We start from the raw sequence: 70,702 nt of genomic DNA on the forward strand, positions 1-70,702 counted from the left end.
CTGTTTTTAGTAGACCGGTCTTTTTGTGAGAAAACACCGTCCGATGACAGCAATGGCCAATTGGCTGGCGCGTCAATGTCCAGCGAAGTCCCTCTTGTCAGATCACGTCGGGGTCACCAATTGTTAGGGTTGCGTCAATTCAATCTGGTATAAGGACAAGTATGACAATGAGTCACTAATTGTATGCTATGTACTTTTTATTAACTAAGTAATAAATGGCAAATGCAATTTTCGTATATACGGGTTCACTGCACCACCCCGCAGGGTAGAACAGAGAACTGACTTGTTCCTGACAAAGATATTATAATATACTCATGACAGAGATAGTTCCCGCTTCCGAGCCGGCCTGTCAGAGTAGAGACTGGGCGTGGTTTAGACTCACCCAGCCTATCGCCGGCGCTCAGGCTAGTCCTAGCCTCTTTGCGCTCTTTGGTGTCCCGGCGCTGTTGCTGTGTAGATTACGCTCCCTCACCCCAGAGACTGAGGTCAGACAGCTCTGCAACATTGTCTGAGCTATTTTCACCTGTATACAAAAACACACTGTTCTCGCTCAAGGCTAACCACAGCTTCTCGGCACACTTATCTGGGGCTAACTGTTACTTCCAGCACACACACACACAGACACCCAGGCGCCCAGGCCAACAGTTGCTAATATTCAATCACATTGAGTATTCAATCACAATCACATATAGTATTGGGTTGTAGTGCATAATTCAGAACCTCACATTGTACAGGAGAAACACCTCAGCTCACACCTGGGTGATGCTACGGCAGCCATTTTGCACCACACATGCGCTAGCCAAACCCTAACAATCACCTAACTGGCCCCATGCTTTAACACCCAAAGTATAAGGAAATAAAGAGAAAGAGACAGCGAAGGGAGGTTGAAAAGAAGACGTGCAAGTTCGCAGTACCTGCAGTAGACACGTGGGGACGATATCTATGGACATCCCAGACCCGGAAAGAGACTGGGGTGGGGGGGGGGACAAAAATATAAAAGGAGAGAGACAAGAGAGTAAAGCCAAAAGGTGGATTGAAGGATTTTTAAAAATAAAAATGTAACTCAAGAAAAATAAGATAAAAAGAGACTATTAAATGCTGAGAAAGATAAAGAGAACATTGAGTACTATTCTGCTAATTGAGTAAGCACAGTGGAAACAGCATGCTGCACAGATAAGGGCAACAAAACAACAACTGTGTTTGCGTCTGTGTGATGGTACACTACATGACAAAATGATGTGGACACCTGATACAACAGCCTCCACTCTTCTGGTTAGGCTTTCCACTAGATGTTGGAACATTGCTACGGGGACTTCAGCCACAAGAGCATTAGTGAGGTCGGGCACTGACGTTAGGTGATTAGGCCTGGCTCGCAGTCGGCGTTCCACTTCATCCCAAAGGTGTTCGATGGTGTTGAGGTCAGGGCTCTATGCAGGCCAGTCAAGTTCTTCCACACCGATCGACAAACCATTTCAGTATGGACCTCACTTTGTGCATAGGGGCACTGTCATGCTAAAAAAGGAAAGGTCCTTCCCAAACTGTTGCCACAAAGTTGGAAGCACAGAATCTTCTGGAATGTCATTGTATGCTGTAGCGTTAAGATTTCCCTTCACTGGAACTAAAGGGCCTAGTCCGAACCATGAAAAACAGCCCCAGACCATTATTCCTCCTCCACCAAACTTTACAGTTGGCACTATGCATTGGGGCAGTCCTCCTGACATCCACCAAATCCAGATACGTCACTCCAGAGAACGCGTTTCCACTGCTCCAGAGTCCAATGGCAGCGAGCTATACACCACTCCAGCCGACGCTTGGCATTGCGCATGATGATTTTAGGCTTGTTTGCGGCTGCTCGGACATGGAAACCCATTTCATGAAGATCCCAACTGAGAGTTATTGTGCTGACATTGCCTCCAGAGGCAATTTAGAACTTGGTAGTGAATGTTGCAACTGACAACAGATGATTTTCACACGCTATGCGCTTCAGCACTCAGCGGTCCCGTTCTGTGAGCTTGTGTGGCCTAACACTTCGCGGCTGAGCCATTGATGCTCCTAGACGTTTCCACTTCACAATAACAGCATTTACAGTTGACCGGGGCAGCTCTAGCAGGGCAGAAATTTGTCAAATGGACTTATTGGAAAGGTGGCATCCTATGACGGTGCCATGTTGAAAGTCACTGAGCTCTTCAGTGAGCTATTCTACTGCCAACGTTTGTCTATGGAGATTGCATGGCTGTTTGCTCAGTTGTATTCACCTGTCAGCAGCAGGTGTGGCTGAAATAGCCAGATCCACTCATTTGAAGGGGTGTACACATTCTTTTATATACACTGCTCAAAAAAATAGAGGGAACACTTAAACAACACAATGTAACTCCAAGTCAATCACACTTCTGTGAAATCAAACTGTCCACTTAGGAAGCAACACTGATTGACAATAAATTTCACATGCTGTTGTGCAAATGGAATAGACAACAGGTGGAAATTATAGGCAATTAGCAAGACACCCCCAATAAAGGAGTGGTTCTGCAGGTGGTGACCACAGACCACTTCTCAGTTCCTATGCTTCCTGGCTGATGTTTTGGTCACTTTTGAATACTGGCGGTGCTTTCACTCTAGTGGTAGCATGAGACGGGAGTCTACAACCCACACAAGTGGCTCAGGTAGTGCAGCTCATCCAGGATGGCACATCAATGCGAGCTGTGGCAAGAAGGTTTGCTGTGTCTGTCAGCGTAGTGTCCAGAGCATGGAGGCGCTACCAGGAGACAGGCCAGTACATCAGGAGACGTGGAGGAGGCCAAAAAACATTTGTGAAAAACTGAACAGAGACACGACAACACAGACTGAAAATCTGCCAAAGAGCTGGACTCGTGCTTGTGTGAGTGAGTTATACTACATTATTCCAAATGTAGACTTAATAACATAGAAATTTCGATTTTATAAAAGTGGCCTTTTGTAATTCTCACCTTCACTGTAAGAAAAATGGCGGAAAAGGAAGTTGGAATGGAATGCTGGGAAATTCACGTAGTCGGTTATGACAGAAACGCATAATCAAAACATGTATTTATTTGTATCTAACTATTCAGCTGTCACTTTATTGCATTCTCGTACGTTTCACACAACATTATAATCAAAGTAGATAAGAATTTGTCATTTTTTGAAAACAATAATCAAATGTTGTGCGTTACCGGGGTAACCGGGGTAAACTACCAAGTGTGCTGCTAGACTAGCTAAACTATGCTCTAGTTAAACTACTGGCCTTTTATTGTCCATAAATATAGCGAGTAAACTTCAACACGTTCCGTGAAGACACGTAAGAAATATACCTAGCTACGAATCTGTTGATTGTGTTATTGAGCATTTTGCCCAGGATATTTTCTAACACAAAAATGTCACAGTTAGAAAACGGTATCGTTAGTAGCTAGCTAGATAAGTGATGTTGTAAATTGCTTGGCTAATTTCGCTCGAATTCAGTGTTCACAGACCATCAGGATGCCGGTTCCTTTGTCTGGGGTAGAGCTGCTCAGAGTGTGTACAGTGCTCCAGGACTGTGCTGCAGAGCTGTCAGTGCTGGGTCACATCATGCCCGACACCTACAGGGGTCGTCCAGAAGCTGATAAAGTATTATCTGATTATCCTCAGCTAACATTATACGCGGAGCTAATGTCAGTTGGCTTTTTCAAGCGATGATGCGTCTTTAGCAAATTAATGGTATGCTTGCTATCTAAGCTGTAATTTTCTCCTATTCAGCCCGTATTCATATGTTTTTGTGGAAGTTTGTGTCAGCCGACATTGGACAGGTCCTTGAACAGCAGAAAGGGGCAGAGCAGAACCTGAAAGCAGCCCGACAGTTTGAGAGAGAGTCTGGGAGACTGTCAGATGCCACCCGTGAGCTGCACAGATCCCAGAAGGAACTGAACCGCACACTAGAGGAGAACCCACTGTCCCCTGACAACCTGGCCAAGGTGCAGAGAGACAGGTGGGTTCCAGATAGCTCTTGTTCGGGGCTTTAGTGCACGTTCCGACTTGGACCAGAGCTAGGTTCCAGACAATTTAATAAAATAGAAGCCCACAACTCTGTGCTTCAAACAGAGATGTATTATGATTTATTATGCACACGAGACAACTTTTCAACTACTTAGCCAAGTTCGCACCCAGCCTCTCCAATGCTAATGCACCCCTGCATCAACTGCTAAAGCAGTCCAGTGAGTTTCTCTGGGACAAGCAACACGACATTGCTTTCCAAATGTGAAAGACTTGATCACGAGAGAACCAGGACCAATCCTTGCCTACTACGACCCCGACAAAGAGCTCAGACTCCAAGTAGACGCGTCGAAGTATGGACTAGGTGCAGTGCTACTGCAAGAAGGAAAGCCCATCGGCTACGCTTCCAAATCTCTCACAGACTGTGAAATCAAATTGAAAAGGAGCTCTATGCCATTCTGTTCGGATGTAAACGTTTCCATCAGTACGTATATGGACGACAAGTAATTGTGGAATCCGACCACAAGCCCCTTGAGTCAATCATGAGGAAACCACTAGCCGCAGCCCCGCCAAGGCTACAGAGAATGATTCTTCAACTACAAAAATACGACTTCACAATCACTCACCGTCCAGGCAAAGGCATCCCTGTCGCAGACACGCTCTCCAAGAAGTTTCTTACCTATAAGGACAGCAGCCTCAGTGAAGGCATGGACATGCAAGTGCACACTGTGTACAGCAACTTACCAGTTAGTGACACAAAACTGAAGGAGATCCAAGCAGAAACAGAAAAGGACTCACAACTCGCACAGGGACGATTCTAACTGAAACATCCTCCCTCGTAAGCAAGCTACGCAAACCAGCCAATAAGATGCCATGTTGAGTAGGTGACGGCAAGACAAAACTAAAACCAAAAACCCATTGGCTTAACAATAAAGTGGCAAGGGGAATCACCAATAAAACCCTGTTACAAAGGCATGGACATGCAAGTGCACACTGTGTACAGCAACTTACCAGTTAGTGACACAAAACTGAAGGAGATCCAAGCAGAAACAGAAAAGGACTCACAACTCGCACAGCTGAGGAAAGTCATACAGGATGGACGGCCTGAGGAGAGGAGAAAATGCCCTCAGAGCGTCTCAGAATTCTGGAACCATTCTGATGAACTATCACAGATCAACGGAATAGTTTTCAAAGGAGAGAAAATCATCATTCCTACCAGTCTCAGGAAGAGATTTTGACAAAGATCCATGCTGGACACACACATGGGCATGGAAAAGTGCAAACAGAGAGCACGGGACATTTTGTTTTGGCCCGGAATGTGCAAACAAATAGAGGACATTGTTGGTAAATGCGCCATATGTCTTGAACGACGCCCCTCAAACACCAAAGAGCCAATGTTACCTCACTGTATCCCAGACCGACCCTGGCAGGTCGTGGCAACCGATCTGTTCACCTGGAACAACGAGAACTACATCGTAACAGTTGACTACTACAGCAGATACTTCGAACTCGACAAGCTTCACAGCACCACATCTGCAGCTGTGATATACAAGCTGAAAGCAGCCTTTGCCAGGCATGGCATTGTAGAGACTTTAATATCTGACAATGGGCCCTGTTACAAATCAAATGAGTTTGAATCCTTCACAAAAGCATGGGAGTTTACACGTCACCACAAGCCCACATTACCCTCAAAGTAATGGCCTTGCTGAAAAATCAGTGCAGATTGCTAAATCACTCATGGATAAAGCAAAAGCAGACAAGAGAGACCCCTACCTCAGTCTCCTTGAATACCGCAACACTCCAGTTGACAACTTCAAATCACCAGCTCAGCTGTTGATGAGCCGCAGACTTCGCTCAATCCTTCCCAGCACCAACCAGCAGCTACAACCTGAGGTCGTCAGCTACAAGGAAATGCATTAAAAACGTGCACAGAGACAACAACAACAAAAGCGATACTACGACAGGTCAGCTAGACCACTGCCACCACTGATCGACGGAGAGTCAGTTTGAATCCAGGAGCATGGCCTCTGGAAGCCAGCAGTCGTCATCCAGCCAGCTAACACTGAACGTTCATATCACGTCCTCACCGCAGAAGGAGCGGTGTACCGCCGCAATCGTCGTCACCTACTGAACACAAAAGAACAACACACTGATGAGATGAACTGTTCCCCTGAAAGAGAACGTGATGGACTAAACACACACACACACACATCACAACATACACCATACTTACCTGCAACACCACAAGAGCTGTTGACTGACACAGAAGCATGCTCAGCATCATATCGCACAAGGTCAGGAAGAGAGGTCAAGCCCAGAGCTGTCCTAGAACTGTGAAATGTCAAAGGGTGTAGGCGGATCGCTGCCCTAAAAGAGTTCCAGACTGTAAACTTGTTATTGAAAGTTCACTTGAAATGCTTTGGTATTGTATTTGTTTGAAATGTTAAGATGTATTTCTACTGTGAAAGCTGAGTTGCTGAGAATCCCTTGTTCGAAAAGTAACAGTATGTTGGATCATTGTTTCAGAGTCTATGTTGATTCAGTTGGTGTAGTATGCAATATAAATGGTTACTTACCTTAAGTTCAAACTGCAGAGCATGTTTTCAAAAGAAACGCTTAGAATATGTAAACATTTTTCTTTTGTTTTAAAAGAAGGGGGATGTAATATTCATATGTGTAAACATACTGAGTTATAATTGGATGCATTTTACCGCCATATCATACTGTGCTATGATTGGTTAAGACCACCCAAATGGTTAGGTCATGGTCAGTTTGATCCTGGTTGGCGATACGTGAACATGCCAGTTATAGCTAGCTAATAAAGAGCTACGTTAAGAAATATCCTGTAGTACTGCATTTTATTATTTTGTACAAAGTGTGCAAAACAAGACAGTGCAGACGAGGAATGCATTAGTAAGTACTTGGCGCTAAACTCAAGCGAACTTTCAGGATACTTCCATCTTTCCATAGCTAGCTAGCTTGACCGGCGTTGTCATTTCAAGGGGATGAACTCGGCTAACCTAGAGCAACTATCGTTAACGTTAGTTGTAAATACTGTAATGAAACAGTTAGGGAGCAGGTCTCGAACCCTCGACCTTCTAGCCCGAAGTCCAGCACGCTATCGACTGTGCCGCAAAAGCATGCTCGTTTGGCAGAGTCGATTTCCACGCTTATAAACCCAGGGTCGTTACACTGCCATTGCATAATAACCTAAGCTTGCTTAGTTGTAGCCGCAGCGAAGTCTCAGCCTGTGTTGGCTACTGCCTGACTAGTTGCCAAATTCTGGAACTATAATAACTGTGTTTCTGTAGTAACTACATTAGTAGCTTGCACCATGTAAACAAGCTTTTGGCCTATATATTTTCTTGAACCCAAAGGCAAAGCCACACAAGGGCCCATAGCTAATCCAAACTTGTGAACATTGACTAACTAACTACATGACAACTTGCTAATTGATCTGGCAGTCTTCTTAGTTAACTAACTCGCTAGCTACACACAATAATATAGATGTGAGCTTAATTGTAATCAACTACTAGAGTTACTTACTAAACTGACCATTAATATATCACACTTCTGTGTTGGTTTAGGATAACTTAGCTATAAAGCTAGCTATTGTTGACATAAAATACTGGCATGTCATTAACCCCTCTGCTTGCAAGTTCTTCTCTTTTTACATCTACCTTATCAAGACAAAAACAATATTATATTTACCCTTAATGCTTGGCTTTCCTTTTGGATACTCTGGCTCTGTAAAAAGAGAAGCAGATAAAACAAGGCTTACTTTAGTGATGTGTATTCTATTCACGCCCTGATTGTGCATGGGGCACATAGGGTGGACGCTGAGGTAATGGGCTGGAATCTTTGGTAGGCGTGAAACAACTGATCTTTGAATCATTCCTCTCCACAGTGCTCCTGTGCCGGGGCAAAGCTTTCAGCGATTTCACCGGACCAGACTGTCGGTTTCTGTCATTTAAAAAAGGAGAGACTATATATGTCTACTATAAACTCTCAGGCCAAAGGACAAATATGTGCAGGGAGTGTAAGTATGAGTTAATATTAAATTACAGTACCTGTCAAAAGTTTGGACACACCTACTTATTCAAGGGTTTTACTTCACTATTATTCTACAATGTAGAAAATAGTAAAGACATCAAAACTTTGGAAAACACATGGAATCATGTAGCAACCAAAAAAGTGTTAAACAAATCAAATATATTTTAGATTCTTTAAAGTAGCCACCCATTGTCTTGATGACTGCTTTGCACAGACTTGGCATTCTGTCAACCAGCTTCATGAGGTAGTCACCTGGAATGCATTTCAATTAACAGGTGTGCCTTATTAAAATGTTATTTGTGGAATTTATTTCCTTCTTAATGCGTTTGAGCCAGTTGTGTTGTGACAAGGTTGGGGTGGTACACAGAAGATTTGGTAAAAGACCAAGTCCATATTATGGCAAGAACAGTGCAGTCGCAAAAACCATCAAGCGCTATGATGAAACTGGCTCTTATGAGGACTGCCACACGAAAGGAAGACTCTGCTGCGAGTTAACTGCACCTCATATTGAAGCCCAAGTAAATGCTTCACAGAGTTCAAGTAACAGACATAGCCCAACATCAACTGATCAGAGGAGACTGCGTGAATCAGGCCTTCATTGTTGAATTGCTGCAAAGAAACCACTACTGAAGGACCCTAATAATAAGAAGAGACTTGCTTGGGCCTAGACACACGAGCAATGGACATTAGACTGGTGGAAATCTGTCCTTTGGTCTGATGAGTACAAATTTGAGAGTTTTGGTTCCAACCTTCGTGTCTTTCTGAGATGCAGAGCAGGTGAACGAATTATCTCCGCATGGGTGGTTCCCACCGTGAAGCATGGAAGAGGTGTGGGGGTGCTTTGCTGGTGACACTGTCTGTGATTTATTTAGAATTCAAGGCTCACTTAACCGGCATGGCTACCACAGCATTCTGCAGTGATATGCCATCCCATGTGGTTTGTGCTTAGTGGGACAATTATTTGTTTTTCAGCAGGACAATGACCCAACACACCTCCAGGCTGTGTAAGGGCTTTTTGACCACATTCACCCGACCTCAACCCAATTGAGATGGTTTGGGATGAATTGGACCACAGAGTGAAGGAAAAGCAGCCAACAAGAGCTCAACATACTGTATGTGGGAACTCCTTCAAGACTGTTGTAAAAGCATTCCTGTTTCAACAACACAACATGCATTTTGCTACACCCGCAATTACATCTGCTAAATACGTGTATGTGACCAATAAAATTTGATTTGGGCTTCTTTGAAGAATATAAAATATATTTAGATATTTTTTTTGTACACTTTTTTGGGGTTACTACATGATTCCATATGTGTTATTTCATAGTTTTGATGTCTTCACTATTATTCTACAATGTAGAAAATAAAGAAAAACCCTTGAATGAGTCGGTGTGTCCATACTTTTTACTGGTACTGTATGTGATAACATTGCAGTCTAGAAGTGTCACGATCGTCAAAGGGACTGAGAGAGGACCAAGGCGCAGCGCGTGGAAAGTACATCTTCTTTTATTTTAGAAGAGCAACGAACAAAACAACAAACTGACGACCGTGAAGCTATACAAACATAAGTGCTGACACAAAACACTTCGACATAGACAATTCCCCACAAACAGCTAAAGCCTATGGTTGCCTTAAATATGGCTCCCAATCAGAGACAACAATAACCAGCTGTCTCTAATTGAGACCCAATTCAGGCAACCATAGACTTTCCTAGATACCTACACTCAACCATAGACACAGCTAGACTTCTATACTAAACATAAACCCAACTACTCTAATAAACCCCCTAAACCTTACAACCACCCTAGACACTACAAAAAACACATACATTCCCCATGTCACACCCTGACCTAACTAAAATAATTAAGAAAACAAAGAATACTAAGGCCAGGGCGTGACAAGAAGGAATGTTGAAGCTTTTTCTGTTTTGTTAACATGTTTCATTCTCTGTTTTGTTTCCATTTCTTACAATGGGTTGGTAACCGCTTTGGTTACTTCAATAAGGACCAACTCGTAATCAATCACATATACACTGAAAAAGAATTGGAGATTCCTGCTGAGGTAAGTCAATAAATAGATGTAGGCCTAGTTCACTACTGCCAATGCATCATCGCTTAAAACATTGTCTGGAATGACTGAACTTCTTTCTGAAATAGGTAGTGTAACGTTCGTTCTCCTCCTCTTCTGAGGAGGAGCAAGGATCGGACCAATATGCAGCGAGGTATGAAGACATAATGATTTATTTAAAGAAAGACGAACACGAAAAAACTCTTAACAAACTACAAAACAATAAACGACGTAAACAGACCTGAACATGAGAACTTACAGACAACGAAGAACGCACGAACAGGAACAAACTCACAAACGAAACAGTCCTGTGTGGCATAAACACTAACACAGGAACCACAAACAAACAGTGTGAATAGCCTACCTAAATATGGTTCTCAATCAGAGGAAACGTAAAACACCTGCCTCTGATTGAGAACCATATCAGGCTAGTTAACCAACCTAAACATAGAAACAAATAACATAGAATGCCCACCCAGCTCACGTCCTGACCATACTAAACAAAGACAAAATAAAGGAAATAAGGTCAGGAACATGACAGGTAGTATGACTCAAACAATGTTTTCTTTTTCTTTTCAGGAAACCGACATTGTTTGCTTTGACACTGGACACGATAAGTTTGACAGTTATGCCATTGATTCACTGTTAGGTTCCTCTTTGTTGTTAACAGACAAGGAGGAATCTGTGCAAGTAACCACAGAGACTTTGTACCTAAACAAAAGTGCTGAGAGCACCACGGTGGAAGTGGATGAGCCTCCACCTGAAGTGACACTGTTAGAAAATGATGAGATTGATAGGGATGTACCTGAGGACATTGATAAGGTTGTAGAGGTTCCAGATAATGATGATCTGAGACATTTTGAGGCTTTAGAGTCCTCTCTGCCTCAGCCTGAAACTCTTGACACAAAGGGAGTGGAATCTAACACTGTACTTGAGACCACAGCTGAGAGGATCAAAGATTACCTTCAGAAAGATCAGCAGAGGACAGAGGACTCTGTGCCGTACAGTGTTGTTGAACCAGAGGAAGGTGAGATCAAAGAAACCCCCTCAGAACCTGAATCCAAAGATGATCCTGAGTTAGAAAATGCACCTGATGGTTTTTCAGAAGGCAGACCTATTCCTGAGTTAAAAATCACACTTGGAATAACTTTTGATGCTGTCACTTCCAATGATGAGGACACTTTGAAGGTGACTCCATATGACAAGGAAAGTGACAAGACTGAATATCAGCAGGATGAGGAAAGTGAACATCATCTCAGGGAAACTCCATTGCTGGCTTTTTCTGAAGAAAGTTCTAATTTGGAACACGAGAACATTCCGGAATCTGATCAGACAGATGAGGAAGACAGTCTATCAGAGGTACCTCATACACAGAAACAGGACTCCAAGGACAATAACCTGTGGTCTGCATTTGGTGATACCGTTTTTAACATTGTCAGTGGTGGGGAAAGAATAGCTTATGTTGCCGGTTCAGAGGAAGATGACGAGGAGGATGATGACGAAGGTGAGATTACACCAGAGGAGCCTCCCAAAATTGAAGAACCCAAGGAGTCATTTGGCTGTTCTACTTCCTCTGAGCTAATCTTTGAGGAACCTGCGGACTCTAATTTCAGTGAGGATGCTGTCAAAGTACCTGATGAGGATTCTCAGACGTTGCAGTTTGAGGATGAATCTGAAGAAGGTGTCATCGAACCTTCAACACCTCCTGCTGATGAGGCGAGTGAACACACTGAGGCTTTAGCAGAGAATCTTACAGAAGATGACAGCCCAGTCCCTAAACAGCTCTCACAGACAGACATGCTCTCAGACTTTGATAGTAAAATTAACGAATCAGAGCAGAAACAAGCTGTTGAAGAACTCCCCATACAAAAAGAGGAGTCAATAGATTTCTCACAAGTAGAGAATACTTTTAAACAGGGTGGTACAGAGCTTTTCAGACTATTTCGAGAACCATACCAGAAGGTCCCAGATCCAAGTAAAAACACAATGGTGAAAGAGAGCCATCAAGAACTCCCCATAGAGGAGGAGGATTCAATACACCTAGAGGGGGAAGAGATTGAGGAAGAGTTGCTAGAGGATGAAAATGCAGTATTGTCTTCATCCAAAACTGAGCACACTGATGAAAATGACACAGAAAGTCTATCTGAATTTGGGTCAGAGCAACCCAATAATTATACACAAACCGATGTTGTATCCAGTGATGTGTTGGATGTGGTCCAACACGATGAGGCTATTGACATAGAACCTGAGGTGCATGAGACTGAAAATGATGCTGAAAGCCACATGCCCTCACTTAAAGATAAAGTTTTGGATCCCCTTCCAAACAAAGAGGCGGAATACAGTGACAATGTGTTGAGGCTGAGACTATTGCGAGACCGCTGCAAGGAGGAGGATATGGAGCGCCTCCAAAAGATTCTAGGTCCTCAGAACCTCTTTAGGTTGGAGTTCATGTTTTTTGACCTGGAGCTGAAGGCTGCCCGGCGGTCCCAGACAAACGTCAGTGAGGACATTGAAACGGTGCTGGATGAGATTGAGAGGATGCTGGATGCCCATGAGAACGCTGACCAGCAGCAGGAGGCTGGTGAGTTTCTTGAGGAAGCTTCCATCTTGGACGACTTCCAGAAATTGGTGTTCACCCTGCGTCAGAAGTACTCAACGGCCAGAAACAGTGCTCCCATGGCAGTGGGCAGTCAACTACACCCTGACACAGGTAATAATGCTTTTTTTCAGTTTATGTTCATGTCAGAGTATAGGAGGATTAAAACCTTTTGTTAAATAAATATTTGGAAAGTCTCATACATTGCTAATGACATGATAATAATGCCTGGAGATTTGGTTTGCAGAATAAGCTTTAAGAAATGCCCAAGAAGTACAACAAAGTAAATAGTAATCTGTTGACAGAACAAATACACTTCCTGACAATGCCAGTTAGATTGCAATGCATGAACATTTACTCACTGTTTGAACCTCTCTGAATGTTTCAAAAGATGGGGATATGTCTGAAAATACCATGAACATGGGACTTAGCGTAGACATGGATCACCCTCCCTCAGGTAGGTGTTCATTATACTTCCCTACTTTTGAAATTGTGGTGAGATGTAAACTGTATGCATTAACCTAATTTGCTTGTGCTGTATTTCCAGGATCTCTGGAGTCACCTCCTGTCACTGATTTCCATGAAGATGAGCAGAGTGGTTCATCATTCGTATCAGTGCTAATTTTATCTGGTCGTCTCGTCACCCTGTTTTATGAGTATCTTGGAATATATGGTGTTATGGTAAGTTACTTCATGTATTTCTCTCTTGTGAATGGGCTTTCCTTCCTATTGTAATTGACTAATTGCCTGCATGTGGTGCTTAGGACTCAAGTATTCATACTTATTATATTATTGCTGGGACAATGCATGTATTATTTTTATTTGGGGGGCGGCATTTGCCATGCTGACAGCGTTACCCAACCCTTCCCCTTTTTTCAACTGGTAGTTGAGTACAGCACCGTTTCCGTTAAATTAAACGTTCCAGAACGTAAAAACGTACTAAATGCAGCCCAGGTTCAGTGATCCTTTCCCATTTTTTTGTTGACTTGTTCTAGTGAAGTGTAGACTGAAGTTAAGTGTCCACAGCCAGTGTTTTGCTTATTGAGTGGGATATAAATGATACCCCGCTCGTTTTAGCAGGCTTTGTGCGTTTTGCTTAGAAAGTAATCACGTTCAGAACTCTAAAAGGAGGCTAGTAGACATGTTGTTGGCGAAGCAGAGCCAGCATTGGCAAGCTAACCTTCAAGCTTAGGTTATAGTAGCTAGAAAGATAGGTACATATTGTCCTCTCCTGGGTAAAGAGAACCACGATGAAGGATCCTCTCCAGTAGTCGACTACGTTGATCAGTTGGTGAAATGAGGATTTTCGGGTTTACGCAAACGAGTTGCATTGCAAGTCACAAGCCAAACTAACTAGATAGCCAGCTCAACTGTCAAAGTAACGTACAGTAGCGATGGATTCGGAAGAAACAACCCCTTTACCCACTTTGCCCCTGATGACAGAATCTGATCAACTGCCTGTCTTATACTTCGATATGTAAGTAGTTGGCTACAATATAGCTAGCTGGCTAGTCAAGTCTTAGGCCGCCATATGGCTGGCTGGCTAGCTACATTGAAACTGAATCTTGTTGGCAACGTCATTGTCTTGGGGAATGATTTTGTCCAACAATACCTAATGCATTTCCCAAACAGCTGCAGCCTAGAATGGATCACTTAATTGCTCTTTTAGTTGATTTTTTTCAAAGTGGAAGTTGACTGTCCTCTTCCTCATTTAAAAAATGGCTCACTTTCCAGACTAGCAGTATCCGTTCTTCCTATATCTGGGTCTCAGATCGAGAGGTGCCTTCAAGTTGTTGAATTTTGCTTTGACAGCTTCCCCTTACATAACTATCACTTGAGGTTACATGCCATTAAAATCTACATGTGGATCATGTCTAGTGATATGTCATGTAATCATCTATTTTGTTTATTGGCCATTTTACAGGGTGAAAGGCTACATGATGCAATCTTTTGCACTCTAAATCCACATAGGCCTAAGGCTTGTTAGTTAGATCCACTCTGTGGTGATTCATTTAGCCAATCCCTGAATTTCACTGAGCGACTGCGATGGAAGTTCTGTATTGTGCAAAGGTCACCATGGTTGGACAGTGGTAGGGCCCCAGTCCAATCCAATCCCCATTAATTGCATAAGGTCAAGGCAAATCTTCTCTCTATTGATTTTGATCAACAACTAGGTTATAGGCTACATCTATTTCTAAACCCACCTTGATTTGATCTGAAGATATGCCTCTGCATTGACTGAGAGGGTGCTCAGTGGGATAACCATTAGCCATGCTTGTAAACAGAACACTGGAATGCCTGATGGTTTAGTTCAATGTTTTTAACATCACTTATTTTCTTCTGTCATCTCAGCCCAGCTATTACCCAACTTATTTGCTAAGCCTGACATGTGCTGTAGTAACACTGATTGGACCTGTCTCTCCCCAGATGGTCACCAGCCTGCCAGAGCACTGGAAGCCAGGTCCAGACTTCTACGGCGTGTCCTGTGAACCCGTGCTGGTCACTGCAGGTGCCGGGGTCATCGGCTTCCTCTTCTGGAGGAGCATTCTATCTGTAAGTCATTGTTGCACAGTTACTGCTTTCATAATTTCATAATCTGATTGCTTTATGTTATTCTATGATGTATTGTATGCTACCGTTGAGGAGGCTGTTTGCTGCCACTTTCTTTTCCTTCTCACAGGTCAAAAGCAAGTCATATCTAAGTAAGTTCTTCTCTCTGGCTATTTAGGGTGCATAGTGAATCCTCATTCATATTGCTTACAGGCTGGTGTTCTTGTCATGTGTAAACCATGTCTGATTTCATACTCTTGTCATGGTTTTTATTCGCTACTGAAAAAGAGATGGTGGACAGGATGAAAAAGCTTGAACAAGAGAAGAAGGAGATACTCCAAAAGGTCGCTGAACTGCAGCAACAGGTAAGTTGCAGAGACTTTTCACTGACTAAGATCCAGACTTTTGAGTTCAATGTGAATTAAGGTACATAATGTTTTGACAGTATATTTCTACTGGGTTCCCCTCAGGGCGAAGAACTTAAAGAAAAGCAAAAGCTGTCTGAAAAATCTGCCACTTTATCTCTGGAGAAGATCCAGGAATTGGAGGTGAGTCTCTAAGAAATATTATCTTGATCACATGTCATTGTCATGCTGACAATTATTAGATTTCTTATTATTTTTTTCTTCTCCATAGTGTTTAAATTGACTACGCATTTTCTTTTTCTATCCAATAGAATATTGTGCAAGAGATGGAGAGACAAAATGAGCGCCTCGACGAGGAAAATAACTTACACGCCATATCCTTTGACAAAGAGCGGGCCAATACTGCGAAACATGAAGATATGGTGAGTAGTATTGAGCGATTTAGCTGTAATTAAAATGTTTCAGAACAACCAATTCTCTGACGTCGGTTCAATTATTTGAATTCCATTAAGTTAGTTTATTATGTGAGCTCAATGTGCCGTTTCTCTAGAGAGAAATCAAATCAAGCACATATTTCGGGACGTTGTAGTTTTCAACAGGAGAATAAATATTCCACATAGTTTAGTGCAGAAAATGTGGTAATTGACTAAAATGACCACAATCCATTGCACCTACAGCTGCATGGACTTGTGCGGGCAGTCAGAGAGAAAGGGACAGCCTGCAAATGAGAGAGAGACACCCTAGAGAGCAGTTGCTTTCGTGATGTAGACAGCATAGGCAGCTACTATTAGCCAGCTACTATCCTAAATAGGATGGCTCGTTGATGAGGACAGAGAAAGATGGTTGTCATTATGCTTATCATTATCTTTGCCCATAGATGTCCGAAATGGACAAAACCATTGAGAAGTTGAAGCGCAGCAAGAAGAAGACCCAGGATGCACTTCACATTTTGTTAAGATACAGCCTTATTCTAAAATGGATAAAATAGTTTCCCCCCCTCATCAATCTACACACAATACCCCATAATGACAAAGCAAAAACAGGTATCGCAAATAAAAAAATTAAAAAATTCTAATATAACATTTCCATAAGTATTCAGACCCTTTACTCAGTACTTTGTTGAAGCACCATTGGCAGCGATTACAGCCTTGAGTCTTCTTGGGTATGATGCTACAAGCTTGGCACACCTGTATTTGGGGAGTTTCTCCCATTCGTCTCTGCAGAGCCTCTCAAGCTCTGTCAGGCTGAATACTTATGTAACTGATACTTGAGTTTTTTTATATGCGATACCTGTTTTTGCTTTGTCATTATGGGGTATTGTGTGTAGATTAACGAGGGGGAAAAAACATTTAATCAATTTTAGAACAAGGCTGTAACGTAACAAAATGTTGAAAAAGTCAAGGGTTCTGAATACTTTCCGAATGCACTGTACGTACATTGTACATACTGTACATTTTAAGAAGGACTACCACATAAGTACTGTGGTTGGTTTGTATTACCTTACAAGGTAAATGTAAGTATATTGGCAGGTGAGGGTCTACTTGGGGTGAGTGGGTCCTCCAAGAGACTGAAATGGGATGAGTGGAAGACCCAAGCACACCTCAGAGAAGTGTCTGATGCCCTCCCAATCACCCCATCCCAATCCCCTGGATATAGTCCCTCTCCATTATCACCAATATCCACCATTAAATTGCAGTTAAAATGACAAACGAGGAATAATACAACTTTGACTTCCTTTCCTATCTGTCCAGATCTCTTATTAATTTTACAATGGATTTACAAGTCATAATAAAATGAAGAAAAAACCCCATCCCAAACCAAATCCATCTCTCTGCACCACCCCCTCCCTGCTCTCCCCCATTTAACCCTACCCAAGAAGTCAAGCTTATCCCCACCTCCCAACCTTACCCCCCCAAGCCAAGCTTGTTCCCCCTCCCATCCTTAACCCCCCAAGCCAAGCTTATCACCACCTACCCTCCTTCCCTTACCCAGCCAGGCCAAATTTATCCCAACCTCCACCTCCCCTGTCCCCTTTTCTCAAACACACCCACACCCCTCTACACATCCATTCTCTTTCATTCACACACAACATATACTCCATGCCCCCGCACACCCATTCTCTCCTGCCCTCCTACACATATTCATCCTCCCTCCCTCTCCCCTTCATATGCACAGACACATACCCACCCATACACTCTCTCACACACACACACACACACACACACACACGTTTGACAGTTATTGACTTACACTACCGGTCAAAAGTTTTAGAACACCTACTCATTTTTTACATTGTACAATAATAGTGAAGACATCAAAACTATGAAATAACACATATGGAATCATGTAGTAACCAAAAGAGTGTTAAACAAATCAATATATATTATATATTTGAGATTCTTCAAATAGCCACACTTTGACTTGATTACAGCTTTGCACACTCTTGGCATTCTCTCAACCAGCTTCACCTGGAATGCTTTTCCAACAGCCTTGAAGGAGTTCCCACATATGCTGAGCACTTGTTGGCTGCTTTTCCTTCACACTAATGTGTGAAGACATTTCACTGGAGCTAATGTAGAAGGAAAAGCTGTGTACATTTGCAAATACTGTGCCAAATCATATGTGAAGAACTTACAGCCAGAAGTTCGAAAGGACTGCCTGCTTGATTTGAATGTAACAAAGAATGTAACAAAGATGCAGAATCATCTGGCCAAGTGCATAAAGTTACCCCAGCGCTCAAAACAAGCAACCTCTGACAAAAGTCCCTCTACTTCGATTCGCCATTTAAATGATGTATCAGACAGACACCTTATCAATAGTAACAGCTCATGGTCCTCCTGGAAGCAGAAGTTTGTTTGACTCAATGGAGGAACGTAGCTGAGCTGTGTATGCAACTGGTTCACCTCTGATGCTCACTGGCAATGTGTATTGAAAGAGATTTCTGAATGTTCTTTGCCCAGCATACACCCCTCCAGCCAGACATGCTTTACTCATTTGCTGGATACAGAGTTCAACAGAGTTCAAGTGAAGGTCAAGCAAATCATAGAGAAAGCAGACTGTATTGCAATCATCTCTGATGGGTGGTTGAATGTTCGTGGGCAAGGAATAATTAATGACATAATCTCCACCTCTCAACCAGTTTTCTACAAGAACAGACACAAGGGACAACAGACATTGCAGATGAGCTGAAGGCAGTCATCAATGACCTTGGACCACAGAAGGTATTTGCACTGCTGACAGACAATGCTGCGAACATGAAGGCTGCTTGGTCTAAAATGGAGAAGTCCTACCCTCACATCACACCCATTGGCTGTGCTGCTCATGCATTGAATCTGCTCCTCAAGGACATCATGGCACTGAAAACAATGGATACACTCTACAAGAGAGCCAAGGAAATGGTTAGGTATGTGAAGGGTCATCAAGTTATAGCAGCAATCTACCTCGCCAAGCAAAGTGAGAAGAATAAGAGCACCACATTGAAGCTGCCCAGCAACACCCGTTGGGGTGGTGTTGTCATCATGTTTGCCAGTCTCCTGGAGGGGAAGGAGTCTATCCAAGAAATGGCCATATCAGTCTGCCGAGATGGACAGCCCCATCAAGAGGATCCTCCTGGATGATGTATTTTGGGAGAGAGTGGTAAGCAGCCTGAAACTCCTGAAACCTATTGCAGTAGCCATTGCACGTATTGGGGGAGACAGTGCCATCCTGTCTGATGTTCAGACTCTGCTTGCAGATGTAAGATAATAAATCCATACTGCCCTGCCCACTTCACTGTTGCTCCAAGCAGAGGAAACTGCAGTTCTGAAATACATTAAAAAGCGTGAAGACTTCTGCCTGAATCCCATACATGCCGCAGTGTACATGTTGAACCCCAAGTATGCTGGCAAGAGTATCCTGTCTGGTGCAGAGATCAACAAGGCCTATGGTGTCATCACTGCCGTGTCTCGCCACCTTGGCCTGGATGAGGGCAAGGTTCTAGGCAGTCTGGCGAAGTACACTTCCAAGCAGGGGCTTTGGGATGGAGATGCAATATGGCAGTCGTGCCAACATATCTCATCAGCCACCTGGTGGAAGGGACTTTGTGGATCTGAGGTTCTTTCCCCTGTTGCCTCCATCATCCTCCAAATCCCACCAACATCAGCCACCTCAGAGCACAACTGGTCCTTGTTTGGGAACACACACACCAAAGCACGCAACAGGCTGGCCAATACAAGGGTTGAAAAATTGGTGGCCATCCGGGCAAATTTGCAGCTTTTTGAGCCTGACAACGAGCCATCCTCAACAAGGTTGGAAAGTGACAGTGAAGATGAGGCCTCAGAGTCTGATGTTCAAGAGGTGGACATTAAGGAGGTCCAGGGAGAAGACATGGACAGCTGAGAGGAAGACAATCAAAGATTTAGTTTCTAGACTATCCTTTTACGTATGTTGAAAACGTTTTTGGGAGATGCGATGGATCATTGGGATTATTCAATATTCCCTTTATTTTGTTGTTCAGTGAAATCATCCCATGCGAAGAGTCAACTCATTTAATTAAAGTTCAACTAACTATTGATTTAATAATTTGCAATTATGTCTACTTATGATAAGGTAAAAGATTAATGTTTGTCTTCATATGATTTGGTAAATATATCCAATGCAAAAAACATTAAATAGTAGTAATATTAATTTGCATTAATTCCCATATATTCCCACAGAAAGTTTTCACCTCTGAATATTCCCCAAAATGTGAAACCCTAATCCCCATAGCAGGATGATGCCACCACTATGCTTCACGGTAGGGATGATGTTAGACAGGTGATGAGCTGTGTCTCGTTTTCTCCAGACGTAGCGATTTGCATTCAAGTCAAAGAGTTCAGGAACCGGGATTCGTCAAACCAGTCAATGTTTTTCCACTCCTCAATTGTCCAGTGTTGGTGATTGTGTGCCCACTGGAGCAGCTTCTTCTGGTTTTTAGTAGATAGGAGTAGAACACGGTGTAGTCTGCTACAATACCCCATCCGTGACAAGGACAGACGAATTGTGTGTTCCGGGATGTTGTCTGCACACCACTGTTATACTTTGCCATTATTTGCCGGTTTGTGGCCCGCCTGTTAGCTTGCACGATTCTTGCCATTCTCCTTTGACCTCTTCAACGAGCTGTTTTTGCCCACAGAACGGCCCAGCTCATGGAAAATGTATGTGTTTATGCAACAAATGTTGTGCAACGTATCGCATCAATTCGTTCTCTAATCAAACCAAAGTGTTTCAAATAAACCTTTCATTGCTGTATTGTATCGGAGCACATCCCTAGGGGACCAAATACATAAAGTGCTTTCATTTCTAAAGGGTAAACATATGTATGACATTTTTTTTTTTTTTTTAAAGGTGACATTATTTACTGTCTCTTCATATGATCCCGAATCCAAAATGCCGGAGTATACTATAGAGCAAAATTAAACATTTTGGCCTCACTGTCCAAATAAATACTAAGCACACACCATGCCTGGTAAAACATGGACTTATCCCCTCCCCTTATTTTGAGGGCTGAGGACATCTGACAAACTTTTATTTTGGAGTGTCCATTTAAAACTAGCTACTTTCTTTGACACAATTTGATCAGCTTACCTGATATGGTGGTTCCAAACTGGACCCTGACTAACAAAATGATGACAATAATCTGGGTCACCTACACAAAAGATTAGGAAATGTCATTTGTGTCATTCATTATTAGTTAGCTACAGAACTAAATGTGTTTTCACATGCCAAAATCTAGGTTTAGGACACATTGGGAGTCTGTACCTACACAGAGGGCTTCCTTTAGCCAGTAATAACAGGCGTTCGTCCGATAATAAAAAATAAAAAAAAGCCAATAAATAAAAGTGGCACCGTACAATTGTCCAGGAGAAGAAAAAATCTAATTTCTAAATTTGCCTATTAGCTTTTTAGCCGATTCATTGATGGATTCACCAGTCTACGTACATACATTTGACTGATCATGCTTAATTTGCATAATTTTGTGGAATTAAATTGGTGCATGTGTACACTATATTCCTTATGTATCTTTTTTTTTATCACACACATACAGAGCCATTGAGTGGAAAATATGTCAGACTCTGCAAGAGCTACTGCTGCAGCATCTTGCTGTGCTTTCAAGACAACTGGGAACTCAGAAAAATATGAGGTCATTTCATGACGTCAGTGATCTTCAGGTCGTAAAGTCAGTGCTCTACAGGCCCCAGTTAGATGACGTTCAATTTTTTTTTCCCCAGGCAGGCTTCATCAACGTGTCAAACATCACTTTGCAACGAGCTGGAGGCTCATTTTTAAAAACATTTATTTTGAACATGTATCATGTATTTTGAAAACATACTTAACTGTTTAAAACCAGAACGTTTTAATACATTTTAGGAGGCATGTTTTACCTTGCTTCAGATTAGCCTATTAGATCTCCTCTTTCTACATTTCTAACGGATATTTTCATCTGTCACGTGAAACCGCTTGACTGTGCAGTGCCCTCTCAACAATGGTGTTTTCCCGCCAATTGCATTATGGAACGAACATTCCTGCGTAGCCTACTTACTGCCCTGTGTGCATTACTGCGCTTATAATCTTAAGAAATAATAGTTTATCAAAGCTAAGCTAAATGTTCTGATCTGTTGCATCAGACTCATTGCTTTTTAACGTCTTTGTTTTATGTAGCCTAGGCCTTCTGGTTGAACTTGGGATCTATCTTCCCACAAATGTCCAGACTCTGGAATAGACGATCTTTCTCGACAAGCTGACCAATATAATAGGTAGCCTAAACTTTTCTACTATAGTAGATTCACATAGGATAGTGATTTTGCTGTTCATTAACTTACTCATTTTGTTGGCTGAGGAAAAGTAAATGTCGACAGTTATTCTAACATGTTCAAAGTGCACATCAGAATTTGGTAAGATTTGGCCGCATTTTCCTAACATAAACCCTGCTACACAGACTCGCGATGTTGTGTCCCAAACTAACGTTAAGCAAGCAAAAATCAAACCGCTATGCAAGCTAACTACGTAGCTAGCACGATATTTACCTTGATTGAAGGTCGATTCATCTTCATAGTGTAGTATACTATGCTGTTACTAAGCAGTTATGTAGTACGACAGTGTTACGTTACTACACTTAATAGGAAATGCACATGCGCACTAGTGTGCCCGGGAACTGTAGAGCACGAGAGGTTTTGACTAAACGAAAACTAACTGTACTCCCGTCTCCTGCCTGGTCATTTCTCCACAACACAAATATTACACATAGTTTGTCGCCCTACAGAGCTAGCAATTTTGCAGAGTCGTATATATATTTTGCGACACTAGATGATTGACTAGTAAGCCTTCAGGGTTGTTACTAGCTACCGACTGCTAACACGGAATTCTGGGATTTGTAGTGCAGACAAACTACAACCAGAGATAATAGCAAAAATAGAATAATGAGCCAGATTCAGTTTCTACAGGAAGCTCAGGGACCGGCAGTGGTAATTTACTCATCGATTAAAAATGTAATCTCAATACAGTTTTCTGTTCCCAAAAATAGAATATGTTACGAACAGAGTAGATTAAGTTATGTAGACTTTACCTTTTTAGAAACGTTGGTAAAAGTGCGTTGTTTAGATGCGCATTTCAGAGTAAGTGTTCCATAACGGAAAAACGCAAATGTATTCAAAAACGCCCCAATAGGATCTCACTATCTCGTGCTTGCCCTGCCGAATATGGTTAATTTGCTTATTTTGTGAATGGGTGGAAGAAGGTCACCTAGCTGTTAGTGTTGGACTAGTAACCCAGCCGACAAGGTTGATTTGCCCTTGAGCAAGGCACTTAACCTTAATTTGCTCCAGGTGTGCTGTACTGCCATGGCAGACCCTATAAAGCACCACATTTCACTGTACATATCCTGTGCACGTGACAACAATTAAACATCTTATTTAAAATCTTTGATAAAGGCTAGAGTACCCACATGGACCTTTCTCCAACAGCTTCTGCTATAACTGCATCCCACATTTAATTTAAGTGCATGTTTCACTTTCAATCACTTCTAACCTGATAACACATATTTACTTTTCTATTTGTTTAATGTAATATTAAGAATGTAGTCCTGACAAAATAGAAATATATCCAGAATGCACCCTAAGTTATAAAGATCTGTGTGAGTTGGTTAGGTGAGCATTATTCTCTTCCGCCCGACATTTCACTTGAACTATATTGAGCAGGAAAACAACAAGAACGCTATTGTCCTTTCATGGAGTTGGGGAGATAGTCAAAACCACTTTCAAAAGTACTCATTCCTAAAATATGTCCTTGCTATATATAAAACACTTGTCTTATTATATTCTCAGAATCTATCTAAACCCCTACTCACTCTAGCCTGGTCCTATACGGCATGTGTCACAAAGAGTTGGTTAAAGAACATTCAGCACGGGACCAGGCTACCACCCCACCAACCCAAGCCTTGTCCCATTTTGTATTATATGTGCTGTAGCCAACTCTTCCACACAGAGAGGAGTTGGCTACAGCACAAAAAGGCTAATCCTACCCCAACCCACCCGTTCTTATGCAATTCAAACAGCTAGGGTTCAGTGATCATATTCAGTTGTTATTGTGTCCATTGGTATAATCACAGAGGCCTTTCCCAGCCCTGTTTGGCAGTATGACAGTCAGTGCCTGTAGCCATCTCTCTATCAGTCTCCCTGAGAGGGTCCCTGCTACTGATCCAAAGGGTTCAGTTGGAGAGACGTTCTAGAATGCTTGATTTGATATGAAGTTCGTCATCTCATCAGACAAGGCCTGTATTCATGAAATATCTCAAAATAGGAGTTCTGATCTAGGATAAGTTTAGCCTTTTAGATCATTATGCATAAGATTACATATGGGGGGGTGGGCTGATCCTAGACCAGCACTCCTACTCTGAGATGCTTTATGAATACATGCTCTGGACTGCATATGTATAATTGGTCTCGTCGTCGTATCCAATCCCTCAGTTCTTCATCTAGTTTAGTCCTCTGCCTTGGCCTCCATCTCTCCATCCTCGTCATCTCCGTCCACCTCAGCGTTCTCTCTCTCCAGTTGCTCCAGCTGGCGGGCCAGCTCTGTCTCATCTATGTCGGTCACAACCTTCGCCTGGAGGGGAGGAAAACATATAAGACAATTAACACATGGACATTGAAAGCGCAATGTCCTGAACATTGTTGCTGTTTTTAATACTGTTTTAATGTGAGATCTCTGGCGAGTAAGACTTCCAAAGCATGTATTACATATGGCAGGAGTTACAATTTTCTGTTTTACATGAAACTTCTACCACCCCACCTTGGACTTTCCATTGTCCCCCTCTTCCTAATGTATTAAAATACAGCAAACATGATTTTTATGTAAAATCCTCCATCTGGATGTTAAACACTCCTCGCTTCTCCTCAATCTTCTCTTTGATGGCAGCCATGGCCTGGTTGAGGACAGAGAGACCCTCTGTGCGCTCCAGTGTGGTGGTGGTCATGACGTAGCGCGGCGGCGCTATCAGATTAATCTGTCAGAGACCCAAAGAGACACAATGTTGTGATGCATATAGCCTTTTCCCTGACACAGATCTTGGACTAAAAGTCACTTTCAGTGGATGCTTTTGTCTTTTTTAATAAAAAAATGTATGTATATACAGTACCAGTCAAGAGTTTGGACACACCTACTCATTCAAGGGTTTTTCTTTATTTTTAACATTTTCTACATTGTAGAATAATAGTGAAGATATCAAAACTATGAAATAACCAATATGGAATCAGCTAACCAAAAAATATATTTTATATTTGAGACTCTTCAAAGTAGCCATCCTTTGCCTTGATGACAGCTTCGCACACCATTGGCATTCTCTCAACCAGCTTCATGAGGTTGTCACCTGGAATGCATTTCAATTAACAGGTGTGCCTTGTTAAAAGTTAATTTGTGCAATTTCTTTCCTTCTTTTAATGTGTTGTGACAAGGTAGGGGTGGTATACAGAAGACAGCACTATTTGGTAAAAGACCAAGTCCATATTATGGCAAAAACACCTCAAATAAGCAATGAGAAACGACAGTCCATCATTACTTTCAGACATGAAGTTCAGTCAATGCGGAAAATTTCAAGAACTTTGAAAGTTTCTTCAAGTGCAGCCGCAAAAACCATCAAGCGCTATGAAACTAGCTCTCATGAGGACCGCCACAGGAATGTCCCAGAGTTACCTCTGCTGCAGAGGATAAATTCATTAGAGTTACCAGCCTCATAAATTGCAGCCCAAATAAATGCTTCACAGAGTTCAAGTAACAGACATCTCAACATCAACTGTTCAGAGGAGACAATCAGACCTGTCTGAATCAGGCCTTCATGGTCGAAGTGCTGCAAAGAATCCACTACTAAAGGACATCAATAAGAAGAAGAGACTTGTTTGGGCCAAGAAACACAAGCAATGGACATTAGACCAGTGGAAATCTGTGCTTTGGTCTGATGAGTCCAAATTCGAGATTTTTGGTTCCAACCGCAGTGTCTTTGTAAGACGCAGAGTAGGTGAACGGATGATCTCCACATGTGTGGTTTCCACCGTGAAGCATTGAGGAGTACAGGGTCTGAATACTTATGTAAATGTGATATTATAGTTTTTTTTTTAAATATACATTTGCTAAAATGTCTAAAAACCTGTTTTTGCTTTTTCATTATGGGGTATTGTGTGTAGATTAGAAGCCTATCAGAAGCTTCTAAAGCCATGACATCATTTTCTGGAATTTTCCAAGCTGTTTAAAGGCACAGTCAACTTAGTGTATGTAAACTTCTGACCCACTGGAATTGTGATACAGTGAATTATAAGTGAAATAATCTGTCTGTAAACAATTGTTGAAAAATTGACTTGTGTCATGCACAAAGTAGATGTCCTAACCGACTTGCCAAAATTATAGTTTGTTAACAAGAAATTTGTGGAGTGGTTGAAAAACGAGTTTTAACGACTCCAACCTAAGTGTATGTAAACTTCCGACTTCAACTGTATACACACACACTACCGTTCAAAAGTTTGGGGTCACTTAGAAATGTCCTTGTTTTCTAAGAAAACATACATGAAATTAGTTGCAAAATTAACAGGAAATATAGTCAAGATGTTGACAAGGTTATAAATAATGATTTTTAACTGAAATTATTGCTTTCGTCAAAGAATCCTCCATTTGCAGCAATTACAGCCTTGCACACCTTTGGCATTCTAGTTGAAGTCGTAATCTGAAGAGATTTCACCCCGTGCTTCCTGAAACACCTCCCACACGTTGGATTGGCTTGATGGGCCGTTCTTAGGTACCATACGGTCAAGCTGCTCCCATAGCTCAATAGGGTTGAGATCCGGTGACTGTGCTGGCCACACCATTATAGACAGAATACCAGCTGACTGCTTCTTCTCTAAATAGTTCTTGCATAGTTTGGAGCTGTGCTTTGGCTCATTGTCCTGTTGTAGGCATAGCGTTGCAAAATTGAGCGATAGCCTTCCTTCTTCAAGATCTTTTACCCTGTACAAATCTACCACTTTACCACCACCAAAGCACCCCCAGACCATCACATTGCCTCCACCATGCTTGACAGATGGCGTCAAGCACTCCTCCAGCATCTTTTCATTTTTTCTGCGTCTCACGGATGTTCTTCTTTGGGATCCGAACACCTCAAACTTAGATTAGGCTGTCCATAACACTTTTTTCCAATCTTCCCCTGTTCAGTGTCTGTCTTCTTTTGCCCATATTAATCTTTTATTTTTACTGGCCAGTCTTAGATATGGATTTTTCTTAGCAACTCTGCCTAGAAGGCCAGCATCCCGGAGTCGCCTCTTCGCTGGTAACGTTGAGACTGGTGTTTTGCGGGTACTATTTAATGAAGCTGCCAGTTGAGGATTTGTGAGGCGTCTGTTTCTCAAACTAGACACTTCAATATACTTGAGCTCTTGCTCAGTTGTGCACCGGGGCCTCCCACACTTTCTATTCTGGTTAGAGCCAGTTTGCGCTGATGGATGCTGATAATGGACCTCTGTACGCCTACGTAGATATTCCATTCCAAATCAGCCATTTCCAAATACAATAGTCATTTACAACATTAACAATGTCTACACTGTATTTCTGATCAATTTGATGTTATTTTAATGGACAAAAAAATGTGCTTTTCTTTCAAATACAAGAACATTTCTAAGTGACCCCAAACTTTTGAACGGTAGTGTGTGTGTGAACTTGTTTTCCTCCAGTGTTTGTAAACATTGTAAATGTAAACAAACACTGTATAGCCTCATAACATGGTTAAAACAATGTGTGTCCAAAAATGGATGTAGCACCTACCCCTTTTTTTTTTTTTTTATTCTATCAAATGTGTGCGAGTTTGAGCATGTGTCCATTAGGCCTATGGATTCTAATGTACTTGTCCTCTTGCTCAGTTGTGCACCGGGGCCTCCCACTCCTCTTTCTATTCTGGTTAGAGACAGTTTGCGCTGTTCTGTGAAGGGAGTAGTACACAGCGTTGTACGAGATCTTCAGTTTCTTGGCAATTTCTCGCATGGAATAGCCTTCATTTCTCAGAACAAGAATAGACTGCCGAGTTTCAGAAGAAAGTTCTTTGTTTCTGGCCATTTTGAACCTGTAATCGAACCCACAAATGCTGATGCTCCAGATACTCAACTAGTCTAAAGGCGGCCCGTTTTATTGCTTCTTTAATCAGAACAACAGTTTTCAGCTGTGCTAACATAATTGCAAAAGGGTTTTCTAATGATCAATTAGCCTTTTAAAATGATAAACTTGGATTAGCTAACAACGTGCCATTGGAACACAGGAGTGATGGTTGCAGATAATGGGCCTCTGTACGCCTATGTAGATATTCCATAAAAAATCTGCCGTTTCCAGCTACAATGGTCATTTACAACATTAACAATTTCTACACTGTATTTCTGGTCAATTTGATGTTATTTTGATGGACAAAAAATGTGCTTTACTTTCAAAAACAAGGACATTACTAAGTGACCCCAAACTTTTGAACGGCAGTGTATGTCAGAGCGGCATTGGACGAAGATACAGTGGCATAGTATAGAATACAGTATATACATATGAGATGGGTGATGCAGTATGTAAACACAATTAAAGTGACTACGATACCGTAGAATAGTGTGGAGTGCAGTTTATACATATTGTGACGACCCTCCTGCTCTGTCTGCCGTATTCTTTCGCTTTGCTCTTGTTTTCCTTATTAGGATGTTGGCGGGCAGGGCTGGGAGGGTCGTCAGCGACATGGGACACACCTGGGCCAGGGTGTGTTCCCGGATAAATGCACCAATTCCCCATTCATTGGGGAGACTCTCCATGCAGACACATTTATAGATTTTTGGTTGTGGCATTTTTGTGGCCGTTTGGTTGCTTTGGCACCTTTCAACACCCCTCATTATCACATTTATGCACACAAACACTCACACTACTGATTACTGACTACACACACCATTGTTAATTGTATTTAGTTTACTTCAGTTAAGGAATAACAAAATATATTTTTGTTATCTCCACGAGCTGGTTTGTGATGAGTAATGCTAGATATGGAAACATTATTAAAGTGGCTAGTGATCCATTTCTAAAATTGGCAGTGATTCCAAATCTTTGTCTATAGGCAGCCGCCTCTGATGTGCTAGTGATGTTTCGCAGTCTGATGGCCTTGAGATCGAGAGACTGAAAAGCAGCTTCTGTCTACAGACCCTGGTTCGATTCCAGGCTGTATCACAACCAGCTGTGATTGGGAGTCCCATAGGGAAGCGCACAATTGTCCCAGCGTTGTCTGGGTTTAGGGTTTAGAACGTCATTGTATATAAGAAATTATTTTTAACTGACTTGCCTAGATAAAGGTCAAATCAAAACATGTAATTAAATAAATTGTCTTTGTTATAGGACTGTAATTTGTTGCAATGCTTTTTTGTCATTTTATTGGCAATGACATGTGACTTGGATCATTACCGTCATTGAGGGTCCTCCCAAATGTGAGTAAAATGATGTCCTCTGTTTAATGGGGTGATTGTAGTCTATTCGGGTGGGAGTGGCTACTATTTTGATAACAGGTGAAACAAAAACAACTGGATCGCCAACCCTTAGCTTCGTCCAGCAACTACGCATTTGTATTAACATTTATTTGATCAATTCTGACTTTTACAGGTTAATATAAACGTAGTTTATAGCCTATCCTGGAAATGTGAGTCCTATCTATCCTCTCTGTTTGTTTTGGTACCCAGTGCCTGAAAAACAATGAACATGTGCTTTTAATGTATCATAATAAATCTGCGATAGTCAGAAAGTCCAATTGAATGGAGAAATCGAATGGGATATTGCGCTCACTTGTCAGTAAACTTGTGGACTGTTTAGTTCTATCCAACAAAGACGTGATAAACCCGAATCAGAACGTATATTGTGACGCAATAAGACGCTTTTATTATGCGTTCTGGTTTCATGTCCTTGCTCTTATTTTTGACATTGTCTGCCCAGATTTTGATATTTGCCTCTACGATCAACATCCTGCGAATTGTTCCAGCCTTGGATTTGCTGACGTTTAGGCTTCATCTGTTCATAGTCGAGCAGAACCAGTCAGCCCAATTGCCAACATGGCTGTAAATGTTTATTATGTATACATTTTTATTTTATGTATTCATCATTTCATACCCAAAGCCGCAGTCGAAAGGAGCTTCTCCGACTTCAAAAGATGTGCAGACGAGGAATGCAGTGGTAAGTACTTGGCGCTAAACTCAAGCGAACTTTCAGGATGCTTCCATCTTTCCATAGCTAGCTAGCTTGACCGGCGTTGTCATTTCAAAGGGATAAACTCGCCTAACCTAGCGCAACTGTCGTTAACGTTAGTTGTAAATACTGTAATGGAACAGTTAGGGAGCAGGTCTCGAACCCTCGACCTTCTAGCCCGAAGTCCAGCGCGCTATCGACTGTGCCGCAAAAGCACGCCCGTGCGGCAGAGTCGATTTCCGCGCTTATAAACCCAGGGTCGTTACACTACTCCCTCCTTTCAAAGAGCGCGTCCTCGCGCTAGCTTGCGACTCTACGTCTTACAGGAACGCGTTCACCGGCCAAGCACACACACTGTCGTGGATGCAAGGTCCGATCACTTCTGACACCAATGTAATGAAACAGTGGGGAGCAGGTCTCGAACCCTCGAACTTCTAGCCCAAGGTCCGGCGCGCTATCGACTGTGCCGCAAAAGCAGGCTCGTGACGATTTCCGCGCTTATAAACCCAGGGTCGTTACACTACCAATGCATAATAACCTAAGCTTGCTTAGTTGTAGCCGAAGCGAAGTCTCGGCCTGTGTTGGCTACTGCCTGACTAGTTGCCAAATTCTGAAACTATAATAACTGTTTTTGTAGTAACTATGTTAGTAGCTTGCACCATGTATAAACAAGCTTTCGGCCTATATATTTTCTTGAACCCAAAGGCAAAGCCACACAAGGGCCCATAGCTAATCCAAACTTGTGAACATTGACTAACTAACTACATGACAACTTGCCAATTGATCTGACAGTCTTCTTAGTTAACTAACTAGCTAGCTACACACAATAATAGAGATGTGAGCTTAATTGTAATCAACTACTATAGTTACTTACTAAATTGACCATAAATATATCATACTTCTGTGTTGGTTTAGGAAGCAAATTGCAAGATGGATTATAGGCCTGGTTAGCTATAAAGCTAGCTATTGTTGACATAAAATACTAGCATGTCATTAACCCCTCTGCTTGCAAGTTCTTCTCTTTTTACATCTACCTTATCAAGACAAAAACAATATTCTATTTAGCCTTAATGCTTGGCTTTCCTTTTGGATACTTTGGCTCTGTAAATGGAGAAGCAGATAAAACAAGGCTTACTTTAGTGATGTGTATTCTATTCACGCCCTGATTGTGCATGGGGCACATAGGGAGGACGCTGAGATAATGGGCTGGAATCTTTGGTAGGCGTGAAACAACTGATCTTTGAATCATTCCTCTCCACAGTGCTCCTGTGCCGGGGCAAAGCTTTCAACGATTTCACCGGACCAGACTGTCGGTTTCTGTCATTTAAAAAAGGAGAGACTATATATGTCTACTATAAACTCTCAGGCCAAAGGACAAATATATGTGCAGGGAGTGTAAGTATGAGTTAATATTAAATTACAGTACCTGTCAAAAGTTTGGAAACACCTACTCATTCAAGGGTTTTACTTCACTATTATTCTACAATGTAGAAAATAGTAAAGACATCAACACTTTGGAAAACACATGGAATCATGTAGCAACCAAAAAAGTGTTAAACAAATCAAATATATTTTAGATTCTTCAAAGTAGCCACCCATTGTCTTGATGACTGCTTTGCACAGACTTGGCATTCTGTCAACCAGCTTCATGAGGTAGTCACCTGGAATGCATTTCAATTAACAGGTGTGCCTTATTAAAATGTTATTTGTGGAATTTATTTCCTTCTTAATGCGTTTGAGCCAGTTGTGTTGTGACAACAGTGCAGTCGCAAAAACCATCAAGCGCTATGATGAAACTGGCTCTTATGAGGACTGCCACACGAAAGGAAGACCCAGCGCTACCTCTGCTGCGAGTTAACTGCACCTCATATTGAAGCCCAAATAAATGCTTCACAGAGTTCAAGTAACAGACATAGCCCAACATCAACTGATCAGAGGAGACTGCGTGAATCAGGCCTTCATTGTTGAATTGCTGCAAAGAAACCACTACTGAAGGACCCTAATAATAAGAAGAGACTTGCTTGGGCCTAGACACACGAGCAATGGACATTAGACTGGTGGAAATCTGTCCTTTGATCTGATGAGTACAAATTTGAGAGTTTTGGTTCCAACCTTCGTGTCTTTCTGAGATGCAGAGTAGGTGAACGAATTATCTCCGCATGGGTGGTTCCCACCGTGAAGCATGGAAGAGGTGTGGGGGTGCTTTGCTGGTGACACTGTCTGTGATTTATTTAGAATTCAAGGCTCACTTAACCGGGATTCTGCAGTGATATGCCATCCCATGTGGTTTGTGCTTAGTGGGACAATTATTTGTTTTTAAGCAGGACAATGACCCAACACACCTCCAGGCTGTGTAAGGGCTTTTTGACCACATTCACCCGACCTCAACCCAATTGAGATGGTTTGGGATGAATTGGACCACAGAGTGAAGGAAAAGCAGCCATCAAGAGCTCAACATATGTGGGAACTCCTTCAAGACTGTTGTAAAAGCATTCCTGTTTCAACAACACAACATGCATTTTGCTACACCCGCAATTACATCTGCTAAATACGTGTATGTGACCAATAAAATTGGATTTGATTTGGGCTTCTTTGAAGAATATCAAATATATTTAGATATTTTTTTGTATACTTTTTAGGGTTTACTACATGATTCCATATGTGTTATTTCATAGTTTTGATGTCTTCACTATTATTCTACAATGTAGAAAATAAAGAAAAACCCATGAATGAGTAGGTGTGTCCAAACTCTTTACTGGTACTGTATATGATAACATTGCAGTCTAGAAGGAATGTTGAAGCTTTTTCTGTTTTGTTAACATGTTTCATTCTCTGTTTTGTTTCCATTTCTTACAATGGGTTGGTAACCGCTTTGGTTACTTCAATAAGGACCAACTCGTAATCAATCACATATACACTGGAAAAGAATTGGAGATTCCTGCTGAGGTAAGTCAATAAATAGATGTAGGCCTAGTTCACTACTGCCAATGCATCATCGCTTAAAACATTGTCTGGAATGACTGAACTTCTTTCTGAAATAGGTAGTATGACTCAAACAATGTTTTCTTTTTCTTTTCAGGAAACCGACATTGTTTGCTTTGACACTGGACACGATAAGTTTGACAGTTATGACATTGATTCACTGTTAGGTTCCTCTTTATTGTTAACAGACAAGGAGGAATCTGTGCAAGTAACCACAGAGACTTTGTACCTTAACAAAAGTGCTGAGAGCACCACGGTGGAAGTGGATGAGCCTCCACCTGAAGTGACACTGTTAGAAAATGATGAGATTGATAGGGATGTACCTGAGGACATTGATAAGGTTGTAGAGGTTCCAGATAATGATGATCTGAGACATTTTGAGGCTTTAGAGTCCTCTCTGCCTCAGCCTGAAACTCTTGACACAAAGGGAGTGGAATCTAACACTGTACTTGAGACCACAGCTGAGAGGATCAAAGATTACCTTCAGAAAGATCAGCAGAGGACAGTGCCGTACAGTGTTGTTGAACCAGAGGAAGGTGAGATCAAAGAAACCCCCTCAGAACCTGAATCCAAAGATGATTCTGAGTTAGAAAATGCACCTGATGGTTTTTCAGAAGGCAGATCTATTCCTGAGTTAAACACCACACTAGGAATAACTTTTGATGCTGTCACTTCCAATGATAAGGACACTTGGAAGGTGACTCCATATGACGAGGAAAGTGACAAGACTGAATATCAGCAGGATGAGGAAAGTGATCATCATCTCAGGGAAACTCCATTGCTGGCTTTTTCTGAAGAAAGTTCTAATTTGGAACACGAGAACATTCCGGAATCTGATCAGACAGATGAGGAAGACAGTCTATCAGAGGTACCTCATACACAGAAACAGGACTCCAAGGACAATAACCTGTGGTCTGCATTTGGTGATACCGTTTTTAACATTGTCAGTGGTGGGGAAAGAATAGCTTATGTTGCCGGTTCAGAGGAAGATGACGAGGAGGATGATGACGAAGGTGAGATTACACCAGAGGAGCCTCCCAAAATTGAAGAACCCAAGGAGTCATTTGGCTGTTCTACTTCCTCTGAGCTAATCTTTGAGGAATCTGCGGACTCTAATTTCAGTGAGGATGCTGTCAAAGTACCTGATGAGGATTCTCAGACGTTGCAGTTTGAGGATGAAACTGAAGAAGGTGACATCGAACCTTCAACACCTCCTGCTGATGAGGCGAGTCCCTTTGAACACACTGAGGCTTTAGCAGAGAATCTCACAGAAGATGACAGCCCAGTCCCTAAACAGCTCTCACAGACAGACATGCTCTCAGACTTTGATAGTAAAATGAACAAATCAGAGCAGAAACAAGCTGTTGAAGAACTCCCCATACAAAAAGAGGAGTCAATAGATTTCTCACAAGTAGAGAATACATTTAAACAGGGTGGTACAGATCTTTTCAGACTATTTCAAGAACCATACCAGAAGGTCCCAGATCCAAGTAGAAACACAATGGTGAAAGAGAGCCATCAAGAACTCCCCATAGAGGAGGAGGATTCAATACACCTAGAGGGGGAAGAGATTGAGGAAGAGTTGCTAGAGGATGAAAATGCAGTATTGTCTTCATCCAAAACTGAGCACACTGATGAAAATGACACAGAAAGTCTATCTGAATTTGGGCCAGAGCAACCCAATAATTATACACAAACCGATGTTGTATCCAGTGATGTGTTGGATGTGGTCCAACACGACGAGGCTATTGACATAGAACCTGAGGTGCATGAGACTGAAAATGATGCTGAAAGCCACACCCCCTCACTTAAAGATAAAGTTTTGGATCCCCTTCCAAACAAAGAGGCGGAATACAGTGACAATGTGTTGAGGCTGACACTATTGCGACACCGCTGCAAGGAGGAAGATATGGAGCGCCTCCAAAAGATTCTAGGTCCTCAGAACCTCTTTAGGTTGGAGTTCATGTTTTTTGACCTGGAGCTGAAGGCTGCCCGGCTGTCCCAGACAAACGCCCGTGAGGACATTGAAAAGGTGCTGGAAGCCATTTTGGAAGCCTCTGAAACCCCAATCCTGGATGAGATTGAGAGGATGCTGGATGCCCATGAGAACGCTGAACAGCAGCAGGATGCTGGTGAGTTTGTTGAGGAAACTTCCATCTTGGAAGACTTCCAGGAATTGGTGTTCACCCTGCGTCAGAAGTACTCAACGGCCAGAAACAGTGCTCCCATGGCAGTGGGCAGTCAACTACACCCTGACACAGGTAATAATGCTTTTTTTCAGTTTATGTTCATGTCAGAGTATAGGAGGATTAAAACCTTTTGTTAAATAAATATTTGGAAAGTCTCATACATTGCTAATGACATGATAATAATGCCTGGAGATTTGGTTTGCAGAATAAGCTGTATTTAAGAAATGCCCAAGAAGTACAACAAAGTAAATAGTAATCTATTGACAGAACAAATACACTTCCTGACAATGCCAGTTAGATTGCAATGCATGAACATTTACTCACTGTTTGAACCTCTCTGAATGTTTCAAAAGATGGGGATATGTCTGAAAATACCATGAACATGGGACTTAGCGTAGACATGGATCACCCTCCCTCAGGTAGGTGTTCATTATACTTCCCTACTTTTGAAATTGTGGTGAGATGTAAACTGTATGCATTAACCTAATTTGCTTGTGCTGTATTTCCAGGATCTCTGGAGTCACCTCCTGTCACTGATTTCCAAGAAGATGAGCAGAGTGGTTCATCATTTGTATCAGTGCTAATTTTATCTGGTCGTCTCGTCACCCTGTTTTATGAGTATCTTGGAATATATGGTGTTATGGTAAGTTACTTCATGTATTTCTCTCTTGTGAATATGCTTTCCTTCCTATTGTAATTGACTAATTGCCTGCATGTAGTGCTTAGGACTCAAGTATTCATACTTATTTTATTATTGCTGGGACAATGCATGTATTATTTTTATTTGGGGGGCGGCATTTGCCATGCTGACAGCGTTACCCAACCCTTCCCCTTTTTTCAACTGGTACTTGAGTACAGCACCGTTTCCGTTAAATGAAACGTTCCAGAACGTAAAAACGTACTGAATGCAGCCCAGGTTCAGTGATCCTTTCCCATTTTTTTGTTGACTTGTTCTAGTGAAGTGTAGACTGAAGTTAAGTGTCCACAGCCAGTGTTTTGCTTATTGAGTGGGATATAAATGATACCCCCGCTCGTTTTACCAGGCTTTGTGCGTTTTGCTTAGAAAGGAATCACGTTCAGAACTCTAAAAGGAGGCTAGTAGACATGTTGTTGGTTTACGCAAACGAGTTGCATTGCAAGTCACAAGCCAAACTAACTAGATAGCCAGCTCAACTGTCAAAGTAACGTACAGTAGCGATGGATTCGGAAGAAACAACCCCTTTACCCACTTTGCCCCTGATGACAGAATCTGATCAACTGCCTGTCTTGTACTGTCTTGTACTTCGATATGTAAGTAGTTGGCTACAATGTAGCTAGCTGGCTAGTCAAGTCTTAGGCCGCCACATGGCTGGATAGCTAGGCTACATTGAAACTGAATCTTGTTGGCAACGTCATTTGCCTGTCCTCTTCCTCATTTAAAAAATGGCTCACTTTCCAGACTAGCAGTATCCGTTCTTCCTATATCTGGGTCTCAGATCGAGAGGTGCCTTCAAGTTGTTGAATTTTGCTTTGACAGCTTCCCCTTACATAACTATCACTTGAGATTACATTCCATAATCTTTTGCACTCTAAATCCACATAGGCCTAAGGCTTGTTAGTTAGATCCACTCTGTGGTGATTCATTTAGCCAATCCCTGAATTTCACTGAGCGACTGGGATGGAAGTTCTGTATTGTGCAAAGGTCACCATGGTTGGACAGTGGTAGGGCCCCAGTCCAATCCAATCCCCATTAAGTACATAAGGTCAAGGCAAATCCTCTCTATTGATTTTGATCAACAACTAGGTTATAGGCTACATCTATTTCTAAACCCACCTTGATTTGATCTGAAGATATGCCTCTGCATTGACTGAGAGGGTGCTCAGTGGGATAACCATTAGCCATGCTTGTAAACAGAACACTGGAATGCCTGATGGTTTAGTTCAATGTTTTTAACATCACTTATTTTCTTCTGTCATCTCAGCCCAGCTATTACCCAACTTATTTGCTAAGCCTGACATGGTGCTGTAGTAACACTGATTGGACCTGTCTCTCCCCAGTTGGTCACCAGCCTGCCAGAGCACTGGAAGCCAGGTCCAGACTTCTACGGCGTGTCCTGTGAACCCGTGCTGGTCACTGCAGGTGCCGGGGTCATCGGCTTCCTCTTCTGGAGGAGCATTCTATCTGTAAGTCGTTGTTGCACAGTTACTGCTTTCATAATTTCATTATCTGATTGCTTTATGTTATTCTATGATGTATTGTATGCTACCGTTGAGGAGGCTGTTTGCTGCCACTTTTCTTTTCCTTCTCACAGGTCAAAAGCAAGTCATATCTAAGTAAGTTCTTCTCTCTGGCTATTTAGGGTGCATAGTGAATCCTCATTCATATTGCTTACAGGCTGGTGTTCTTGTCATGTGTAAACCATGTCTGATTTCATACTCTTGTCATGGTTTTTATTCGCTACTGAAAAAGAGATGGTGGACAGGATGAAAAAGCTTGAACAAGAGAAGAAGGAGATACTCCAAAAGGTCGCTGAACTGCAGCAACAGGTAAGTTGCAGAGACTTTTCACTGACTAAGATCCAGACTTTTGAGTTCAATGTGAATTAAGGTACATAATGTTTTGACAGTATATTTCTACTGGGTTCCCCTCAGGGCGAAGAACTTAAAGAAAAGCAAAAGCTGTCTGAAAAATCTGCCACTTTATCTCTGGAAAAGATCCAGGAATTGGAGGTGAGTCTCTAAGAAATATTATCTTGATCACATGTCATTGTCATTATTAGATCTTTTATTATTTTTTTCTTCTCCATAGTGTTTAAATTGACTACGCATTTTCTTTTTCTGTCCAATAGAATATTGTGCAAGAGATGGAGAGACAAAATGAGCGCCTGGACGAGGAAAATAACTTACACGCCATATCCTTTGACAAAGAGCGGGCCAATACTGCGAAACATGAAGATATGGTGAGTAGTATTGAGCGATTTAGCTGTAATTAAAATGTTTCAGAACAACCAATTCTCTGACGTCGGTTCAATTATTTGAATTCCATTAAGTTAGTTTATTATGTGAGCTCAATGTGCCGTTTCTCTAGAGAGAAATCAAATCAAGCACATACTTCGGGACGTTGTAGTTTTCAACAGGAGAATAAATATTCCACATAGTTTAGTGCAGAAAATGTGGTAATTGACTAAAATGACCACAATCCATTGCACCTACAGCTGCATGGACTTGTGCGGGCAGACAGAGAGAAAGGGACAGCCTGCAAATGAGAGAGAGACACCCTAGAGAGCAGTTGCTTTCGTGATGTAGACAGCATAGGCAGCTACTATTAGCCAGCTACTATCCTAAATAGGATGGCTCGTTGATGAGGACAGAGAAAGATGGTTGTCATTATGCTTATCATTATCTTTGCCCATAGATGTCCGAAATGGACAAAACCATTGAGAAGTTGAAGCGCAGCAAGAAGAAGACCCAGGATGCACTGTCGAAGGTATAGGTCATATAAGTGAACAGGCCCAATGAAAATATGTCAAATATATTAACATTGCAACAATCAAATGTAAAGTGTTTATTTCCTTTTCATTATCCTTATCATTGAATCTGTAGTCTACCATTCTGATGGATGAAGCCAAGCTCCGCGAAGATGCCCGGATTGTCCAGGTCCAGGTTCTGGAGAAGGATATTGCCACCCTGAAGGAGGAGAACCTCTCGGTGAGTACCAATATGGAACAACGATTCACACTTTAAGCCTCATGACATTGTGTAGGACTCATTGGCCATGCAGGGCCTGCATTGCACCGTCCTGATGACCTAATTTCCTTGTTACAGCTGCACCATGCTGCCAAGTTGTGGGAGGAGAAGCACAGGGAGACAAGCGAGCAGATCAAAGTCTACCAGAAGTCCCAGAAAGACCTGGAGGATTCCCTCCTTCAGAAGGACCACAATGTTGAGTTTTTTTTTACACGTTACGATATTGTTACACACATCAATTCCTGTTCACACCTTCTCAAATGCACCCTGATGACAAAGAAACATGTCACCTGTATTATGTTCCAAAAAAATACTTCTTGACTGATTCCAGGGGAAAAGTGTAATGTATCAATTGGTGGTTCTCAACCTCTCTGGCAGGTTCTATCTGACCTGCTAGGAGACCTGGAGGCCTGCGATGACCTGAAAGGTGGAGTTGTTGCTAACGGGGTAGCCTCTAACGGTAAGTCACCTGACACGGTGTCCTAATCAGAGGAGGCTGGTGGGAGGAGCTATAGGAGGACGGGCTCCTTGTAATGGCTGGAATGGAACCAAATACATGTAAACAGTGTGCTTGACGCCGTTCCATTTATGCCTTTATAGTGAGCCAGTCCTTCTATAGCTCCTCCCACCAGCCTTCTCTGATTAGGATACTGTCATGTGATTTGGTCTTATGTAGCAAAATTTGAAATTGTGTTTTTTTACATTGGATTAAAGTAGAGACTCGGAGCATCAAAATGGTATATCATACACTACAGTTGAGGAACAATGGGAAAGTAATTCTGCTTTGAAAGTTGATAAACTTGTAACCCATACTGGAGAGCTCTTCTTTGTCTATACCCATTCAGCATTGTTCACACATATTGTTAGCTAGCTAACAATATGCTTTATTTTGCAATGAGAAAACGACTTTCTGACAAAATTAGAAACTTATATCTGAAAATGGTTTCCCTTAGTTTGATGATGTATTCAGGAGACAGGTGTTTTATACAACAGCCTTCTATGTGTTCTATTTTCGACTGCCTCTGCATATTTGCAATCAAACCACAGAATTTTCTCCATCTCCTTAGCTATCATACTCTGCTTCCACCAGACAGTCCACTGATTTCAAAACTTGGGTCTCCTAAAAGTGGAGAGCATCTTTCAAAAAAGCTGCGTTAGAAAGGGTTACTTACACATACTGAGAAGCTCATGTTATAGACAGAAGCGTGCTACATGGCAGACCAATCCGAACTCGTTTCATGGCGCGTCCAGCTCATCCATTATCTCAGCCAATCATGGCTAGAGGGAAGGTTCCTTCCTTTTTCCGTGGCTAAACTAACTCTGCTCATAGTTTACCATTTTTATTCGTATTTACGGATGGCATACAAGTTTGTTATTAAGGCACATGGAAGTTCACGTACCAGAAGGCATTTTGCCCCCAAAAATGCATTTTGATAGTTATACATTCAAATGCCTCTCCTGTGAAGTATTGACGCGCGACATACGCCTACTTTCCTGAAACGTGTCACTGTGTTTACAATTATTTGTTTCAGACAAGCAGACCATCATCCAAAACCGCCATAAGCAAATGATGGATGTCTCTCGGGTAAGACTGAGTTCTTTCTTGAACGGACCCAGATTTCTGTGTACCTGAAGGCAGGTAAAACTTGTGCTCAGAACCAAGAAGTGTGTCAACTCTTCCACTAACTGTTGGAAGAACTTTCCACAGGTCCAGACCACTCTGTCTGTTGTGGAGGAAGAGCGCGATCGCTTCATGACCAAGCTGCTGAACGAAGAGAAGTCCAGGAAAGAGCTGGAAGGTATGTCCCAGCAACTAGAATTTGATATGCATCACTGCCTTTTCTCTCTCAACACTATCAACTTGTTTACACCACAGAGCAATTTCAGAAGCTGGAGCATGACATCTTGTTGGTGAAAAGTGACAAGAACCACCTGGAGAACCAGTACAAGACCCTGCAGCAGAAGAATGACATCATGACAGAGATGTACCAGCAGAAGGAGAATGCTTTGCAGCAGTAAGTGGAATCAGAAGCAGTGCAGTTCATGTGTTAATACCATAGTAGGGTTTGTTCTCCATGGTTCCACAGCATGTAAAAAAAAAAAACATTTTTCCTTGTCTTTTACTGTATTCTTTTACTGTGAGGTTTGAGGTTTTCAAATGGTCTTTAAATAGTTTGATTTAATTTGTGTGTCGCCTTACAGGAAGCTGACCAAGGAGGAGTTTGAGCGCCCCAACAAGGAAGACCGGCTGACGGAGATGGATGGCAAGGCCCTAGAGGAGGAGGTCAAGGTGTGTAGGCAGCGCGTTAAGGAGATCCAGGACGAGCTGAAATGGACCGAGAAGTTCTACAAAGCTCAGATCATTGAGCAGGAGCAGAAATCTCACGAGAACTGGGTTTGTACAATACAACTTTATTAGTCCATTTGTTAAAGAAACAACAAATGTCTCATTTCTCAACCCCCATCGATGGCACATACATTAGGATCAGGATTTTTTTTTTTAAGTCTTCTGTTTGGCCAGTCATTTGTAAGGTGAGTTTAGTCCAAAACAGGAGATTTTAAATGTCTCTTCTTTCTCTCTAGGTGATTGCACGCGCCGCAGAGCAAGCTCTGTTCGACGAGAAGAAGGAAACAACTAACATTCGTAACTTGTGAGTGCAACACTAATACAACAGACTCAATTGGGCTATACCAAAGCAGGGCTCGCCTATTTCTCACTCAAAATGGAGACAGGCAGATCCTTTCATTTGGTTTATTTTTGGTCAATCTCACATTTACTTTTTGAATTAGTCATAATAGTAAAGTAAAAAGAGGCACATTGTGAACCAAAGGTTGCACTGCCAAGTCGAAGGGCCACAAATGCAAGTGTTTTGGTCACAGTTTTGCAATGCAGTAAGCTGTATTAGTCTAGATTTGGAGGTACAGTATTGAGAATCTAAATGCCTGTTCTCTTTTTCACCCTAGACTGACTGACATGTCCAGCAAGCTGAAGGAGCTCTGTAGGCCTCTGTTCAAGCCCACCCCTGGGATGGCTCCCATGCCTCTCCGACGAGGTAAGAACCAATCCTCAGTTCACGTTATTTAGTACTGGCACGTCTGGGGTGCATTCAGTAAGGCAAAATCGTCAGAACATAACTTGCAGGTAGAAATGAAATGAATAGGGCTGATATGACTCTATTCTTGAGGACAGAGAATCATATTTCTATCTGAACGTTCTGTAACGTTCCTGACCATTTCTATTGTCTTGTCGGTTGGATATCATCTGTGACTGCGTTTCAAATTAGATCTTGGACTTTTTGACTGTCTGATACCTCATCTGCTGTTTGACGTCCACCCTCTGAAATGCATGTTTTCCTGGGGTTTTGATTTGAATTCCTTGTAGCTGGTCCAATGTGGAGAGACTGAGAGTGGTATTTGGCTGAGTGTTTTGTTGTTAAATGGTTTTGCTAAACAGGTGATTCGTACAGGCCCTGTAAGAAGTTCACGGGTGCCCCCCCCCTCCCCCTGTGGGGCGAAGGAACAAGCCCTACCGTGAGTCTCCTGAACCCACGCCCCGGACAGCCTTGGCCCTGATTGGCCGAGCAGTACCATCCCTCAGCCAATCAACCACCCCCCCCTTGTTCACCCTTGTATGCCCTGACTCCCCGCTTCTTTTTCACCTTTCCTTTTTCCCTGTCTTTACCTCCGCTGTGGTGTTCCAATAATTTCCCTTATTTTTCTTCCTACTGCTCTCATCCTGCTCCTAGTTGGTACCCATTTGACCTTTTCCTCTTCCTCATGTTTGTCTTCTAATTACGTCCTCTCTGATTTTCGAAGACATTCTTTCCTGTCTCTTTCACTGCCATCTTTTCTCCCTCTACTGCCATACCCATCTTTCTCACCTGTGTTTGCGTGTCCAGACGATCCAGAATGTTCCCATGCCTTCGTTTGCTTTCACAATTTGGAATAACCGCTCTTGCATCCCTCTTGCTCTTTCAGTACTATGGTGGTGTTTTTGTTGTGTTCAGCTGTTGTGAGATCATATGTGTGTGGCAACTCGTTAGGTTACTAAAGCTTCAGCCTTTGCTTTCCCTTGTGGGATTACTGCATTCCATACATTTGTATATATATATATATTTAAAATATACACTACCGTTCAAAAGTTTGGGGTCACTTAGAAATGTCCTTTATTTTTCAAATTGATCAGAAATACAGTGTATACATTAATGTTGTAAATTACTATTGTAGCTGGAAACGGCTTTTATTTTTTTAATGGAATATCTACATGGGCGTACAGAGGCCCATTATCACCAACCATCACTCCTGTGTTCCAATGGCACGTTGTTAGCTAATCCAAGTTTATCATTTTAAAAGGCTAATTGATCTTTAGAAAACCCTTTTGCAAGTATGTTAGCACAGCTGAAAACTGTCCTGATTTAAAGAAGCAATAAAATTGGCCTCCTTTTAGACTAGTTGAGTATATGGAGTATCAGCATTTGTGGGTTCGATTACAGGCTCAAAATGGCCAGAAACAAAGCACTTTCTTCTGAATCTCGTCAGTCTATTCTTGTTCTGAGAAATGAAGGCTATTCCTTGTGAGAAATTGCCAAGACACTGAATATCTCGCACAACGCTGTGTACTACTCTCTTCACAAAACAGCGCAAACTGGCTCTAACCAGAATAGAAAGAGGAGTGGGAGGCCCCGGTTCACAACTGAGCAAGAGGACAAGTACATTAGTGTCTAGTTTGAGAAACAGATGCCTCACACGTTGAGGAACTGGCAACTTCATTAAATAGTACCCGCAAAACACCAGTCTCAACGTCAACAGTGAAGAGGCGACTCCGGGATGCTGGCCTTTCAGAAGGAAAGTCTTTGTTTCTGGCCATTTTGAGCCTGTAATCGAACCACGCAGCCGTTATACTGCTCAGAAAGGAGACGCGTTCTGTCTCCTAGAGATGAACGTAATCCTAACCGACTTGCCAAAACTATAGTTTGTAAACAAGAAATTTGTGGAGTGGTTGAAAAACTATTTTTAATGACTCCAACCTAACTGTATGTAAACTTCCGACTTCAACTGTATATACACATACACACAGTACCAGTCAGAAGTTTGGACACACCTACTCATTCTAGGGTTTTTCTTTATTTTTACTATTTTCTACATTGTAGAATCATAGTGAAGACATCAAAACTATGAAACAACACATATTGAATCATGTAATAACCAAAAGTGTTAAACAAATCAAATATATTTGAGATTCTTTAAAGTAGCCTCCCTTTGACTTGATGACAGCTTTGCACACTCTTGGCATTCTCTCAACCAGCTTCACCTGAAATGCTTTTCCAACAGTCTTGAAGGAGTTCCCACATGCTGTGCTCTTGTTTGCTGCTTTTCCTACACTCTGGGGTCCAACTCATCCCAAACCATCTCAATTGGGTTGAGGTCGGGTGATTATGGAGGCCAGGCCATCTGATGCAGCACTCATCACTCTCCTTGGTCAAATAACCCTCACACAGCCTGGATGTGTGTTGGGTCATTGTCCTGTTGAAAAACAAATGATAGTCCCACTAAGCGCAAACCAGATGGGATGGCGTATCACTGCAGAATTTTAGTAGTGGTTTCTTCGCAGCAATTCAACCATGAAGGCCTGATTCACGTGGTCTCCTCTGAACAGTTGATGTTGAGATGTGTCTGTTACTTGAACTCTGAAGCATTTATTTGGGCTGGTAACTCTAATGAACTTATCCTCTGCAGCAGAGGTAACTCTTGGTCTTTCCTGTGGCGTTTCTCATGAGAGCCAGTTTTATCATAGAGCTTGATGGTTTTTGCGACTGCACTTAAAGAAACTTTAAAAGTTCTTGAAATTTTCCAGATTGACTGATCTTCATGTCTTAAAGTAATGGACTGTCGTTTCTTTTTGCTTCTTTGAGCTGTTCTTGCCATAATATGGACTTAGCCCTATTTGGTAAAAGACCATCTTCTTTATACCACCCCTACCTTGTCACAACACAACTGATTGGCTCAAACGCATTAAGAAGCAAAGAAATTCCACAAATTTAACTTTTAACAAGGCACACCTGTTAATTGAAATGCATTCCAGGTGACTACCTCATGAAGCTGGTTGAGAGAATGCCAAAAGTGTGCAAAGCTGTCATCAAGGCAAAGGGTGGCTTCTTTGAAGAATCTCAAATATTCTGATACTGGTACTTCTAGTTCTGGAAGAATAATATCCTACCATGACATGACCAAACATTTTCCTCGGACTGCAAATAGACCAGACTTTGCTATAAATAGATGGTAGCATGAACCAGTAACGTGGTCTAGAGTCAGGTGCCTAATGACAACCAGGAGAGCCAAGGTTAGCATTCTAGAAGATTTGAGAATATTGCAGTGTTTTACGTTGATGTATCACCGTGTATTTATTGTCCAACAGGACCACGACCTCACTCTGACCCTCACGGCCGCCGTTACTCTCCGTACCACAAACACCCAGTGGCTGCTAGACCTGGTAGGGATTGTATTTTTTGTCAATGAGGTTTGATGTGGTATTATTCCCTAATCGAGCCCTTATCCTATATCTCCTCTAATCATTCTTCCCTTTGTTCCTCCACAGACACCATGGCCCCACGTACATCCTCACCAAGCAATCTGGGCAGCTCGGTAAGTTTCAGTCAATTTGAGACAATGTGCATCTCTCCCCCCTGTTCCTCCATCATGTGGGTGTGTTTGCACTAAACAGACCGCTCCACTAGAGTCACAGGCTGAGGCCCAGGCCTCCACAGAGAACCCAGAGGCAGTGAGTATTATGTTCGAGGCAGCGGTGGCAGGGATGCGGATGTGTGTGTGAGCATGCTTACCCCAGCCGTGGATCAGTGGCTGGAGTGGCAGTCAGCTGGGTAGTGGCGTCACATGGTTGTCAGACTTAACATTGCTGACTGGATTCTGACATGCGTGGTTGCTTGTTTTAAGGCGCTTACTAACGGCTGCGGTAAACTGAACATTTCTGCCTACCGTGTGTAGATGCCAGCGGTCCCGGTTGTTGTCAGCTCGGCGGTTGTGATTAAAACATAGTTTGGTTGGTTGGTTGGCGAGAAGAACTCTGCTCATTGGTCAACCATGCATATTTTGAAGCCTTGAGCGTAGAGCCAGCGCCGCCGCTCACTGGAGTGAGTACCACGAATGGCGCCACTTGCGAAACTGCTTGCGTTTTGCCGCCCTACTCCCATTGAAGTCTGAAGACCTTTGCCGCTTCCCGTGGCCCGTCTGTAAGCTCCTTTTATATTTTCCCTATATTACAACACCCTCCCTCTGACCCCCATTGAATGAATTGGTGACACTGTTCCACAAAGCCATAACTTCAGCACAACTACATGATGGATATCTCAAATGTGTTATCATTTAAAGCTGTGTGTGTTTGAGGTTAATGCTTTGTGGAAACGGTCCTGATTCTGAATCAGTGTGTGGAACTTGGTCGTGTGATTCTTGTGGGACTGTGTAACTTGACTTATTATTGTGGGATATTGTTGTCTTTCTCACCAGTGCATAATTGTTTGTTTTGTTCTAACCTAACAAACTGTTTGAATCAGATGAAAGGGTCTCTCATTGTTGGTGCCAGCAGCAGGGCTACAAGCACAATGGACCTATTGCTATTCTTTGTTTTAATATTTTTTTGTGTTCCTCCAGAACTCTCGACCTCAGGGTCCTGGCTCCCTGCTAGTCTCTCCCATCAGCTCCCCCCTCGACTCAAGCCTCAGACCAGTCATCAGCCATCCCTCCGGACACTGCCACCGTCCCCTTCCCGGACCACACCACATCCCTCCTCCCCCATCCTTCATGCCTCCCGTGTACCGACCAGACAACGGACACTCAGGCATGATGCCTCCTGGACCCCCACCGCCTAACGGACACCCGCCTGGTCCAATGATACCACCCGGACATCGGCCTCCACCTCCTGGTGCTTACGGTCCCTCTTCCCCACACAACCGGTACCTTCCTCCACCTCCTCACTATGGACCGGTGCCTCCTCCATTCGGTAGGTGGTGAATTCTGGCCGCCAACTTTTATCTCAAGTTGAGTCTTTGCTATTAGTATTTCAGTTGTGGTTAGCAATGCTATTGTTATGTTGGTACTACAGTGTTATATTTGTATGTTCATTTTTCCTTCTACCTTCCTATGGCCCGACCCATAGGACCCCCACATACCTACGTGCACTATGGACCACTTGATCACTTCCATCCCACTCCGACACCTGCCCCCTGGGGTGGCCCCATTCCCTCCTCATGTCGGCCCCAAAGACTTCCCTGTGCAGCCACAGGTCCCACATGGCCATGACTCTTCAGTGGGCCCCCAGCCCGACGCTGGCCCCCAGGGCCAGGGGCAAGACTACAGCTCCCAGCAGGCAACAGCTGCCCCCCATGACTCAGTCAGCTCTGCCATGGCAGAGCCTTAGACACCTGCCAACCGTTAACGACCTGGCTACATTTAATCAACCACGATTCATCTCTTTATTTTTTCCTTTTTGTTTTTAATATGCTGAAAATAAATATCATATGATATACTTGCAAACAACAGAAGTATCTAAAAAGTTAGTGTTCCTATTAAAGCATCAGAAAATCAATGTCTTATGTTTCGTGTCTGAAATGTAATAACGACTTGAAGAGGAGTAGAACTGAGGCTTGTTACTCTGCAAGTCCTATTGTGCAATAACATTTCTATTGTATGACTGAGGATTTTAAGTTTTTGAAAGGGTATTATGTTGATTTTGTATTCATTTCACAATGTTATCATGGTTTCCTGTGGAAATTATTGAAAATAAATGGACCCCAAGCTTTTGGGTTGCTTGATCGATCATTTCAGAAGTACCATATTATCTTAACTCTTCCCCAAACTCTCTTCAGAATGAACTGAAAAGGAAAGTTGTGTAAGTTGAAAGTCAAAGATGTATTTGCTGTTCTTAGGATATTTTATTAATAAAACTGGTAAAAGGTACTGCAGTTGTCTATTGTTCATATGAAGCATATGACAACTTTTGTGATCCATTTTAGTTTGAAAGGAAATGTCTGACAGTGCATTTTGTTTTGTATGGGTAGTTGTATTACATGTGAAAAGCCAGTAATCACCCACTAACTGAACACCTGTCATATGACCTTCACATTTGTTTCTTTTTTTGTTCTTATGTTACATCAGGGATGCATCACATTTATCTATTTATTTTCAATAAAAAGAAAATAACAACAAAAAATTGCACGTGACTAAAGACTATTTGCATTAAATGTATATCATTGCATGCTTTGGTTAGAAATGTTTTACTCTCTGTAGGTCCCAGAACGTTTCTTTGTACCCACCGACAATATTTAGCGCTACCAAAACACTTGAGTGATTATTGGCATATCTGTAATGTTATGATGTACACTGTTATCGAGGCTGTCAAATGACTGTGTAGTGGGGCTCTGCTCTGCCTGTCACCAACATACTGTACACTGAAAGTGGTGCTGAGTGAATGACACAGGGAAAAGTAAGGGCATACAAGGGATTGATGAGTCTTATGCTATAGTCCAGGATTTCCCAAACTCAGTCCTTTTGCCCTAGCACTACAGTTGATTCTATTAATCAACTCATCAAGTTTAGATTATTTGAATCAGCTGTGTTGTGCGAGGGCAAAAACCAAAATGTGCACCAGGAGGGGGGGGGGGGGGGGGGCACGACCGAGTTTGCGAAACCCTGCTCTAGTCTACAGTAACAGTGCAGGTAGAATGAACAGGGTTTGTCATCACGTTTTTCACATTGTTCCAGGTCTGAATTGACATTGTACATTTCTACAGTATGTGACGCCATAAATGGAGTTACTGAAGGTTAATCATGATGACTAAGTGGATTTTCTGTCGACACCCAACACTTGAATTTGCTCTCTTTGTACATGCTAACAATAACTGCTACAGTAATACCCATCTGTTTATTCCTGATTTAAGTGGGTAATTCTGGTAATTACTATGGGCACTCCTGCAAAGCCTTCACTAGTCTTACGCGGCAGTGGCTATGTTAGTGAGAATCAAATATGTGATTCATTATGACTAACTGATCTACGAATAATGAGTCGTTGTATATCAGTCAGCAGTCACCTGCAATGTCAAACAAGCCCAGTGAAAATTTGACATGTTAGGTTTCGCTCCTTTATTAAGTGTAAAGAAGGAAGGACCACTATTCAAACAGCATTTTGTTTATTAAAAATGAAAGCAGTGTAAATTGTCAGTCCAATGATAAATGTTCATTTTTTCACAACCTGTTACCAAAAGCACAACACTGTATTGACAATCGTCAACCCTGTCGTGCAGCACACACAATAATATGCACTGATTAGTGTCTCTTAATGCCGTGTTCAAACAACTGGGAACTCAGAAATCTCCAACTTCAGTGTGTTCAAGACAACCGGGAACTCTGAAAAAAACAAGCTCTGACTGGGAGAAATCTTTTAAGTCATCCAACTCGGAATTCCAAGTCGGGAACTCTGGCACCTTTCTAGAGCTCTGACATTCCAACCCGATGATCACTGACGTCATGATTTGACCAAATTTTTTTCAGAGTTCCCAGTTGTCTTGAAAGCACCATAAGTGTATTCAGTTAGTGCCATTACAAAAAAAAATATTAATAAAATGGAGACAATGTTTTAATAGTGGTTAGCCATTGTGGCCTTGATGGGAACAGCATTCAAAACAAAGGTAAAAGTCAACTTCAGTTACATGCAGCATCCTTTTCAACTCCCTTTATAACAGGATGACATCATAGCATCTCAGAATCCTTTCTGAATGCTAAAAAAATGCATCCTTCCTCCCATCCTTGAAGTAATCACACATATAATGTGATAGATTAAAGCAAATATCCCAATATATTAATTTTACCTATTAAATAACGCCAGATCAGTGATAAGGATGTAAGTAAATGAACAGGGCAGTTATATATTTTCACTGTGGCAGTGTCAGCACCAGGATATGACATCATCAATAGACCGCTTGAGCACCTATGACCATGTTGATCCTCTTTCATCCCCAAAGGGAAAGGCAGAGGAAGACTAAAGACGAGGCTGGTTGTTTGACATACAGTACCAATTGCTAACTCAACTCTTCTTTTCCATTGAGCGTCATGCAGAGAGGAGAAAAAAAGTGATCGCTAATTGGCACCAGAGGGATCAAATACTGCATTTTGTAGCTTTTAGTTTATGGTTTAGGCAGCTTGTTGGCCATTAGCCAAATGATCTTTTCTCAACAAGTTCAAATCACGTGAATGCATCCAACTGGTATTTACGACTTCACAACTGGTAAATTCCCACCTCCCACTTGGTTACGAAGCAGCATTATACAGTAGTGTGTTGTCACCGCTGTAGTTAATATATGTCATCCAGGGCCGTCCTATCACAGAGTTGAGGTTGTGGCATTTGGGCTTGCTGGGTTTAGTATTGTTGATGTGAGTGGAGGCGGATAGGGAGGCGGTACACCAAACTTTGCTGGATGTCTGATGACTACAGTGGAATTCTGTGGCGCTTCTGCTTTCTTGATGTGCTCTACTCTGTGACCTCGGTTATTAATCTTTGTGCAACGTCTGGTGGAGGTGGAGATAGAGTGGCTTCTTGGTCAGGAGCTGGAGCGTCTTCCTCTTGAAGTCAGTAGGCTTCTTGTACCTGACATCCGATAGCATAAATAAGTGATTAATTCAAACGGTATATTCAAACGGCAGACTGAACCAGAACACCCCCCCCCCCCCCCCCCAAATAGCTAAAATCTGAGATTCTCAAAATAAATAGTTATCAAATTTAATTTATTTTCATCTTAAAATAAAATAGTGAGTACATTTAAAGAAAGTTAATCTGGAAAACACAAAATGTGTCACTCACAACTCGATCACAATGGGACCAGGTTTGATCTCATCCATTTCCATGAAGGCAAAACATTTTGTGCTGGTAAACCCCTTCTTGGGTTTATAGTGCTTGAACTCAAAGAAAATAGCTGCCCCCGGAACATGAACACAATTCAGGATTAACGATTGTCTGCCCAATCCCTCTGCAAGGATTTGAACATAAACTGACACTGTATTAGCTTAATATTACATGATACCGGCTAAATAGAGGCCCCACTACTAATTCAGTAGAAATAGAACGTTTGACTACCTTTTGGTAGTCTCTCGATATGTCTCTGGATCTCAATGTCTACGCTGAAGTGAATGTATGTGTCCTCCTTTCGGGTTGCCACAGGTGTGTCTTGCACTGGGTTCAAATCAATGCCACTCAAATCTGTTGGGAAAGAAAACGTTCAGATTCACTTGGGCTGTTCTGCAGGAATAAATTATATTTATAAAAATGTACTGTCAAGTGTCAACTCAACAGAGATAATTATTTTAACATTTTTCTAGACACTGTTTCAGACCTTACCATTTCAGATGTGAATGTAAGCAACTCATCTCAGCAATGTAAACAATGTAGCCTACATTTAGTACCTTTCACACTAACTGTCATGTAGGGATCAATGCATTGCCCAGCATCTTTCAGCCCAATCTTGTCAATCTTTATTGTGAGCAGCGACATCCTGGGCTCTGAGGGTAACCGTGGCAACAATGTACCTGTTGGAGACATGAAAGCTGTAACTTTCTAAAGATACAATAATTGCAGAAAACATTCCCACGTTCCCAGAACTAATGCAGCTGAAATCAAGATAATGGTACCGTCCCAAATGGAACCCTACTCCCTATATTATTATACCTTGATTTCAACAAGGAACACAGACTGAGACCAAGGTCTCTTTTACAGCTGGGCCCTGCGTATACATGTTTACACATACAGTTTATGTACAATGATTAAGAAACTACACAAAACAAAAAAATACAGCAGCAGATTGTTACATTTAAACATAGGTTATTCCCCTAACAGCACAAGAACTTGCATTACCCGAAGCAGTTACAAGCAAAACAAAAATAAAAATACATGTTTAAAATGGGCAAGGGGGACAAGTTCACTACTATAGTGCACTACTTTTGACCAGGGCCCATATTGCACTGCATAGGGAATCGGGTGTCATTTGGGACGTAACCAGTGTCTATACTTACAGATCCTTGTTCAAGTCATTACTGTCAGCAGTATTTTACTTATATAATAATAGGCAGCAGAAGAAGTTGTAGACTGACTAACAGATAAGGCTAAGATGACATACACGTTTTGGTGAATGCTTATAAAAAAAATACATTGTAAAGTAGATTCAACAACTAAAGCTATCTAGTAGTAGTAGGATAGGGTTTTTGATAATAACAAACTGTCCATTAGTAGGCAATCATATTCATGCTACGACAAAACTATAAAAAGACAGACCCATTCAAACCCATGCCAGCCCCTTACTTCTCAACCAAACCATACCTTGCAAAACTGTGAATGGAGCAGGCAGTGAGGACAGAGTGACGAAGCCATGCAGAGAGACAGGGAACAGAGGAGACAGCAATCACAAAGGCACTCAAAACAGGGCCACAAAGCCAAAAAAATAACCATGGCAAAATTACACAGTCAGATTCAGAATAAAGACCAATGATTATGAATGCTCTATATACACCATAGATTACAAATAAAACACAGTATTTGTTGAGTTCTTACCTGGTACTCTGTTGGGAAAGGACTCTGGGGAGCCTGCTCCTGTAGCAGCATCCTCCTCTTCTTCCACCTCCAAGTTCTCCTCCTCCCCTGGGGCAAGGATTCTCCTGAATGTAAGATTTCATTCATTAGATTACTTGTTGAATATTTACAGGCTCAGCATGATGTTAGGAGATTAGGTCATTCAGATGGGGAAGCCATTGTTGAATTTTTAGTAATACCGTTTGCTTTACTCCATAATTTGCTCTGATTTGTTCTGATTATTGTGTACTTAAACAAAAAACTCTGTATTTACATTGGGTACGACAATAAGTGGCCTGCATTGTGATGGTTCATCGATCTTCATTTACCTCAAGGGCACTGGCTGCACATCAAAAGCAAAATCTCTGTTATACGTCAAAATACTGTTGATAACTGTTGAGAGAAAAGCACAATTAACACATTACATTGCCAAAACATTCAACTAATGATGAATAAAGCATTCAGATGTTGACGATATCATATTCTTCCTAGTATACATACTGATTTCCAGTTTCTTCAGATCTTCCAACTTGAACTCCTCCTGAGATTGTGTGCACTAAAGGATCAAAAGAAGATGGAAAATATTGAAATGTTCAAGAATTTGCTGAAGACATGAATAGATTTGAGCCAATTGTCACAGCCTTGGAACATCTGACAACTCTGACAAAATCTTCCTGTGATTCACTGACACGGTTGTGTTACAGAGTTAAATGCATATCATAGAAGGTTAAGAATTAGAAATCATAAAAAAACAGAATGAGTGTAACATCATACGTTAGTCATAACACAGACACTGGATTTTCATCAATATGATAATTGGCTGGCGAGCCGGAACATGTTCACATACACACTTAATTAGATGAATACTCAAGACAAAGGAGATGAATGTGGACTACAGGAAAAGGAGGACCGAACACACCCCCATTCTCATCGACGGGGCTGTAGTGGTGCAGGTTGAGAGCTTCAAGCTCCTTGGTGTCCACATCACCAACAAACTAACATGGTCCAAGCACACCAAGATAGTCGCGAAGAGGGCACGACAAAACCTACCCCCCCTCAGGAGACTGAAAAGATTTGGCATGGGTCCTCAGATCCTGAAAAGTTTTGACAGCTGCACCATCGAGAGCATCCTGACTGGTTGCATCACTGCCTTGTAAGGCAACAGCTCGTCCTCAGACCGCAAGGCACTCCAGAGGGTAGTGCATAAGTTGCCACAAAGTTGCGTAAGTCCAAGCTTCCCTCCAGATGAAAGCTGCTTGTTCAACAGGCTGACGGGTGGGTCATTCTGGGGTACCTTTCTCTTCTTTCTTATAGAGCCGTCCAGACGTACAAACTTGAAAGCCTCCTCCCCAGAGACCAACCAGACAGACACAGAGAGGGAGATATTTACAGACACAGAGGAAGAGCGAGAGAGAGCTAGGGAGAAAAAAAAGTTGAGAGATGTCCATATACAATATTATAAATGTGTGTGTTATGTGTATGTTACCTGAGTGGGATGTGCAGAAGGGCATGAGACGAAGGAATGTGGAGTATTGGGGAAAGTAGTGGAATGTGTTAATTGTGCGGGTGCCCATGGAGCTGGGGATCAGAATTGTCCCATGCAGGAGAGGTAGGTTGAGGTTTCCAGGGTAGTGCAGATGTTGTCATATGTTGAGGCAGTGAAGAAAGGAGAGGAAGATGGGTTAAGGGGAGGAGTGGTGAAAGTAGTAGAGACATACCAGTACAGAGGGATAGGCCAAAAAGTGATATAAGTTTCAGTAAGATTGGATTTTTAGCATTTATAGCAATAGTTATCAATTGTACTACAGGGATGGATCAGGAGTCCAGTTCCTTGTGGTCTTGTGAAAGCCAGTCTCACGGGGTGTCTCTAATGAAACAACAGACATTGCTACTGGTAAATAAGAGCATCCCATGTATAGATGAAAACAATAAATCGGGCATTAACACACACTACATGGCCAAAGGTATGTGGACACCTGCTGGTCAAACATCTCATCAAAATCATGGGCATTAATAAGGAGTTGTACCCCCCTTTGCTGACATAACAGCCTCCATTTTTCTGGGAAGGCTTTCCACTTGATGTTGAAACATTGCTGCGGGGACTTGCTTCCATTCAGCCACAAGAGCATTCGTGAGGTCGGGCACTGATGTTGGGCAATTAGGCCTGGCTGGCAGTCGGCGGTCCAATTCATCCCGATGGGGTTGAGGTCAGGGCTCTGTGCTAGCCAGTCAAGTTCGTCCACATCGATCTCAACAAACCATTTCTGTATGGACTTTGTGCACAGGGGCATTGACATGCTGAAACAGGAAAGAGCCTTCCCCCAAAACTGTTGCCACAAAGTTGCAAGCACAGAATCGTCTAGAACGTCATTGTATGCTGTAAGGCTAAGATCTCTTCACTGGAACTAAGGGGCCTACCCCAAACCATAAAAACAGCCCCAGACCATTATTCCGCCTCCACTTTACAGTTGACACTATGCATTCGGGCAGGTAGTGTTCTCCTGGCATTCGCCAAACCCAGATTCGTTCGTCGGACTGCTAAATGGTTAAAGCGTGATTCATCACTCCCGAGAATGCGTTTCCACTGCTCCAGAGTTCAATGACAGCGAGCTTTACACTACTCCAGCCGACGCTTGGAACCGCGCTCGGGGATCTTAGGCTTGTGTGTGGCTGCTCAGCCATGGAAACCCATTTCATGAAGCTTCCGACGAACAGTTCTTGTGCTGTTTGGAACTCGGTAGTGAGGGTTGCAACTGAGGATGCTTTCTACGAGCTATGCGCTTCAGCACTCGGCAGTTGTCTGGGAGCTTGTGGGCTACCACTTCGCAGCTGAGCCGTTGTTGCTCCAATATGTTTCCACTTCACAATAACAGCACTTACAGTTGGCAGCTCTAGCAGGGCAGAAACTTGACAAACTGACTTGTTGGAAAGGTGGCATCCTATGGTGGTGCCACGTTGAAAGTCACTGAGCTCTTCAGTAAGGCCATTCTACTGCCAATGGTTGTCTATGGAGATTGCATGGCTGTGTACTCGATTTTATACACTTGTCATCAACAGGTGTGGCTGAAATAGCCGAATCTACTAATTTGAAGGGGTGTCAACATACTTTTGTGTATATATAGTGTATGTAGTACTTGTCAGTAAACAGCAGCTTGAACTAGCTAACTAGCTGGTTTAGCTTACTCAAGGGTTCACATATTCTTCTACACACTCCATTTTATAAATGACCTTTAAATAAAGGAGGCGCCAGGGGAAGGTTTGGCTTCTTGATTCGTTTTCTGTTGATTGATTCATCGTCATCTGAAGACTCATTTTCGCCCTGTTCTTCTCCAGGCGCCCTCAGTTCTGACTCCAGATCATCCATGACTCACAGTTCTTCATATTTAAGTAATATTTGCATTCAGTTTGGGGGTCAACACATGTTCCAAGGTCAAATAAATGCCTCCAATGCAATACACTGTATATGAAATACATATTGGTTTATAGGGAGAAAACTATTCTAGGTGCCAAAGTAAAAGTGGTGTTGGGATTACTCACTAGGGTCTGTAGAATCTATATATGGTGTTATTTTATGGGGGACTGAGGTCTATGGCAACACTTTCTACTCCACCCAGTCCATAGCCCCCAGTACAATACACTATAGAGTACCACAATATGAGTCATACCCATAAAATAAATTGTTCCAATCGTTTTTCCCTTACTGGATTATAGAAACACTTAAAATAAGGTCTGTGTTTCGTGTAAGCTTACTTTTGAGTGACGTTTTGCTAACCGTGTAAATCTCTCTAGGTCCAGGACAAGCTGACTTATCAATATATTCGCTTGTATTTACCCCTAAAAATTAAATGCTAATTAGCTGCTAATGTGGCTATCATAAAGACCTAAAAATGCCATGAATGATCTGGATGAGACTGCCGAATCGAGACAAAGGAAAGAATCTCTTGATTAACTATATCTAATGTTAGCAAAATGTAGTAATGAATACATTTCTTTAAATTGACAATTCTGTGAACTGTTTTGTGCAAGTTTTAAATTGACACAATATACCTGTTTGCAAAGGTCAGCTAGAGATGACGTGCAGGAGCTTGCAGGGATTTGTAGTCTTGCGTGTCTACTTTGATGCTAATTAGCATTTTCGAATCTGAGAGTAAATAGACCCGAATATATTTTTGAAAGTCACCTTGTCCAAGAGTGATTTAAATGGTTATCAAAACGTCATGCCAGGGTAAGCCTATACAAAACACAGCCCTTAAGTGTTTCTAAAATTCCTTAAGGGGAAAAATAAATGGTGGAAAAACGATTAGAACCATTTCCTTGTTCGGGTATTATGACACCGCCACTTTGGGGCTCTATAGCTGGGATAGGCAACTCTGTTCCTGGAGCGCAGCAGGTACTACAGGATTTTGTTCCAACTAGGCACCTGACCAACTGAGCTAATTGATCAGTTCAGTGATTGCCTAAATTCGACACACCCGCTGTTCCAGGTTGGTAAATCAAAAACATGAAGGGTCTGCGGCACTCCAGGCCCATGGTTGCCTAGCCCTGCACTATAGGCCTATAAATTACATATTGGCTTAAATAGAAACAACTATTATGGATGCTGAAATAAAGTGGGGTTGGGATTACTCACTAGGGTCTTCATTTTAATTTGACTTTATAACAAGAGGGCTTTGTGTTCGAGCCTATTTAAGAAATAAGAGGTAGGCCTACCTGTTTCACAAGCAATTATAGGCTATACTATCCATAGATCTAACCTATATAATAATGATTTAACAACAATATACTGGAATAAAATATAATAAATTAGGGAAGGGAGTTTGTTGCAGAGATCTGGTGTTGGTAGAAGAACTGGTAAAGGGTGGACCTAGTGCTAAAGTAGGAGTTGACTGTACTGATAGTGACACTGTTGTCTGGGGTGATAAGCGTTAACTGTGGAGTTGACCGTACTGATAAATGCATAGATAAGAATAATTTGACACAACAGATGGTAAATTAAAATAAGGCTCTTGAACCACCAAATCTGAAGCATAAATTGTATGGGGGTGGCATGGATGTTGTGAACGATCAGAAAGTTACGACTCAAATGTCGTGTGTAGGGGGGGGGGGGGCAAAAATGCATTTTGGGATTGTCATCATATTTCAATGGCAATACATTCCATTATGCAGCATAATGAAAAATGTGATTTCCAATTTTGTGAGGAAGTTGACAAAACCTTGCAATGGCCAATTGGAAAACCAATTGTCACTAAACATAGTGTCAAAAATCTTAGGAATATGTGGGACAAGAATGGAGGTTTTGTTAATCCGCCTCAGCCTCAGTTTAGCCTCAGTTTTGTTAATCAGATTGAGGAATAGGTTGAGTTGACCAATCCGTTGGGCCGTCACCCATATGTAATGAAATAGGAGATGAGGATGACAGCACAAATTTAAGTCGGTGCAACAGTCAGACTAAACTAACTGATACAAAAACACCAAACACAGAGGGGGGAGGAGAAATGCAGTGAAAGGTAAATATGGTGAAGAATGTGTCACACAGCACAAGAAACCCCAAACACTTTTGTTTTTGTAAATCACCAAACTGTAAACAATCACTGATTGTATTGGCATATCTCCAGATAGTCAAAAGGATGTTGAATCTGCTACTTTTCTATGCAACTCAATCATGTTGAGTTCAAGTACAGCCATTGTAAAATGGATTTAGTTTTAAAGGGGACTGTGACACAGCTATACAATCTATTGCTAGTGACAACAAAGTGAAATTCAACAAAATGGTAAAACAGAGAATGTAAATGAGGCTCAGGCACAAAATCTTTGGTAGGCTCAGTGCCTCACTTCCCTAGAATAATGTTGGTAATGTAACGATGCGTAGAGTGATGGGTGTGGAGTCAGGTGCAGAGAGCAGAGGATTCGGAAAAAAACACTTTATTCCTTACAATAACCGTGCACAAAGAGGGTGACGCCGAACACAGGCGTAAAACACTCCAAAATAATGTACTACACAGGCACATACGCTGTACAGCGGACAATCCAAAAAACAGAAACACTCCTATACCAAATACAGCAAAACAATCCCGCACGAACACAGGCGGGCTAACTGAACTTAAATAACCCCAAACAAGGAACAGGTGAAACCAATTAGACCCAACAAAACAAAAAGGGATCGGTAGCAGCTAGTAGACCGGCGACGACGACCGCCGAGCGCCACCCGAAACGGGAAGAGGAGCCACCTTCGGTGATATTCGTGACAGTACCCCCCCCCCCGCCGACACCGGCCTCGGGGACGACCCGGAGGGCGAGGCGCTGGGCGATCCGAATGGAGGCGATGGAATTCCCTCAGCATAGATGGATCCAATATGTCCCCCACCGGGACCCAGCACCTCTCCTCCGGCCCGTACCCCTCCCAGTCCACGAGGTACTGCAGGCCCCTCACCCGGCATCTTGAGTCCAGAATGGCCCGTATCGTGTACGCCGGGGACCCCTCGATGTCCAGAGGGGGCGGAGGGACCTCCGGAACCTCACCGTCCTGCAGGGGACCAGCTACCACCGGCCTGAGGAGAGACACATGAAACGAGGGGTTAATACGATAATACGAAGGAAGTAGTAATCGATAACACACCTCGTTTATCCTCCTCAGGACTTTGAATGGCCCCACACACTGCGGACCCAGCTTCCGGCAGGGCAGGCGGAGGGGCAGGTTTCGGGTCGAGAGCCAGACCCTGTCCCCCGGTGCGAACACGGGGGCCTCACTGCGGTGACGGTCAGCGCTCCTCTTCTGCCGTCCACTCGCCTGTCTTAGTGATTCCTGGACGGCCCTCCAGGTCTCCTTAGAGCGCTGCACCCACTCCTCCACCCCTGGAGCCTCGGTCTAGCTCTGATGCCACGGTGCCAGGACCGGCTGGTAGCCCAACACGCACTGAAACGGTGACATGTTGGTGGAGGAGTGGCGGAGTGAGTTCTGGGCCATTTCAGCCCAGGGGACGTATCTCGCCCACTCCCCTGGCCGGTCCTGGCAAAACGACCGCAGAAACCTACCCACCTCCTGGTTCACTCTCTCCACCTGCCCATTACTCTCCGGGTGATACCCTGAGGTCAGGCTGACCGAGACCCCCAGACGTTCCATAAACGCCTTCCACACTCGGGATGTGAACTGGGGACCCCGATCAGAAACGATGTCCTCGGGCACCCCGTAGTGCCGGAAGACGTGGGTGCTCAGAGCTTCCGCAGTCGGTAGGGCCGTAGGGAGACCGGGCAACGGGATAAGATGGCAGGACTTAGAGAACCGATCCACAACGACCAGGATCGCCGTGTTTCCCTGAGACGGGGGAAGATCAGTGAGGAAATCCAACGATAGATGAGACCACGGCCGTTGTGGAACGGGGAGGGGTAGTAACTTCCCTCTAGGCAAGTGCCTAGGAGCCTTGCTCTGGGCGCACACCGAACAGGAGGAAACATAGACTCGCACGTCCTTAACTAAGGTGGGCCACCAGTACTTCCCCCTAAGACCCCGCACTGTCCTCAAAATCCCCGGGTGGCCCGACGAGGGTAGACTATGAGCCCACCGAATCAATTGATCACGGACAGCAAGCGGCACATACCTACGACCCTCCGGGCACTGTGGAGGCGCAGTTCCCCCCTTAGTGCCCGCTCGTTGTCCGCGTCCACCACCCATACTACTGGTGCCACCAGCCTAGCAGCCGGAATGATGGGAATAGGATTGATGGTCCGATCCTCAGTGCCGTAGAGACGGGACAGCGCGTCAGCCTTAGTGTTAAGGGAACCTGGTCTATACGAGATCGTGAATCTGAATCTGGTGAAAAACATGGCCCACCTTGCCTGACGAGGATTCAGTCTCCTAGCTGCTCGGATATACTCCAGGTTACGGTGGTCAGTCCAGATGAGGAAAGGGTGCTTAGCCCCCTCGAGCCAGTGTCTCCACACCTTCAGGGCTTTAACCACAGCCAACAGCTCCCTGTCCCCCACATCATAGTTTTGCTCCGGCGGCCCGAGCTTCTTCGAGAAAAAAAGCACAGGGGCGGAGCTTCGGTGGCTTACCCGAGCGCTGTGAGAGCACGGCTCCAACCCCAGCCTCAGATGCGTCCACCTCCCCTATGAACGCCAAAGAGGGTCAAGATGTGCCAACACCGGAGCGTCAGTGAACAGCGCCTTCAAACGGAGGAAAGCTCTGTCCGCCTCTGCCGACCACTGCAAACGCACTGACCAAAACCCTGGATAAACCTCCGGTAGTAATTGGCAAACCCTAAGAACCGCTGCACCTCCTTTACCGTGGTCGGAGTCTGCAAATAACGCACGGCTGAAATGTGGTCACTCTCCATCTCCACCCCTGAGGTGGAAATGCGGTACCCTAGGAAGGATACAGACTGTTGGAAGAACAGGCATTTCTCAGCCTTGACGTACAGGTCATGCTCCAACAGTCGACCAAGCAGCCTGCGCACCAGGGACACATGCTCCGCGCGTGCAGCGGAGTATATCAGAATGTCATCAATATACACCACTACACCTACCCGTGCAGGTCCCTGAAAATCTTGTCTACAAAGGCTTGGAAGACTGATGGAGCATTCATCAACCCGTACGGTATGACGAGGTACTCATAATGCCCTGAGGTAGTACTGAACGCCGTCTTCCACTCGTCTCCCTCCCGGAAACGCACCAGGTTGTAAGCGCTCCTGAGATCTAGTTTGGTGAAGAAGCGCGCCCCGTGCATTGACTCAATCGCTGTGGCTATGAGAGGTAGCGGGTAACTGTACTTCACAGTGATCTGGTTTAGGGCTCGATAGGCAATACACAGGCGCAGACCTCCCTCCTTCTTCTTTACAAAAAAGAAACTTGAGGAGGCGGGTCAAGTGGAGGACCGAATGTACCCCTGATGCAGATATTCGGAGACAAATGTTTCCATAGCCGCCGTCTCCGCCTGTGACAGGGGATACACGTGACTCCTGGGAAGTGCCGTGTCTACCAGGAGATTTATCGCACAATCCCTACGACGATGGGGTGGTAATTGAGTCGTCTTCTTTTTGGAGAAGGCGAGAGCCAAATCGGAATATTCGGGGGGAATGCGCACGGTGGAGACCTGGTCTGGAGTTTCCACTGTAGTAGCACCAACGGAAACCCCTAGACACCTCCCCGAGTACTCTCGCGACCACCCCGTGAGAGCCCTCCGTTGCCATGAAACAGTGGGGTCATGACAGGCTAACCAGGGTAGATCTAGTACCACGGGAAACGCAAGAGAGTCAATGAGGAAGAGACTGAGCGGAAACGGTGGCCTCCCTAATCAACCCTGACCATAATGGTCGACTAAGGCGTGAACTGGGAAGGGCATAGCCACTGGAACAATGGGGATCCCTAAACTATGGGCAAATTATCTGTCTATAAAATTCCCAGCCGCGCCTGAATCGACGAGCGCTTTATGCTGGGAATGCGGGGAAAACTCAGGAAAAGTAACATACAAAAACATGTGTGCAACAGAGGGCTCTGGGTGAGAATGGTGCCGGCTCACCTGGGGTGACGCCAGAGTGCCCTGCCTGCTGCCTCGACCCCCAGAGGAACAAACCCGGCACTGACCGGCAGTGTGACCTCTGCGGCCACAGATGGTCGCAGAGGTCTGGACGTCTTTGGGTAGCCAGCAGGTTATCCAGCCGAATGGACAGGTCCACCAGCTGGTCGAAGGTGAGGGTGGTGTCCCGCTGTTTAAAAAAAACAACTAAAAATGGCATATCAGTTTGGATACTGTAATATCCATATGTGTAAACATACTGAATTATAATTGGATGCATTTTACCGCCATATTATACTGTGCTATGATTGGTTAAGACCACCCAAATGGTTAGGTCATGGTCAGTTTGATGCTGGTTGGCGATACGTGAACATGCCAGTTATAGCTAGCTAATAAAGAGCTACGTTAAGAAATATCCTGTAGTACTGCATTTTATTATTTTGTACAAAGCGTGCAAAACAAGACAGATACTAGGCTGCAACTGGGACAACATTTCGTTTTTGCAGGGGGGTGTTGTAAGGGGCTTAATACAGTTGTATTCCAGCCACTAGGGGGTACTCTGGTGAAGCCCATGGGAAATAAAGAAATATAGTTTAATTGAATTGGGAAGAGTAAGAATGAAAAACTAAAGAAAGACTGTAAACGGCTGTTACCTGTGCTAACATGATTAAAAGTGAAGTAAACCATACTTTTTGCGTTGTAGTTTATATGATAAGCTCATTGGAAGGGTAACATACACAGGATGTACATAAATGGGCATAAACACGTGACACAGAAAATAAAATATTGACATTTAGGAATTCAAAATGCATCTAAATATATTTCTTTCTGTCTATGGAATACATAAAAAAATGTAGTTAAAAAAAAATATATGTATAAAATATACTTGTCTGTACAGTAAGTAAATGTAGGAAATCCAAAATGCACAAAAATATGTTTTTGTAATGTCTATGTGTATAATATATACTTGTCTGTAAAATAATGCAGAAGCAATAAGCATTGTAAAGGATGATAGAACACATCAAATTAATGTGAACATGAGGACACAAAGGAGAGATTTAATTAAAAGATCATCTTTTAATACTTTTTTATGCTGAAGATTTTTAATGCTGAAAAATTCTATGTATGGCAAATCCACTCTGGGCAAATGGCCTGTTGGACAAAAATAAAAAAATAGTTAACATCCTTGCTATTTTAGCCACTTGCTATGTTAAAGAAAAATCTCAGTTAATGATGAATGGATACAATTTGGAAGGATTTTCCAGAGTCATACCTCAGTAGGGTAGAGTGTCAGGTGGCACAACCATTGGTGCCATGAGGTCAACGTGTGAAGGAGGGAGCAAGCCAGAGAGCTGTCTAGGAAGCAGTCCAGGCCCATGGCTTGGAGGCTTTGAGTTGGTCCCATCATTGTAATGTATTGTAGGGTATTTGCTGCCCCATAGACCTGCTGGTAGTGGGAAAGCTGTTAGCAGGAGACCACCAGGGACATCTATGATCGGCTGACACAGTCTTGGTTAAACCACATGAATTCTAAAGCAATATTCACCTGCTTTCATAGAGTAAGGATTCACTCCTTTGGGGCCAGTGTTCCCCTGATATCCATATGTCCCCATCGGTGGAGGTGGTGGTACACACTTGTTCTGTAAAACACATCAACACATTTTCCAAATTGTTAGTAATATTATCACAGTTGAAATACAATGGTTGTTCACTGTTTTTAATTTCATTGAATTTAAGTGTGTACCTCAGCCTTGGGCTCAGTTTTGTTAACCCATCTGTGCAGAGTTGGATCCCAGACAATCTGAGGAAGAAGATGTTAGCAATGTGAAGCAAGCCACAATAAAAAAAATTATCCACTCAATTGTCTCTACATAGAATATAGTGTTAAGAACCAGTTCCTTACAGATCTGTCTTTGTCCTCAGGTAGATGAACCTCCTTCTTATTAAATCTTCCACTCCCAAAAACCCAGCTGAGCCAGCCTCCACTGTTATTGTGAACAGCAGGGGTCTCGGGCTCAGCCACCGGCCGGCTGCCAGTCTGGCACTGAGAAGTGGCCTCGGAGTGTTCCGGCTTGGTGATGGACATCATAGCAGGATGCTCAACATATCTAAGTCGGACATCTGTAATAAGTGGGAGAAGTCAGGCCACTCTGCTCATGTCACCATACAGAACAATTACTAGCTGACAGGTAGAAACGTCTGGCTCTGATACTCTGTTACAACCCAATCTTAACCTACACGCAGGGAGGTTACTCCAGGACTCTGCGATCGCATTGTTTTGGTTGCAAAATCAACAATTCCCTGCATATTATGCGAGGGCTTACAAATTTGACCAATCGCCAAACTATTTCTGCATAAAATAGTCACATCATCACAATATTATCGCATAGAACTGACCCATTACCACAGTACAAAAAGAGGGCTCGCAATTTCAACCAATCACCACACATTTACTGCATAATATGGTTCAATCAAGCCACACATCAACACAGTTTTTTCCCTTGTCAGCGCATTTTTGCAACTAATTGGACAAAACAATTGCATATTGCTATGCAAAATGTCATAATTTTGCTGCAAAATATTTATCCGCAAATATCAAAAAAATCCATGCGAAATCCTGGAGAGATTCACTGGAGTACGAAAATGTATACACTCACTACTGTAAGTCGCTCTGGATAAGAGCGTCTGCTAAATGACTAAAATGTCAAAGTAAAATGGAGCTAAACCTGTTTTATGTAGAAAATGCATGAAATTATTACAGATATACACTCACATGAGCCATACATTTAACCTATCACAACTTATTATCAAGCTATCACAATGGTAATTTCTTTACTAATTAGGTAAGTTTAAGTGACCTCTTCTCTTGGAATAGAAATCCACAGGTGGAGTACACGCTCCACCATCCCATTTCCACAGTGGTGCCACCATGGGGATGATGGGAGGTGGTTGTGGATGATTGTGTCCATTCTTCACAGGGACACTGGTTGTGAGGAAGATCTCCTCCCTCTCTGCAGGGACACTAGCCTTTGGGACGATCCCCTCCCTGTGCGCAGGGACGCTGGCCTTCTGGAGGATCTCCTCCCTCTGTGCAGGGATGAGGCCTGATGCTCGGAGGATCTCCTCCCTCTGCGCAGTGATGCTAGCTGCTGAGAGAATCCCCTCCCTCTGTACAGGGACACTGGCTGTTTGGAGGATCCTCTCCCTCTGTGCAGGGATGAGGCCTGATGCTCGGAGGATCTCCTCCCTCTGCACAGTGATGCTAGCTGCTGGGAGAACCCCCTCCCTCTGTGCAGGTACACTGGCTGTTTGGAAGATCCCCTCCATCTCAGCAGAGACACTTGCCTTTGGGACAATCCCCTCTCTGTGCGCAGGGACACTGGCCATTGGGACGATTCCCTTCCTCTGCGCAGTGACACTGGCCATCAGGAGGATCAACTCCTTTTGTGCAGGGATGAGGCCTGATGCTCTGAGGATCTTCTTCTTCTGCGCAGTGATAGAAGATGCTGGAAGAATCCCTTCCCTCTGTGACGGGATGAGGCCTGATGCTCGGAACATCTCCTCCCTCTGCGCAATGATGCTAGGTGCTGAGAGAACCCCCTCCCTCTGTGTCGGGATGAGGCCTGATGCTCGGAGGATCTCCTCCCTCTGTGCAATGATTATAGCTGCTGGGAGAACCCCCTCCCTCTGTGCAGGGACACTGGCTGTTTGGAGGATCCCCTCCCTCTGTGCAGGGACACTGGTTGTTTGGAGGATACCCTCCCTCTGTGCAGGGAAACTGGTTGTTTGGAGGATACCCTCCCTATGTGACGGGATGAGGCCTGATGCTCGGAGGATCTCCTCCCTCTGCGCAGTGATGCTAGCTGCTGAGAGAATCCCCTCCCTCTGTACAGGGACACTGGTTGTTTGGAGGATACCCTCCCTCTGTGCAGGGACACTGGTTGTTTGGAGGATACCCTCCGTCTGTGCAGGGACACTGACTGTTTGGAGGATACCCTCCCTCTGTGACGGGATGAGGCCTGATGCTCGGAGGATCTCCTCCCTCTGTGCAGTGATGCTAGCTGCTGAGAGAATCCCCTCCCTCTGTGCAGGGACACTGGCTGTTTGGAGGATCCCCTCCCTCTGTACAGGGACACTGGCTGTTGGGAGGATACCCTCCCTCTGTACAGGGACACTGACTGTTTGGAGGATCCCCTCCCTCTGTGCAGGGACACTGGCTGTTTGGAGGATACCCTCCGTCTGTGCAGGGACACTGACTGTTTGGAGGATACCCTCCCTCTGTGACGGGATGAGGCCTGATGCTCGGGGGATCTCCTCCCTCTGCACAGCAACTTCGGCTGCTGTGATGATCTGCAGGTATAATATAGAGAATATAGTCATTCCCTAAAAAATCAACCACTTGGAATCTATAACATCATTGACACATACACTGAGTGTATTAAACATTAAGAACACCTTCTCTTTCCGTGACATAGACTAATCAGGTGAAAGCTATAATCCCTTATTGATGTTAATTGTTAAATCTTCTTCTCAGTGTAGATGAAGGGGAGGAGGCAGGTTAAAGATTGATTTTTAGACAATTGAGACATGGGTTGTGTATGTGTGTCATTCAGAGGGTGAATGGGCAAGACCAAAGATTTAAGTCCCTTTGAACAGAGTATGGTAGTAGGTGCCAGGCGCACCGGTTTGTGTCAAGAACTGCCATGCTGTTGGGTTTTTCCCGCTCAACAGTTTTCCCTGAGTATCAACAGTGGTCCACCACCAAGGGGGAGGGCAACTCAATAGGAAGGTGTTCTTAATGTTTTGTTCACTCAGTGTAGATCAATCCCTAGCATATACTTTCATTTGTATGTGTACGATACTGTAAATACACAAATTATATTAATGTTGTCTACAATATATTATAATACCGTAAGCCTCCCTGCTGCAGGGGCATTTCCTCCTACAATTTTGAGCTGATTTTCTTCACTTTAGCAATATTTTGTATCTTTGTTAATTTTCACATTTATTGTGTTTGGAATGGCACTGTTACTACAGGAGATGATGCTATCATAAAGTATTTGATGTAAGTATGTAGGATAATTACCCATAATGCTCACTGACTGGACATTCAAAATTACCATGGCAATTATTGACGCATTAACATGCCATCGGAAACTTGGAACCTCAGAGTTAAAATGAATGTAAGTTATCAGTGTAGATCTTCCTACTGGTTGATTCTGATACTTCACAAGTGGGAAATTTGAAATCATCATTCCATAATGAGTTTGTGAGTCAGAAATGTCAGAATTTCCTAGTTCCGACTTGAAGGGCCTTCTATAATGTAGGGCCGGTCAGTAACCAAATCATTTTACTGTGCCCAATCGCACACAGACTTTTATGGTCACACAAGTTGCCACCGGTGGATTCAAAATGAGTAGCCTAACAATTATTTACATGGCCCCAGGTACATTTGAAACCAAATTATTTTTCTGTGAGAAATCAATAATAGTTGCACACATAGGGTAACAGTGAGCAATTGACAGTGAGCAATGAGCAAGATAAGCATAGACGGGAAGTTGACAATAGCTTATTATTAGTGTAAATAAATTGTATTTCTATGGTTGCAGTCCTCAAAGATTGAATTGCATTGAATTGAATTAATCAGATCCAATGATTTACTGCCCGTAGGGTGGGGTACCGCTAGTCATCATTATTATAATCACCATCTCAATCATTATCACCATACCATCATAGACTTATTCTTCTGTATCTGAGACTCATCTGACACTACCTTAGACAAGGCAGTCTGCAACTCAATACACTGCCCCTGCATGGTGTTCAGCGTCCCCTGCATGTGGTTAATCGAATGCTTAACATCGTTCAGCAGGATCTGAATCTCAAGCCTGCAAGAAATCAGGTGGTTCAACATACTGAGATGACGAGAGGATTCAGACCATGCCCATTGGACCATCTTTAGGATTCTTTCTCACTTAACACCAATCTTATTAGGAATGTAACTTTGTGCAGAAGATGTTAGTATAGTGTTATTTAGAAGAAAAAAAGTGTACTTTGTCAGGCGCCAAAAGGATGACGGGATGTCTCCCTGCTCCAGAGAGCTCTGCTGGCAGGTCTTGCTCACTGTTGGAGGAACGGGAGCCAAATTAGAGGAAACATATCTATGGTTGTTCAGCAATGAAACATTCATGGCATAATGGGGATTGTCCTTCCCTGTGAAAAGAATAACAGCTGGGGTTTACTTTCTCACTTTTAGATAATGTAATACAATCTTTAAACCCATCAGAAGTGTAGTGCTTACCTCCATTAAAATATTGGTCCATGTTATTTATGGCTGCATTGTCCCAATGTTGACCACTAGTTCCAACTTGTGATGAGAGGGTCTTGATGAAACGATGAAGTCAACATTTTGTTAGACATTTCAGAGATAGCATTAACAATTGTACATGAGACAGTGCTTCCAGATATTGAGGTATCTTCCTTCTGAGATATGTAAAAAAAAAAATATGGTGTGTGTACTCACATGAAAGGTATCCATGATTCTAGATTAAGCCAATCATGTATGTGATTACCATCCTATGGGTCAGCAATGGAATGATTGTTACACAGCTTTCAGGCAACTTTATGTCTTGGGCCTGGATGAATCATTGAAATGCAAGTAATGTTGTGAATTTGTGATTCATAATTGCCATTATAATTTTGAATATTCCATCAAAGTTATTTGTTTTGACAGTCAAAACAACTCAATTTTACGATTAATCACTTGAATTGAGTAACTTGAGTTGACGGAAGTAGCAACTTTATATTCTGACCTAAACACTGACTTGTGCATTGCCTAATGCATAATCTATGTATGTTATTGGCCATTGGACTGCTCAGTCAAAACAACAAACTTTTACGATGAATCACTTGACTGGAGTAATTTAAGTTCGGAACTAAAACATTAAAAGTAGGCTATATCTTGACGCATATCCTTACCTTGGACAAGCGTATCCAAAAGGCTTATCCAGTTGTGCGTGAAGATACCTTTAGGTAGATAAAAGCGCGGTACGGGTTGAGACACGCTCGGTATTGTGAATCTGTAACACTGCTATAAAAGCACGTTTTCATTTATAATTTACACTGTAGAATTACCTGCAAGCCAATCAGAATCTAGTTTTAAACAATACCGTGGGTTTCATGGAACGTCACAAACATATTAGGCCACTTGCGTCACAGATTAGTCACTGAACATGGGTTTAATAGCTATATTGGCTATATGTACAGTATATGCACATCGTATTGAATTGAGATTACATTTACTGCACCACTGTAATTATGTAGCCTAATCCTATGAGGATCATATGTAAAATGTCAGAATCATGGCACATGAAAACATAATTAAATTGACTGCAGATTATAAAATTCACTGTGACACAATATCAATGTAATTCCAATTAAATTACGTTGAACCAACGTGGAATAAACATTGAATTGATGTATGTACCCAGTGGGAAGTGATCAATTCGAAATGATTGAATACATACAGTACTACAAAGAAAGATATACAAAAATTGCTTCGAAAAGATCGAAAAACTCTAATTTCCCTGGGCCAACCAAACGTAAAATGTATGTACGGATTACTGTACATCGTTTTGGATGAAAGCGTCTGCTTTCAAATCTCTGACTCACACATATGTACAATCTCGCAATGTTTATTTCTGGCGCTTTCACGTTTGCGGGATTTTGTGAAGTAAATGATGAGCAGGAGAGCTCCATGAAATCAGTGATATGGTAAAGATTGCGACATGAGAGGGTGTAACATTTCTAGCTGAGGAACAATTTTGGGGTTTTCTCACAAAGTTTATAGTTTTAGACTGCAGTTGTAATTTGTTTGTTTTTTTCACAAAAAATGATATCTAACCATACAATGAATAATTTTGTAATTAATCAAACATTTGACATATATTTTTGACTATTTCCAACGAACAAGCTAGCTATCGAAAAGTGTCAGCGTGTGTAGTTAAATTAGCCTGCTAACGTCTTCATAGCTAGTAGCATGTAATCAGGACATGACCAAACTGTTGCTGAGATAATGGATGTTGAATTATCAGGAATTGTGCCTGTGTTATGAATATGTTTGGAAGTTACTGGGAGCTAAGGAAATTTGATTAAGGCTTTTGGCTATTTCAATGGGAAAAGAAATTGCTCGTGCCAAGAGAGAGAAAGAATATGACATCATAAAGGGAATAATGGATTAAACTAAAAAAAGGGAACTAACTAATCAGGAATTACTGGAGCTATCATCATTGCAAATGCAGTTAGATTGTTTCTACGAGGAAA

At 42.8% G+C, this 70,702-nt stretch overlaps 3 protein-coding genes and 1 long non-coding RNA gene across 5 annotated transcripts; 1 reads left to right on the forward strand and 3 right to left on the reverse strand.

Annotated features, from left to right (window-relative positions):
* Positions 1-24,007: 24,007 nt before the first annotated feature.
* LOC120042060 (eukaryotic translation initiation factor 2 subunit 1-like) lies at positions 24,008-25,127 on the reverse strand. The gene is made up of 2 exons (XM_038986953.1): positions 24,989-25,127; positions 24,008-24,732 (listed from the first exon to the last, which is right to left on the reverse strand). Exons 1-2 carry the CDS (start codon positions 25,100-25,102, stop codon positions 24,607-24,609), a joined length of 240 nt encoding a protein of 79 aa, XP_038842881.1. The 5' UTR covers positions 25,103-25,127; the 3' UTR covers positions 24,008-24,606.
* A 6,154-nt stretch (positions 25,128-31,281) lies between these two features.
* Positions 31,282-47,679, forward strand: LOC120042057 (transport and Golgi organization protein 1 homolog). Its single transcript, XM_038986951.1, has 26 exons — positions 31,282-31,297; positions 31,613-31,746; positions 33,241-33,297; positions 33,431-35,594; positions 35,876-35,941; positions 36,032-36,165; positions 37,560-37,685; positions 37,814-37,835; positions 37,972-38,048; positions 38,154-38,231; positions 38,351-38,461; positions 38,917-38,988; positions 39,105-39,209; positions 39,327-39,443; positions 39,627-39,708; positions 40,781-40,833; positions 40,957-41,047; positions 41,125-41,263; positions 41,451-41,643; positions 41,832-41,899; positions 42,213-42,301; positions 45,664-45,738; positions 45,844-45,890; positions 46,914-47,262; positions 47,419-47,511; positions 47,570-47,679. The coding sequence occupies exons 1-26, from the start codon at positions 31,282-31,284 to the stop codon at positions 47,677-47,679; spliced, it is 4,668 nt and encodes a 1,555-aa protein (XP_038842879.1).
* A 3,038-nt stretch (positions 47,680-50,717) lies between these two features.
* Positions 50,718-60,693, reverse strand: LOC120042058 (axin interactor, dorsalization-associated protein-like). Its single transcript, XM_038986952.1, has 7 exons — positions 60,468-60,693; positions 53,202-53,265; positions 52,855-52,958; positions 51,714-51,836; positions 51,388-51,510; positions 51,115-51,232; positions 50,718-50,901 (listed from the first exon to the last, which is right to left on the reverse strand). The coding sequence occupies exons 1-7, from the start codon at positions 60,691-60,693 to the stop codon at positions 50,805-50,807; spliced, it is 855 nt and encodes a 284-aa protein (XP_038842880.1). The 3' UTR covers positions 50,718-50,804.
* Positions 60,694-63,963: 3,270 nt separating this feature from the next.
* Positions 63,964-65,385, reverse strand: LOC120042059. Of its 2 annotated transcripts, none has more exons than XR_005476010.1 (3): positions 65,242-65,385; positions 64,128-64,184; positions 63,964-64,023 (listed from the first exon to the last, which is right to left on the reverse strand). It is a non-coding gene; the product is annotated as an uncharacterized LOC120042059 (long non-coding RNA). The 2 variants fall into 2 exon arrangements; XR_005476011.1 differs by lacking the exon at positions 65,242-65,385 and adding an exon at positions 64,287-64,321.
* Positions 65,386-70,702: the final 5,317 nt, after the last annotated feature.

Source organism: Salvelinus namaycush, unplaced genomic scaffold (genome assembly GCF_016432855.1).
Source record: "Salvelinus namaycush isolate Seneca unplaced genomic scaffold, SaNama_1.0 Scaffold609, whole genome shotgun sequence".
NCBI lineage: Eukaryota > Metazoa > Chordata > Actinopteri > Salmoniformes > Salmonidae > Salvelinus > Salvelinus namaycush.

Excerpts from the sequence above, each read along its gene's own strand:
- LOC120042060 (XM_038986953.1), bottom strand. The coding sequence starts at position 25,102 with ATGACCACCACCACACTGGAGCGCACAGAGGGTCTCTCTGTCCTCAAC. Across the intron at positions 24,733-24,988 it reads TGTTTAACATCCAGATGGAG|GCGAAGGTTGTGACCGACAT; the intron begins GATTTTACATAA and ends CCTCCCCTCCAG.
- LOC120042057 (XM_038986951.1), top strand. Across the intron at positions 39,210-39,326 it reads TGAAGGAGGAGAACCTCTCG|CTGCACCATGCTGCCAAGTT; the intron begins GTGAGTACCAAT and ends TCCTTGTTACAG. Across the intron at positions 41,264-41,450 it reads AAGGAGAATGCTTTGCAGCA|GAAGCTGACCAAGGAGGAGT; the intron begins GTAAGTGGAATC and ends GTCGCCTTACAG.
- LOC120042058 (XM_038986952.1), bottom strand. The coding sequence starts at position 60,693 with ATGTTTTTCACCAGATTCAGATTCACGATCTCGTATAGACCAGGTTCC. Across the intron at positions 53,266-60,467 it reads CAGTGCCCGGAGGGTCGTAG|TTATCAACAGTATTTTGACG; the intron begins GTATGTGCCGCT and ends TTCTCTCAACAG. Across the intron at positions 52,959-53,201 it reads GTGCAGCCAGTGCCCTTGAG|GAGAATCCTTGCCCCAGGGG; the intron begins GTAAATGAAGAT and ends TCTTACATTCAG.